Below are 72,089 nucleotides of genomic sequence, written 5' to 3'. Positions count from 1 at the left end.
AAAGTTATTTTTTTAAGTTTTAGAAATTAATTTATAATCTTTGATTATACTTTTTTTTATAAAGAAATAATTTATTTTGGATAAGTAAAATTTTAGAATTTATGATTTAAATTCATTAGTTAATTTTTATTTTTTCATTTATTTTTAAAAAAATAAATGTATCCAATACAAACACAATAAAATATTTTTTTATCTAACATATCCAAACACAGAATTTATTTTATATGATCAGTTATCACAATAATCAAGTATACATATAATTAATTATAAAATCAATATACCTTTTTCGATTTATTCTGACACACACTAAAACAATTTTACAATGCATGAATAATTATCCAACTTAAATTTAATATAAACCAAAGTATCCTTATGCAACTTCTTTTAAATCTCCTAGTTTACCAAAAATACAAAATCAATCTTAGGATTTATTTGAGAACATATTATTAATATACAAAAAGAATCACTATTTTTCAAAAGTTAATAAAAACAAGTAATTGTTTTTTAAATACAAATTGATGGAAACACACATTAATCATGATGAATGAGCTAGCTTGGTACAGTGGATTATTGCTTATGGTCCTAGCTGGCTGTTGTTGAGGATCTTGGTAAGGGGTCCACAAAAATTTGTACCATTGGAACCAATTGGACTCATTGTTTAGGCACATAAAGGGACAGAGACCCTTCTTATTTGGGTTTGACCAAGATGGAGCATAAAGTAGATGGTAGGTGCACATGCAGTAGCAGTAGAACCAGGCCAGCTACCCAATTGTGGAACTAGTGACTGTACTCCACAGGCACCAAGGGACCATCCAAGTTTCAACTTCAAACATGTCTATTTGACCTTATGCCATTTTATTTTATTTTATTTTTTCTTGGTTTATTTTATGTTATTTTTAGTGTCTAATGAACAATCAAAGAAGAGGCCAGAGACAGCTCAGATTGGGCATCCACGTGATCTAATCAGCGGTTTAGAACTTCTAGGTCATTCTAACAGCTACACCATCACCCACATCTCACCGAAAATTTTCTTGTTCTAGATCTACTTGAAGGCAAGAAAAGCAAAATATATACGAATGATAGATTTGTTTTGAAACCATTGGTTGGAGAATTCTCCATTAATATTGTTTAAGAAGATAACAATGGTAAATATGTAGAAATCGAGTTATTGTGTTATGAATGGATTTTAATAAAAAAAATTATTGTAAGATTTTATGTGATATCGTGTGTATTTATACATATATGTTTTTTCTTGTACATATAGCGGTTTTTATATACTATTACAAACATGCTATTTTAATGTCAGAAAAGATTGGTTATTCTAAAATTTTAAAAGTTTAAGACTAATTTCACTCACGACAAAATTTAAACATAAGATCTTCTATTAAATGGATTGATTCCGTAAATATGAATGTGTTAAGTCTTGCACTACTATGTTAGGCTTTTGAATTATCCTATTTATGAATGTTTGTTTTGTATTTAATTTTTTGAGTATAAAAAGTTTGAAAACCTATTATTTCATACCCTATTTAGGGATGAAAAATAGATTGAAAAACCACAGAGATAGTAAAAAAATATATAACATAACAGATAATATGAAAAAGAAAGAAAATATATAAAAATATAAGACTTGAAAACTTTCACTTTCACTTAAAATAAACAATGATTTATCCATTGAATTTCGTACAAGACAAAAAACTTTACAAATTCACATGAGAAACTGAAAAAGAAATGCAGAAAGAAGCCAAATTGAAAGGCAGGGAGGATATGATGCATGGTGGTTTTCATCTGATCACAATTCACTAAAACCAAAAGAAATGAGCCTGCACGATGCCACTGTTATAACTTTACACGCAAGATCGAAAGGGAGGGCTAAACAATATGAGAATCTCCCTTTTAGTTTTACATATTATAACTGATCCTTTTGCTTATTTAATTGTCATCACTATGATAAACAATTTAATTTTTTGCTATCAGATTTTGATGTGATTGTTAATTAAAACTTCAACATGTCTAATTTTAAATGAAATAATTTAAGACATCACTTCACTTTATTTATACTACAAAGAAACACTGCACTTTGAGTATTTAATGTCATAATGAAAGCCATAAAAAAAGGTTTTGACATTTGACTATATATCTTAATTCAAGTTGTTGTACGTAATTTCTTGTACGTTGATTGGCGAAAACGCAATGAAGTGCACAATTACATGAAAAGTGGCACATGAATCACTTATATAAGAAGACATAGTTGGGATCCCTTTGTTCAATCACCAATGAATAGCGATGGATTTGGAAGTTGGCTGTTCTGTTCATTCCCTAGTGGACATTCACACTCAGCCACGCCACTTTCTGAGGCTTTTACTGCTCATAGGGCCCATTTTTTGCGTCCTCTTAAAATCTCTTTTAGATACTCGACCCACCCCAAAACCTTTCTTTCAGACAAAAACACTATTTTATCTTTCAACTTTTTTCGGGGAGGCCAATGTTATAAATAAAACTGAGTAATCCAATTAAAGAAAACGCAACATCCCCCCTTGTTCGTACTTTCTCACTCTGTAAACACAGATTATCACCAAGATTCGTCATAATTAGTACATAGTTAGTTTGCTAAATATGTAATCAAGTTTTGATTTCTTAAAAGTGTTCAATTTATTTTAACAATAGAAAATGTTAACTTAATCTAAAAGTAATAAACGTATATTAAAAAAATCATTTAGTATTATCAGAATATAAAAAATAATAAATGTTTTTAAAAACAAAAAGTTACTATTTGTAAGTGTTTAAACTCAGATTTAAAATTTGAAGTTAACAAAATTAATTAATTATTTGAATTACATTGAAGTTGAATTTAATACAAAAATCTCGAATGAATGGAAAACTTAGATGGCTTTTATTTTGAGTGGAACATGCTTTTACTTGGATGTAATGAAATTGGAAAAAGCACATTTATGAGGTTCAAAAGGAAGTTTGGAGAGGCTGGGAAGCATGTGAGAGGAAGTTAATATTTGACATTGTTAGATATTTAAATAAAAAAGAAAAGGGATATGACAAAAATAGTAAAAAGAAAGATAAAAGTAACGAAACTAGTTCGGTACATTGAGGTTGTAACGGTCGGGATGTGAACTGTAAAAATGGCGACACCCACGTTGTATCATCGTCACTTCACTCACTCACTCACACGCTTCTTACTTCCAAACACCATCATCGTCGTCATCATCACAAGCTGAGTCCATGACACCACACGCACCCTTCTCTCCCAAATCCAAATCCCAACGCCACCATGCAAACTCTCCGTAACCTCTCTCACTATTCTTCTCTCTTTCTTCTTCTTCTTCTTCTATCTCTATTCCTCTTCCTTCCCAACACCGCACACTCCTTCGGTGCAATGGGACCCATCTCCGCTTCCTTCGGGAAAGACGAGGTTTTTTGCGCCATCGATGCCAGTGGCAAGCAAGACGTTATTTGCTGGGGGGACAACGCCACGTCATCGCCTCTTCCCTCGTTCACCAACGTTCTCCCTGCCATGTCAGCGCTTTCCGGCGGAGAAGGTTTTCTCTGTGGCATTTTAGCGAACACTTCTCAAGCTTATTGCTGGGACGCAACCACCAGGCCAAGCTCAGATCTTGTTCTCGTGCCTCCAGCGTACCGGAACACCGCTTATTCCCATATCGCCGCTGGCAAGAGCCACGTCTGCGCCGTCAGAGGATCCTACTACGCCGATCGCGATTCCGGCAACGTGGATTGCTGGGAAATCTCGACCACCGCGAATAGGACCTTAGTGGCGAAACTCAGTGATTCGTTCTACGATCAATCCACGGCGAATCTGGAGGTGAAGACGGTTGTTTCCGGCGAGGGGTTCACCTGCGGCGAGGTGAGGAATGGTGGGCTCGTGTGTTGGGGACCCGATTCAGGGAGCTTGGGAATTTCCAACGTGAGGGAGAGTTTCACGGTGTTGGCGTCGGGTCGGAGCTCCGTTTGTGGGGTGTTTAACGTTTCGGGTGAATTGAAATGTTGGGGCGACCCGGGTTCGTTTTCGGATCCTCCAGTGGGTGAGATTCGGTTGGTGTCTTTATCTGCTGGGGCGAGGCATTTTTGTGGAGTGAGAATGGATAATCATGTTGTGGAGTGTTGGGGTGCTTTGAATTCCTCTGTGGTTCCTAAAGGTTATGGCTTTATGGCTATTGCTTCTTCGGATTACACTACTTGTGGCATAAGAGAAGATGATCTTCTTTTGGATTGTTGGTTGGTGAATGCTTCTAAGCCTGATTTTGATCCTCCTATGGAGCTTTCAAGTCCTGGGTTATGCATGGCTGGTTCTTGTGGGATTGGGGAATTTGCTTTCAATGTGAGTGTTCTCAATGAGCCTGATTTGACGAGTCTTTGTGTTAAGGAGGGTTTGAGGATTTGTTCACCTTGTGGGTTGAACTGTTCTCAAGGTTTCTTTTTGTCTAGTCCTTGTACTGTGAACATGGATAGAGTTTGCACTGCTTGTTCTCTTTGCCAGAACAGTTCTTGTTTTGGTGTTTGTGGGCTTCACTCTTCAACGGGATTGCATTGGCATCGATTGCGTAGATGGGTGGTGATAGTTGGGTTTTCAGTGTTGGGTTTTTTGATGATTTTGACTTGTGGGTGTGTTTTTATCCGTTTGGTTGCTGCTAGAAGAGCAAGGGGAAAGAAGCAGTCCAAGTCTTGCATAGGTAAAGCGGAGCAAGAGGATGATGTGAACGTTGCTCTTCACTCTTCTCCTTCCGTGGCTTCTTGTCCTGGTGTGCCTCAGGTTTTTAGGCTTTCAGAGTTGAAAGATGCTACTAATGGGTTTAAGGAGTTTAATGAGCTTGGAAGGGGGAGTTATGGGTTTGTTTACAAAGCTGCATTGGCTGATGGGAGAGTGGTTGCTATGAAGAGAGCAAATGCTGCAACCATAATTCACACAAATAACCGTGATTTTGAAATGGAGCTGGAAATTCTATGCAAAATTCGCCATTGTAATATTGTTAACTTGTTGGGTTATTGCGCGGAGATGGGAGAGAGGTTACTTGTTTATGAGTATATGCCTCATGGGACCCTTTATGATCACCTCCATGGTGGCCTTTCACCTCTTAATTGGAGCCTAAGGCTGAAGATAGCTATGCAGGCTGCAAAGGGGCTTGAGTATCTTCACAAGGAACTAGTGCCACATAAGGATCTTAAAAGCTCAAACATTCTTTTGGATTCGGATTGGGGGGCCAGAATTTCTGACTTTGGACTCCTTACTTCAAGTGACAAAGAGCTTAATGGGGACCTTGAAAATGATGTTTACAATTTTGGGATTGTGTTGTTGGAGATTCTAAGTGGAAGGAAGGCTTATGATAGAGATTTTACTCCACCAAACGTGGTTGAATGGGCAGTGCCTTTGATCAAACAAGGGAAAGGAGCTGCCATAATTGATAGGTATGTGGCTCTTCCAAGAAATGTTGAACCTTTGCTTAAGCTTGCTGATATAGCAGAGCTTGCTGTGAGAGAGAATCCAACTCAACGTCCACCAATGTCAGATATAGCATCTTGGTTGGAGCAAATTGTGAAGGATGGATTGATCTTAAATGCTCATTGATTCTCCTTTGATAAACTTGTTTTGATCCTTCAATAGTATCCTTTGGCATGAAATTCTGAGTAAACACTCTTTTGAGATTGTATATTGTTGAGTTTGTTGTAGATTGCTTATCCTTTGTAGTTCTTTGGGCTTTACTTTTTCCTAATCTTCACGAAGTGAAGGACATGGCATAATTGCAACAATATACACAATTGTTTTTATCTGTACATGCTCATGCGAACTTTGTTTTTTCCTTCTCTCATATAATAAGCCTAAAGACTTTCTCCAAGACACACAAATACGGTCAATTTACTGTATAAAAAGTGTCAAAATACTGGTCACAACATGAATTCTTTTGTCGGGCATTAGTGATTCATTCAATAAATATGCAATCTTTTCTTGTGTTACACTTCCAGCAGTACCAAGTTTATTGATTATTACCTTGTTATATTTTGTTGGTGAATTAAAAAACTAAATCAAGCTAACCAAGCTCTAATCGACTGAAGAATGCTTATTTTGTAAGAAAATTTTCTATTGGACCGTTTGGAATGTTGCTTGGCAAAACTATCGCAATAAATAAATTTTATTATATTCTTTCTTATAAGAATAAAACTTAGGTGTAATATTGTGAGTATTTTTAATATTATTTACTGATTAAAATTGAAAATTTACTTTATCTGTATGTTGACCTTTCTTAAAATAAAATTTCAATTTTAATTAAATAACAACAATAAAAATACTTATAGTATTATAATCCGTGTTACAAGATCACGTTGCATCCAGCTGATTATCCCAGCTGTAATTTGATCATAGCTACAATTATTGACAGCACCCGAGAATTAAAATTGGTTAGCTTCACCATTTTCTTTTGTTATTAAGTGTGCTTACTTATTAGAGTTTAATATTTTATTATCAACATTTGCCTATAAAAGGTTTATTATATATTCATTAACTAACAACAAAGTGACAAGTTGAATTGTTTTTTTTACCCTTATCTTTATTTAAAGTTTTATTTAGTTTTTATTTTTTTAATTTAAAATTTATCTTATTCGTTAATTTTAATTTTGACCCTTTTTGTGAGTTTTTTTTATTTTTTATTGATAGTAAAATTAATAATTTGATTAAAAAATGAAAAAAAGGAAATAAAGGATTATCTTAAGCAAAATTTAAAAATAATTAAATTGAAAATTTATATAAATATGAAGGAAAAGTTGAGTCTAGCTTGTAGATGATCTAGCTTGTTTGATTCCACGTTACTAAGGAGGTTAGCTAAATTTGATTTTTTTTTTAAACAAAAAACTCCATTACTAAAGTTGTCTTTAAAATCATTATTAACTTTTGTATCGTAGTTCTATAGATTACCCAAATAAGGTAGATATTTCTCTCAAACAGTTTTAGAGATTATGCTAAATTTAATCTTAAATTTTGATTTGAATTGCCTTTTTTTTTTTAATTTTTATATATTATCATTATTGTATGTTATGGATTTGAGGTGTATTTGGAAGAGCTTATAGATTGCTTATAAAATTAGCTTATGACTTTCATAAATATTTTTTAATTTACTTAAAATAAGTTTTTAGCATAATTTATTAAATTTATTTTTTCATCTTAATCCAATTATTTTCAAGACTAAATTAATGACATAAGTTTTCACGTGAAAAGAGTTTATTGTAAGTGTTTAATTAAGTACAGCCTCAATGACAAAACATCAAATTATTTCTTTTTACTTCAATGTCTATCAAAATGGAAAATTATAAATTTGATGTGAAAATTTACAGGACATATTATATTTAAATTTCATGCAATTTCCTTAAAAAATATTTTATCCCTTCATATAATAAAATTGACATTTTACCTCTGTGCTTTACTCTCTTAACGCGTATTTACCTTGATATGTTATTGTATATTTTTAATAATTAATATGTAGACGAGTTATAATTAATGTAAACGTACCATTTACTTTCTAGATAAGTAAAAATGCATTACAATTTGTTTCATTGTTATATGTTTATTTTCTCCTAAAGTTTCATTAACCTCCGATGTAGTCATGATAATTATCTTCATGAAAAAAATTAACATCAAAGTTCCCTTTGTCTTTGTTACATGATGCTCCTTCACGTGGTCACCGAAATGCATCGTCTCTGGGTATTGACTTGGTTTGTCACCTGTACATTAAAAACACTTGTTTAATAACTACGTAATTTATGTTTATTTGTACTCCCATGTAATAAAGAAAATATAATATAAAAGTGTATTGTATAAATTAAAGCACAACTCTCTTATATTATTTTCTTATGACAAAGGTTGAGAACATTGTTTAAAAAAATACAAACTTTTTTTATATGATGTTTTAAATAATTTTTTTTAACCATTATCGAATACTTAGTGAATAGACCTTTTCTTATAAAATATTGTCAAGAATCTTGGTTAATAAATTAAAAGTAATTTTTTCTTGAAAAATATGTTAGACCGCATTTAACTTATAAAGAGAGGTTTATAGATTATATACTTTTTGACAAAAAATAAAATAAATTTTTTTAATCAATTTCCTTAAAATATTAGTTTGGATTTGCCTTTCTTGTATATCAACTCGTTACTTGTTGATTGCTTTGATTAAATGATGAAACTGAGGAGGTGAACAAAGCGGTGGAGGTGAGGTGGAAGGGTAGCACCGTCATGGAGAATAAAAACTAGAAAAAAAATTAGGGCATCGAAAAGAAATCAATTTTTAAGTGCCGTAAAATTTAATGAATTTTAAAAATATAATATGTATTCAAATTTGTAAACTATAATATTTTTTTTCAAAAAAATCTTAATAGGGCTATGTTAAATAGACAATTTTGTTTTTTTAAAAATAGACAAAAGTATCTACTTAAAAATACTATGAAAAAAATATTTAGTATTCGCATCTTTGAAAGCAAAGAGAATACTTTATTTTTATATTAGAATTTAGTTATTATTTTATTACCTGCCAAATTTTTCTTTATTGGATACTTTAAATATAGAATGGAATAAATTACTCAAATCAAACGTTACCAAACACTTAAAAACGAGTTACTTTATAGATATTTAATCGACTATTACTTGTTATGTTACTTGATCTTTTTAAATAACTTATGGGAAAGTTTTGTATATTTAAGTAAAATTAGCTTAAAGTTAGTGACTTGTTACTAAATGTTTATAAATTATAATTTATATTTAGTTGGTTGAATTAGAGTTATTCAATAAAATTATTTTATAATTCATTAAATATTTTAAATGATTAAAAAATATATAATATTATATTAATATAATTTTAAAGTTAAGTATCCCTTATATTATTTATTTATTATCAACTATTCAATTAAATAATTAATAATTTATTATTATTTATTTAATATCAGCAATCATTTAGATAAAACAATTTGGGAGAGAATGATCTTATGTGAGGGATAGAATGATTTAAGGTATTTTGTATCAGTCTAGATTATTTAAAAGGCCAGGCATAAAAATAAAAATAAAAAATGAAAAGTAAACTAAGTTATAGTAAATTAAATGTTATTTGAAATAATGTTTATATAAACTAATTTTAAAGTTATAATTTTTTTAATTTATTGAAAAAAATTACAAACTCCTAAATACATAATAAATTTACATTAGCTAACACACTCTAAATGTAATACGACAATTTGGACCTAAATTAGGGTTTTAAATTTTGGTCATAATGATTGTTGCGTTGTAACTTAATATAGGTCATTTGTGACCTTCACAAATAAGACATGATATGGTATTAATAAAGTCCAACACAATTGATTCTCTTATAATTAAGTATACTAACTAAGGTTTGAATTCAAAGTATATTTATGAAAAAAGAAAATGGTTCAAAGAAGCAAAATCAAGTATCCCTACATCTAGAAATAGAATGCGATACCGTATTAATACTCTCAAATCTAATTGACTCTCTTAAGTATTTTGTATAAAGTTTGATTTCAAAGCATGTTTATGAAAAAAAAAATTGTTTAGAGTAGTATAGTAAAAGGATTCTCACGTCTAGAAATTAAGATGTTAATTCATAAGCAGGGTTTTATTGAGGCCAAAAAATGGCCACTTAACATGGCTTACTTTATAGATTATTAATGGAGAATTGAGAATTGAGAATTGAGATTAATGGTTTTATTACTTAAATTTTTTTGTTTTCTATCTTAAATGTTAGATTTAGTTTGTATTAGATTATTGAATACATATGCCAAACATTTTAAGACAACATTGATTTAAATTAGGGTTTTTGAATTGTGGTAACAGTTGTAGTTTTATTGAAACGTATAATATATATATGAGTCGATTGTGGTTGATATAACTCAGAAGTAAGACGTAGGATTAGAAAACTGCTTCGTGGACCTCGTGGTACAAAAATATAAACACAAAATCATATACGAATTGTGGTAACGTGATTTTTGTCTCATTTCATATATTTTTTAAATTTATCATTTTCATCCCATAATAGAATATGAACATGCATGTCTCTTCCTACTCCTTTGCTGTGAAAATTTGTGTACTAACCATCAATGTTGATATGAATTATGACAGCCACCACAACTAAGATATTGTGATTTAGATAGTCGACTTAAAATATGTTGAGGGAGGGATGTAGCTGCTTGATTGAGCACAATTAATCAATTTAGGAAGCTCTACACTTTCTGGCCCCTTTGATCAATAAGCAAATTCCTGTGTTACATTAGGTGTATTTAATAATTTCTCTTCTAACTATATTCCTTTACAAAGAAATATGGTAAGACAAAATAAGTTAGAGTAACTTTGACAAGTATACTAAGTTCTGTAAATAATAAAGTGATAAATAAAGTATTGTTTCACGAGAAATGAATTACCACGTATTATTTTATTGAAATTGAACTAATTAGATGATATTAGAATTAAATGATATCTTAAAACTTTTAAAATTTGCAATTGATTTAAAACAGAAAATTGAATGAAAAGATATTTTAAGTAAGAGGCACACAAGATTTAAATTAAAATTTAGCAATGGTCAAGAGAGTTAGGGCATAGATTTTGTTTAATCAATAAATTAACTCCTATCTTGTTTAAGCAATTTTCTTTCAAGTTTAAGATGATGACTCCTTGCTCTATTTCTTAAGGCCCTAGCTGTATCATTCCATCTTCGTTTTAATTTTTTTTATGCAACGTTTTTTTTTTTCAGCAACACGTACTGTGCCTAGGCATAGAAGTTCAAAACAGCCTCTACTTAGGCACTAAATACCTTGTAGTCAAAAATTAAAACTTCAACCAAAATTCATCAGAAAGAACAATAATAAATAAAATATAATGAAAATTAAAATCCTAAGCTTAAATAAAAAATTAAAAACTTACTTATTACTTGACACTTAAAACATAATTATTGCCTATTTACTGTTTTCTGTCCAGACAATTGGTACAACATATAGTCTCAACATTTTATCATAGTTAACCAATATACAATCCGTGTTCTTCCACGGGTAAATCGACCTATTGAGGTGGGAAAGTTTTATTGATAAATTCTTGACATGTGATAAATATGGCTATTCCCTTTTTATTAGTAATATATATTTAGGTTTTTTGTTTACTACAAAAATGAGCCTACTTAACTAAAATGACGGATCTAAAAATTTAACCTATAAGAGCAAACACTACAATTTTATTCAGATAACACACGTATACATGCACATTCATATACACAAATACACGTGGGGCAGTTGCCCTTTCAAATCAATAGATTGGTCAATCTCTACTTGTTTGTTCATTTATTTATTTTATCAATTTTTAGACTCTCAATCACCATTTTGCTCACTTGTGTCTTCATTAAAATGAAAGAGAATCATTATATTATATAATATAAAAAAGTAAAATATTTTTTTAAAATAATTAATTTTTTACTATGTCACTTAATCATGAATTATTATATTAGCAAGAATTATTGATTTTTATTATATATATGATGTATTCTCATTGGTTGAAGTGTAAAAATTTTGAAATTGACAATGCATCAAAATTAAAATCTTTAAAAAATAGCTAAAAAATTTAATTTATTTCATAGAAGATTGTTTTATTTAAATATAAAATATATGCATTTAATTTTTAGATTTGGAAAATCTCAAAAATTAATTTAATTAATATAAGATTTTTGTAATGATGATTTGAGATATCTAGCTCATTATATTTAATGTTAATTGAAAATTTTAAACATTAATTAAATGAATTTAAAAGGTAAAAATTTTCTTAGACTGAACAGCTAATTACAAAGAAAAAAAATGGACGTGTATCACAGAATAAGAAATATATGTGACTGTATGAGAAGGAGAATATGTACAAATATTATCTTAATTTTAAGAATTGAGACTTAAATTTATAAAATAAAATTGAATTAATAATTAATTTTGTCATTAAATTAAAAAGTTTATTTATTTTTAAATCTTACTGTATAATAATATAGGATAGTGCAGATTCTCTTAAAGCTTTACAAAGAAAGTATTAAATATATATATATATATATATATATATATATATATAATATTTAATTCTGTATTTAATTAGTAATATTCAAGTAATAATTACAGAAACAATGTATAAAGATTTGGAATTATTATATTAGTCGTACTATATGTACTGAACCTTTGGATATGTATATGACAGTATATAAGGAATTCACATATAAAAGTAAAAAATGTTGAAGTATTTGCCAAATTTATTTTACAGTGTTATATATCTGTGTATTATGTTCCGGGCAAACAAGTCATTCTATGGTAAACAATAATTTCTCCATCCAAGGAGAGAATCTGGGCAATTGAATGTGCATATAAAAGAGCTTTTGACTACCTACCATTTCAGCTGATTTCAACATTCTGCACTTGGGAAAATTTGGGCGTAATCATTGTTGGGTCAATGTTATAAAGGTGCTGTAAATAAATTATGAGAACGATTGAAAATTATATATTTTCTTTTAGAGGTTTGAGAGACATGACTGCTCATCCTTTGAATCCTTGACCTTTTTCTTTTGGTATATGGCGAGAGCACATTGGCCTTTCAATCACCACAGTAGAATGCATGTGCACCACACCAAAAAAACATTGCAATAGTAAGAGAAGCATAGAATCTTCCACGGATTGGGTAACAAAGTTAGTCTAAGAACAATTACTATCACGCAAAGTGATTAAGGTTAGTATATATTTATATATATGTTGTTGACTGTTCTTCAAAGAATATGGTTGTGGCCTTGTTTGTTTCAGGGTTTCTGGTCCTACACTCGGGCTTTCTGTCTTAATTACTTGAAGGGAAACCCTATATTCAGTCAATATGCTTGTGCATGTGGCTTTGCCTGTGACTTTTTGTTTTTGTAAGCCAATGGTCACCCCTTCCCCAAGGGTTTTTATTAATTAATTTTGCCATGTATGGCTTTAATTTTGTCATTGCGTTATTATTATTTTTTGATTGAATAAAGTTATTTTGCCTTCATTTTAATATTCAATGACATTTTAAAGTCCATTTATTCTTTCAGGCGTGGATTGCTAGTTGCAAAATTTGAAAGCACAGGCAGATCCTATGTATACATCAGTGATTGCACGGCTGTTTGGCATGAAGAATTCTACTTCAAATATTTTGGGAGGCAAATTTCATACAAATGGACAGATCAGTATAAAATTATATAAACTTTATTCACAACTTTGGCTCTAGATTTTTATTTTTAAAAAAATCTAGTGTCCCCCTTATTACAAGAAGGTTGTGACATTGCTGTTCTTTGAGGTGTTCAATTAAAAGGACATTCGGTTACTAAATAAAACAATAATATTATTTGAAACGAATGATATCTCAGAGAAAAAAGATGTAACGAATGTCCTTTTAATCAATCACGACTGGCGTGAATACTTGAGAAAATATTCATTTTGATGTGTTTTAAGAAAACGGTTTTCGGATCATTCATTTCATTATTTTCCTTATAAAAGTGAAGTCTTGATCTAAAGTATCTTTAGAAGTTGGAATATCTAGCCTTTTTTTGTTTTCTCAACGGTAAAATAACCCCCTACAATGTATGAAATGTTACTGCATATATATAATGATTAATATTTAGACGAATGATAATCAGAATTCTCTAATACTTCTTTTAATATATTTTTCTTTGTTGATAAAAAATTCAATATTTTTTAATTAAATTAATTATTATTGCTGTAACAGATGATTTGAAATGTCTGCAGATAAACGTTGAAATTAGAGGAATAATAAAGTGGAACAAGTACCCAAGTTCTCCCTGATGGACCTTGGTCTCTTGTTGATACATCACGTGTACCAAACGAGAAAAAGAAAAACAGAAAGTATAAATAATGGAAAAGGACAAGGGTAGGGAAAGATCTCGTTCTTTGAAGATGTTCCATTGTGGGGAGATAGGAATCTAAGGTGATCCAAGCACTTGCAGACAAATTTGTTTCAGAAGATCAAAAAGAATTGCCTTTTATGTGGGATGGAAAAAGAAATTGAAGTCTGAAGCATCCAATAGAGTCATCATAGCGTCCAGCAAACAGGAAAAGACCCTCCTTGTTATTCACCTTCATCTCCCTCTTTACCTTCTTTATTATGTGACCCCTAATCTCTTCATAGTCATGATCCCAAGTTTAAAAAGCTAGGAAAAAGACATGTTCATCCAGGTAGAGTATTTTCAAAGCTAGCTTTACTTGATGCCAAATTGCCAACTTTAAAGCTGCTTGGTTGGTTCCCAAGTAGAAAACAGTAACCTATGCAACTAAGAGGGGCCCTTTTGTCTTTTCAGTACTCAAGAATTGGAGATGGTGAAGACACTTTCTTTTCTTCCCTCCTATTGTATATATGCTGCTCAATTGCTTCAAGCTACTACTTTCAGATCACTTCCTCCGCAAACATCATCAATGATGAACGGTTCAGATTTTGTTAAATCTTAGTATCTTACCATCTTCCATGTGGTTGTTTATGTTGGTCAAGGAAGTAGTACTAATTTCATTTGGTGTTTGTTGTGTATTAGCATACTTTGTGTGCCTGGCTCCCTGTATGCCATTTGTAGAGCCCATCAAAATGGTGATGGCCTTAACGAATGGCGTGCGAGGAGCCATGCATGCTGTGTATTGCTCTCCAAGGGAATTATAGCTAAAGGGGTTGAATTTTTGTCTTGAACAAAATCAAGTTCAGCATGTTTTCTTGATTCAGTTTCAATCCTCTTTGGTCTTTTTTTTTGTTTATTTCTCACCTGTGCGGGATGGGGAGCTAGCAGGGTTGTCATAGGTCTCAGGATCATCTTTTGTTTGGCGTTTAATTAATCATTAATCCGTTAATTATGCTCAAGCGAATCAGTTTGTGTGATTGGGTTTCCTGGTCCAAAATGGGATTGACTTGGTTTGATAGTAGGTTTTATTAGGTATAGCAAAGAAATTTATGACAAGTTGGTAAGAAAATATTTTTAATTTATTATAAAAATTATTTACTTTTCTCAAGTATTTTTTTATTTAAAAAATTTATACAGGAAATTATGAAAATATTGCTTTTATCATTTTCTAAAAATGAATCTTTAAAAGTAAGAACTAATAAGTAAAGTTTTATAATTATTAATCAATACTATCAACTGAAAATAAAATAAAAATACAGATATTACTAAGTGAAAGCATTGTAAATTTTTTTATATTTGATTATTTTTCACGCTTTCTTATCTGTTTAGAGGTTAATTGACTTGTGCAGTCCTCCATGGAGTAAGGGGGGGGATCATTATTAACCTTCAAGTGGGCGTAGTCACCAATCGTTTTCGCTGTGTGTTGTCATTTTTGTTGTAATTGAGTGGTTAACGTCTTGCCGTCACTCACATTTATTTATATTCAACACAAATCAATTCAAAAAAGCCGCCAGGCTTTTAATCATACACTGTTTGGATTCATTGAAAATAGTAGCATCATCCATAGGCCCTAAGTATGATAAGTGATAGTAGTTAATAATGAACAAAAGTTGACTGTTACTTGAATATTTAGACAGTTCCTAGCTTTAGCCAACAGCTAACAATGATCTCTATATTCTTTCTTTATTGGTTTTGCATTTTATGATGAGTAAAAGGGTCAAAAAGTTACTACTATTTTTTAATCCTTTGTGATATTTGTTTAACATCGTTAGTACTCTGAACGGCTTCTGTTATTCCCTCCTTCCTCTTTAAGATAATGATTTACGTCTTCAATATCGGATTGATGTCATTTCTGCTCAGTGCATTAGCTTTTCGTAGTCAAATCTAAACTTGTTTAACTTTGTTAACATCTGCATTATTTCTCTCTTTAACTAGATGTTTGGACTCCTGTGACAAACAAAAACAAATTTAACCTTTTTTCTCTAATCAGCTGCATTCTATTTATTTTCTTTCCCCCTATTTTGAGTGTAAACGAGTGTGTTAGAAAGCAAGTTACCATCCACTTAAACTAGCACTTTACATTCCTGCAAATTTGTCTAAAAACATTTCATATTAATTATCATTTTTATTTGAATGAGTTTTTAGTCCTTACATTTTATTAGATTTTAATTTTAATCCCACCAAATATATTTCTTTTAGATTTAGTACTTGACTTTTTAAGATTCAAAATTTTAGTCTCTGCTGATTAATAATGTGATTAACTAAGATGTTAACGTACGTTGATGTTTTGTGTCAATAACGATTTTTTGTTAAGCTATGCCTGCAAAAAGAATTAAAATTGCTTACTTTAAAAAAAAAAGTAGGAAGTAAAAAAAATTAAACAACTAAAATTAAATTCTTAAAAATATATGGGCCGAAAACAACATTAATTTAAATACCAAACAAACTTCTCTAATTAAACAAAATAAATTTAGATGGGCTCACTGCACGAAGTAAGCTAGTTGAAGTCGTGTGTATTTGCAGCATTGTTTAAATAGCATTTTAATTTTTCACTAAATGGACGTGCCCTTGTTTTTAAAAATAATGCAGAAAACTTTATATCCACCAAAACTCATTTGTCTTCCCAAAAGATCTCCATGATATATAGTCAATTTTGTAGCTTTTGGGACGTCTTATTTGTGGTTGCATTTCATTAATTTGCAATGGGATGAACACAACAATTGTTGATTATGAAACTTAAAGGGGTTGATTGTTATTAACTCGGCCATATAAGATTGATTTGGGGTACCCTCGCCCACAAGGACAGACCCAATATAAGGCTTTTATATGGTTATCTCAGATATTAGAGAAATTATTCTGTGGTTCTAGCTACTCATAATTGGACATGTATCAATTTATTTTAATACTATATCCATGTCACATTTTTATTGTTCGGCATCAATCCAAATTTTTTTACAGAAAATGATGCAATACCTTGCCATCCCGAGTCATTAGTCACTATATCCCAAGTCGAACACTCTTGACATCGGCCAAAATCGAGGACACATTTTTGTACCTACTCTTGATCAACACCCATACCACGTTTTGGGATTTCTACCTAAACCTTGTATCAAATATGGTCATTACCAACCTTGCATGGGTGCAATAGACACCTCTTTACCTCCCTTACGCCATTAGAGATGGGGGAAAAAAAAAACTCACCTAATTGACACACACACTTATAAAGAACAAAAGAGAGAGATCAAATCTTCATTCTACCTATATGGTTACTATTAAAAAAACAAAACTTTCCTAACTTGTGTTGAAGTGTTTCTCACGAGAACCCTCATTTGTTACTATTTAATCCCCGTTGAAATCGTTGATGGAACTAAGTTATAAGCTTTTAGATGCATTAAAAGATTTTATTATATCATTATTACATTGATTATTTGTGTCTCTTTTGTTCCTCTATCTTTTTAGACTTTGAAGTAGAACATTTTTTACTTTTATAAAAATTGTCATTTAATATTTAAATATATTTACTTACATATAATTATAAAAATAGAAGTAAAAGTAACTAAATACAAATCATTTGTAATCACAAATAATAGAAAAAGAAAAATATTTGTGATTAATCTACTTTGACAAAAGCAAAACTCAATGTTAGAGAACAAAATATCTTAAAAATTTTAAAAAGGTAATACTCATAATGGAGAAAAGAAAGGAATTTAAAATGAAAGATTTAAGATTTTTGAATGTCAAAATAATGTGTAGAGAAGAATAATAAAATGCTGTAAATCAAAGAAAATAAAACTCTTTATTAAAGTATAAAATCTAAAAGATATGACCTATTTTAAAAAAATCTTAAATTTTGTTATTTAATGTCACAATATTCAAGCACATAAACCTACACAAAAAGTTCATAATTTAGTATGGCGCCACACCCTCTCCGAAGAATTCATTGTAATAGAAGTGTACTGATGTCAATAAAAGTACGATTTATTCAATATTTTACCGATCTTTCTATTTTATTTTATTTATATTATTTTTAGTCACTCTTTTTAATAATTTGCTATGTTTTATTCAAATTATATTGACAATAAAAAAACTTAACAAATTCAAACTATAATATAGCAATTTAAATAGTAAAATAAACTAAACTTTTATAAATAAAATAAATTTACAGAATGACAGATTATCAAATCTTAATGTTTGCAAGGCTTATCGAATATACTTTTTGTATAGCATTTATGGTCTGGCTTATTGCCCAGTCAATCAAAACTTAAGAACAACTGTGGTCTGACCAAAACTTTATGCGAATTGCTAGACATTCTTATGATTCTTCCAATGCACATATACATACATTGAAAAAAATTTAATATTAAGATAAAGATATTTTGGGTCACTAAATATTTATATTTGGTCCCGTGCCAATTTGTTTACGTGACAAAAATTATTTTATTATAGTAACTCTAAAAAATAGTCTATGTAGGAAAATTAACCTTCTTGAAGTTCTAAATTTGTTATTATCAAACAAATTAAAAATAAGAACAAAAAATGGCTGAAATTAAACTAAGTAGACTAAAATGAATTCATTAAGTGGTACACATTAAAACATAAAGAAAGACATACACTTTCAAGTTAAAATTAAAGAGATAATATTTTAATAGTTTTTTAAAATGTTATCTCTTTAATTAATTATTATTATTTAATACAATAAAAAAATCATTATTTAATGGAAGTTAATTTCTAATAATATCTCAGGATATTTTCTTGTAATGTATTTTCATATTATTTAATAATGAGAGCTCGCTTGACTTAAATCATTCCCGTGGGTCAAATTTGGCAGTTTTGACGGCTCCTCAATGCAACCGAAATTGAATTGAACCAAACAGTCGACCTCTTTACTGTCAAAACCGCTGTTCTCTCCCAAGACACCGATTCGATTAACAAAACGCACGTTCGCTCTTCTGCGCCCTTGTAAACGACATTTTAGATTAAAACGTGTTTCCATGGCTCAATTGTAAAATAAGCTTTGTTTAAATGTAAGTTTTCTTATAAATGAAAAATGAATTGAAATTTTTGTTTCGAATGAAAATTTTATATTATTTTTTTATAAATTTTCTTTTGAGATAAACATTTTAAATATAATTTGAGCTTCATCTATACGTAACGTACTTTGTCAAATCAGAATTAAATTGAGTTTGAACATAATGTTAAATTTCAAACCACGATTTCTAGGTGAAAATTTTTAGTTGAGTCAAATTATAATTTAAAAAATATAAATTCTCACATGTTTTAAAATGACTGTAGTTCAGCTAACATTTTGCAAGTGTTTAGCTTTTTTTATTATTATTAAAATAAAGCCCAACGAACATTTGAGTCAATGTAAGAAAAAATTCCTTTCATTTTTCTGCATATACTCGATGATAAGGTGTGTATGTCTGAATATTTTAAACTATGTTATTTTGTCATCCAAATGTATTACCAATGTTTATATTTTATATTCCTACGTTAAAAGAAAAACAAATTTTCTGACACGTAATGTATTTGTTTTTTCCTTTCAAAATGGGGTATTCTACTATTTAATTTATAATAATTAATTTATGTGTATATCATCAACACAATAATCTCTCAATACAATAATATGCACAACCAACCCTCAGTCTTGCCATTTTAAATTTCAAAAGTAATAATGATAAACTGTTTAATTTTTTTTTTCAATCACTATTTAAATTTTTACTTAAATAATTTTTTTGCTTAAAATATATTTTTTAATTTTATATTAACATAAAAAAATAGACCTTTGTCAAAGAGTAAAAATTTGTAATTTTAATAATAATTTACTGTTGGAGAGTAAAAGCATATTTAAGTTCTTTGTTTTCTATTCGAAAACATTCCAAAAATTATGTAGTTTCACTTCTGCTGAGAGACTAAAAATACACTAAAATTTTATTAAATAGAGAGATTAGAAAAATAAATAAATAGGGTGAAAAAAGGTCAGTATACCTAAAATTGAATGATCAAATTACATTAGAAAAAATAAATAAATACCAAATCTAGCTCTGTTTTGAAAAATATATTCATATTCATAATAAGTAATATTTAAACAAAATATGAGATAGAAATAAAATAGTCTAAAAAATATTATATAATATTTTAGACATACTAAATATATTTTTAATATTATCAAAAAAATAAAATTTTTAAAAGAATATAATTTCTAAAAGAAAAACAAATTATATATCAAACATCTCAACCATTGACAGTGTGTTTTGAAGAATTGCTCAACAAAATACAAGGGTTTTATATGAACCAGAATAAAAAATTATTAAATAAATTTTTTTAAGTAAAAATCAGGTGAGATTAAAATAAAAGTTTTAATGTGTGTCAATAATATTTTTAATTTTTAGTTGATGTTTTAAAGCTACGTATTAACATTTTTCTAAAAGATATTAAAGCCCCGTTAAAAAAATCATCCAAAAAGAAAAGATACCACACAAAAAAAAATTCCACAAATTACAAATAAAAGCATTGAAACCAAAAATTCAAAAATTTAAAAACAGTGATTTATTTTTATTACAGTTCGTTTCAAATTTTAATTTTTCTTAATAAAATCGAATGATATTGAATATTAACCTATTAATATTTTTATATTGCTTTTGCCTGTTGTTTCTTTACATATAATTTTTTTTTTTTTTATCTTTAGTCTTACCATAATTTTATTTAAATAAATTGTGCTCTTATCTACATTAAAATTTTACTCTTTTTTCTCAATTAAGTATACTTTTTTCTCCTTTTTATCAAAAAATTATTATTCTTTCACAATTTTATGATTTTAACTAACAACTTTCCTCTTTATTTGTTTTCAAATAATAAAATAAAATAAAACATTAAATTAAAAATCCAGATAAAAATAAATAAAGCCATTTAAACCAAATTTTTAAAAATTAATTTGATTTAATTCAATTTAAACATTACATTTATATCAAAGTAGTATGTACTTTACTAAAACAACTTAACATAGGATCTCAATTTTGAATACAGTGAATACAATGTGTTAAAAAATAAATATAAATCAATTTGCATGCTAACGTCAAACTAAACATACTGTTATTAGTACGGTATATACATGCTCATTTTTTCATCGTTACGTTATATTGCAATGAAATGACCTAGGTTTAAGATTAAAATAAAAAAAGCTTAGAACTATATAGAATTTTGCATCGGTTAATTATGTGGATTTCATATCCAAAAATCTCAAATCATAAGGTTTTGTTAGAGGGGTTGGTCTGGTTTCCTTTCCTTCTCAATCATTGGGTCTTCCATGATTATTTACATATTTGTTTGTAGCTTTTTTTACTTTTTTAAGATTATACTTGATATTTACTATTTTACGTTACTGTAATTTTCTTCCATCTAATATAATTATATGCAAATTTTGAAAAAAGTTTATGCTAACTGAAAGAAAAGAATACACATTATTATACTATTATATGAATTAAAATGTTTTTATGTAAGTTAAAACAAGAACAAATATTAAATAAATTTTCAAAAGGACATCAATTTAATTTACCCTGAATTATTTAACCTGTTTAGAGGAAAAGTCTCTTTCTGGATTTGTCTCTGACTCTAGATATATTCATGGGGATATGGTTGACCTCGAGTTTCTTTTGTTAATGTATACATGTAATTAATTGCCTTATGAAAGGGATTTTATTTAGACTACTTTAAAGTCGGTTTAAATTTAATGTAATTATCTTAAGGAAGTCATAGTGACCTCATTTTTTTTCAATCCAAATGAATAATTTGTTAATCCTACAATGGCAGTCATTTTATCAAATCTTACAAGGAAATGTGGAATTTAGTATATATGAATATTTTATAGGGCCTTCAACCCGCTGACAATATAAGGATATATAATATCAGCTCAAAGAATGCAAATTTGTGTTTTTCTCATAATCAATAAAATATTACTAATCAAATTGAAAAGTTAATTTTGGCTTGATTTAACTCTCGGAAAATAGAAAGAAAAAAAAAGCCTCATTGACCTGGATAAATTACGAGCTTATTTAGTTAATTAGTGTTTCAATTTATAATTTATTTAATTGACTTATAAGCTTATTTGATGAAAATATAAATGCCCAATAAAAAATATATAACTTATTATTATTCTTTTTTACTTTTTGGATATTTTAATAAAAATTTCATTCCTTCTAGTCTTTAATATTAAAATATTATTGATATATTTTGATAAAATATTTTATCTTTAAAAAGATGATAAGGTTCCAAAATTAACTAACACTATAATAATATAAAAGAGAAAGTAATATTAGATATATATACAGACATATAATCATATAAATATTTCCATTTTTATATCGATTTATATTTACTAAATATAGTTACAAAATTAGTTTTATTAAAAAAATTTAATTTAAATTATTTTTTCAATTTTAACCAATCTATCAGTTATATTATTTAAACATAGCTTAAGCTTAATTTATTTATAGAAAAACATCTAGTTGTGTTGTCAAACGTATATAAATAAACTAGATAATGGCTGCCAGTGAGCTTTTAGGTGATTGCCAACGACTTAAAATCTTAAATATTTTATTAGTGTCTAATATTGACATTGATGATCTTCCATTAAGCCACAATGACCAATATCGTAAAATTGAATATGTGAATGCTATTCTTTATTTTTGAGGAATCGACGCTGAAGTATAAGAAAGAAGAAGATTTTTTAAAGGAGTAAATTATTGTTTTAATTTCTAATTTTGTATCCTTCGCTTATTTTAATTCTTAATTTATATAAAACTCTACTTTAGAAATATATTTTATATTAATATGTATAATCAGCTAATATCTGTAATAATTAACGAAAGTTTTTATTCAGAATGTTAAATTTTAATTTGACATCTAGTGACACATTTATCTTCAAAGAATATGTAATACTTAAAATAGTAATTATTGAAATTTATGTTTAAATTCACATTCTCTTATAGATTTAAAAAATTATCAATTTTTTTTTTTTACTTTATGTGACCTTAATCTTATATATATTGACATTCTTTAACAATTTAAAAAAGTAAAATAAATTTTAATTAAATTAAAAAATAAAAAAGGCTTATAAAATTAAATACTAAAGTATTGAAATATATTTGTTAAACCAAATTTATAGTTAGTTTACAGCTTTTTTTCAGTCAATAAACTAGTAATGCTATTTAGTAAATAAGAAATAAAATAACTTATAAAATTTATAACTTTTGAAAGCTAAGTTATGAAAATTTATTTCAAGTAACATTTAATTTATCAAAATAAGTTTTTAATAGTTTTTTAAATGTTTTATCCTTAATACAATTTACATTCACACAAAATAATCTTAACACTTTTCTTAGTCATTTAACATATTTTAGTTAATTACACAACTAATTTTTTAAAATAACTAATATAAATTGCTAGTTATAAATTATAAGTTTTTAACTGTAAATTATAAATTTTCAATTAATTTTATCCAAGAAAATCTCATATTCTTTGAGAGGGAGTTGAATGTCATTTGTTGGCATTTTCTTTTATCATTTTTTCCCCTCTTTCTTCATAATAAATGATGAGAAAATTTTTGAGTTGAGGACAGGATCTGCAATCCGCAGTGTCATTTAGAGCTTGAAGATTACAGGTGCCTTACACTACTTGTTCTTCCCCCCCCACCCCATGAGATCTCTCTGGACCTAAAAAAATGTGACTCTCCCTATAAAATATTAAAAAGAAACAAAAAAAATGAAGAAAACGCTACAAAGAACAAAAAATTGGCTATAAACACTTGATCAACCCTTACAGTGCTATACAAGGTGCACAATCCAATTAACGGGCAAGATTGACCGTACTCCAAATTGAGCTTGCAAAGGTTGCTCCAGCAGAACTTGATACCTGGGACGAGTTTTGTTGTTTGATTCTGATGTTCCTGAGGTCAGCAACAAAACCTGGTTTTGAAATGTGAACATCTTTCATATCAACATTGTTGTTGGTCAACTTGTCTACAACCTCTAACATTCGTGGCCTAAGCTTGGCGGTTTCTTGCACGCAAAGAAGCCCCACCTTTAGGAATTTTAAGGCTTCTTCCAATGGGAAGTTCATATTAAGCATGGGATCCACCAACTTTAATAAATTGTTAGCTTCATACGCAGCCCACGCCTGAAACCATGTTCAAACATGCACATTATTCACTTTGACCAAATCATAATAAGTCATAACATAACAGCTAACTAATTAAGAGCTTTATTACATCCTCCTAATAATTTTCGTATTACTTTGTAAAGTATAAATTATTAAATGTTCAATTTGGTTTAACATGAGTTTTTACTTCAGTTTCATACCTTCTCTACAATAAAACGTTCAATATCTTGATAGGCATCTACAACTGCTAGGCCACTGACAATTTGTAAAAGTAATACTCCAAAGCTATAAACATCTGATTTTCGCGAAACTTGACCGGAATTAGCATACTCTGGAGCCAAGTAACCCCTGTTGATTTTTTTTCAAAATGAAATAAACCCCTTTAATCACGGAACAAAAAGGAATATAATTTTTTAGTCGAAGTCAATTTTTTGCTATGTTCACACTCACAATGTCCCTGCAACTCGAGTGCTGATGTAAGATGCTTCATCTCTTAGCAATTTTGCCAAACCAAAGTCTGAAACTTTTGGTATGAAATTCCGATCAATAAGTATATTTTTGGCTTTGATGTCTCTGTGTACAATATGAGGCTTAAGCTCTTCATGGAGAAAGACAAGCCCCCGAGCCACACCTATGGATACTTCCTTCCTTGTTTCCCAGCTGAATCCCATCCTTCTCTCCTCCGAAGCTATTAATAAAAAAAACAACAATCATTAATTTCTCTCTTCAATTTGAAACGCTTGTGTGCAAACTCAGAAACACAGAGAACTTATCTTACCTAAGAAAGTATTGTGGAGGCTATTGTTCTCCATGTAATCATAGACTAAATATCTATGAACACCTTCCACACAACACCCTTTGAGACTTACTAGATTTTGGTGCTTTATATTAGCAAGTGTAGCCAATTCCGCCACAAATTCTCTCTCTCCTCGCATGGATTCAACCTCAACCGACAGCACCTTCACAGCTACAAAAGAACCATCCTTAAGCCTCCCCTTTAAAAGTAAAGTCAACGACCACAGTCAGTCTTCCACAACCATTAATTGCAATGCATCATTTCAATGACTAAAACTCAACAAATGGATGAGAATGTAGGATAACCTTATAGACAGAACCAAAGCCACCTTCTCCAACCTTGTATGAGGACTGAAAATTATTAGTGGCTAATTTCAATTGGTTATAAGTGAATACACGAAAGCTTCCATCATTATCTCCATCTGGGTAGTCTGCAGTGGAAGTGAAGAGATCAAACATGATGAATAAATAGTACTAATCAATGAAGGGGTAAAGGGTACATGACAAGGCAACAAGTGTGGTAATGTGTGTAGTGTATACCGTTGTTGTTTTGTCCATTGGTGGAAGCCGAAAAACAAGCAAGAAAAGAACAAGAGATCTTCATATCTCAAGCATAACAGTGCCTTGGATCTTCAGATTTGGGTCTATTATAAGAAGGTTTTGGAAAGGGTGAGCGTGTGAAGAAAATGAGAAAGACCATGTTTGAGGAAACAGAGAAGAACAAACGGTAAAGCTAGGTAAGCATTCATTATTATTATTATTATGCCTTTGACACTTTCTTCACTCATTTTCCGTTTTGAGAATATTTTATTTTATTTATTGGTCTCAAGTGACGACTCGTTCTCACGAAAGTTTCTGAGGTTAAAAAGTGTCAGCCAAATCATTCATTGTTATAATTATAACATGAAAAATGGAATGGAACGAGGAAATGTGTTTGCGCCTTTCCTTTTATTTTCATGCATAGTAACGGTATTATGTGACGCATTTAGTATCATGGATAATTTTTTTATATATATTTTTTTTATCATATTTTGTCAGAAAAATCAATTTTTAAAAGATATTCTAAATTTACCTAAAATTTAGAAAGAGTTCTTTACTGCGTGTTTACAGATAGACCATAAGAAATCAATTTTTTTTTATTGTTAAAAATATTTATTTTATTCAAAATATAACATTTATTTAATGTTTATTTTTTCAAGTAATTTGAAACATTAAATAATGTATATACAATACTTTGACATTACATATATATTGATACATAATAAAAGAAATCTCAATTTAAAAATATCTTGCTAAGGAGAATCCTAAAAGCATTGATTAGTGAGTATCTCTTTGGGTGTTTTGATTTGTTTTAAAATATTTGTTATTATGAAAAATAAGATAACATTAATTTTTCTTTCAGTTTCATTTATGGATATCTCGCCTAAATACATAAATGAATTTACAATTGCATTTGAAAAGGTCATATTCGTTAATCAAATCATAGTTACAAAAAAAAAAAACATTTTTTTTCTTGCCTGATACTTTAACTAGATTCATATTTGGAGTTCAAAGCCTTAAAGTGAGACTTTCCTGGGGGACTCATGCATCTATTTTTTATGAACTTTAAGCGACAGTGATTGGTAATTGGAACTTCATAATTGTATGATACTTCTTTTCTTAAGTTAGGGGCTTCTGGGCTTATGGATACTTGTATGAATTTTGTTTACTACATTATGTGTAATGTGATACAAAAATATTCGCTTGCTAATGACGATTGTTCATGGTAGATGTTTGAATGTTATGTTATACAACTGTTGTTGCTCTCGATAGTGTGTTTGGTTTGGAATCCTTAACCTTAGTTTGGTGGTTCGCAAGACTAAAAGGGTAGGGATGCTCAACTGCTTGGGATCACCTTACTTGTTTCAGGGATTACCTTTCGGGGGTACTGCATAGTTTTCTTAAAATGATTCTTATGATTGAGAATATATGTCTATGTTCTTTTTGTTTCCTTTCGGTGTGTGTGTTTTGTGTCATGAACATCTTGTTATAATAAAATTTGGTTAGAGATTTTTTTTTCTGTACAGCAAATCTACTAGTAATATTTTTGGAGATTGTTGTAATTCTTTGGCTTAATTATGTACCATTCTAATTTATATTATATGCGATTATAATTTCCTTGTTTTTTTAATTAATTAAGTTTTTATTTTTAAAACTGTACAAATTTAATTTCACGTCTACTCTCTTATATATAAATTTTATAAATTTTTATTTTTTAATCTAAATCTTTATAAATTGAATTGATTAAATTGTCTTCTATTCAAATTTAACCAACCTAGAGATCAAATTCTATCTAAAATAAAAAATCATTTTTTACTCTTTAAATTCTAATATCACTTATGATAAAATTCTTCAAATTTGATCAATTATTCACTACTTTTGAACTTTTAAATTCCTTTGATTTTCTAATTCTGCTATAAATTCTAAAAAAACTCAATATAAAATAAATAATTAAGGGTTTTAATAGAAAAAATATTTAAAAAATTAAATTTTTATAATATTAAAAATAGAAAAACTAACTTTTGAAAAAAAAAAAATAGGAGACCACAATTACATCTAGTTAGTAGTTTAAATTAAAAGAACAAAAAGTGCTATTTAACTTTTCCATTATCTTTTGATTGGTGGTCCTAACAAGTGGTTCTCACGTTGAAATTTTTATAATGCAAACTTACAATATATGAAAGAAAATAAGCGGAATTTTATGGCAAATGAACATGTATTAATAGGTTAAATAACTTAATTAAGTTGCTAGACAAAATTAAATTTTTCCAAAGTTTTCATGTTATCATGATGCTGGCAACATATATACGATGTATAATAAATTTTATCTGCAGAAGTTAAAATGGCATGTTGTTTATCCTTTCGAAGCTAAAAGATAGGACCTTAAGTAAAATTCTTAGACTTCTTAAACAATACTTTCTATTTGAATCTAAGGTAAAATTTTGTGGAGAACAAATTCCTAATTGCCATAACTTAGCAATAGTGACCTAAGTGAACTGAAAAAATACACTTTCTATTTCAAAGCTAAAGGATTAAGGTGAACATATTTATTGTCTCTAATCTTTTGTCAGACAGCTCTTTTAGTATATTTTTTATGGGAGTTGCTTAAAAATAAGCAATTTGTATAATGAGAGTTGCTCATACAAGCAACTGTTGCATGTAAAAAAATGGGACCTACACATACATACATGAAGTTGAAGTGAGAAAAGATTATGTAAGTCGTCTTTAATTGCATAGTTAAAAATGTTTTTCGTAAATGTTTGCTCTTCTTTCTTGTTTTGGTGAATAGGATGTTAATAATGATAATGAGTAATTGTTTTTTATGCTAGCTTTAATAAAAAAAAAAGTGACTAATTAATTGGGAATGATCGATTGATCACTGATTTCTTCTACTATTTTCCCTATAGCTTACAATGATATCATCATGAGCTCGTTAAATCCATTTTAACCTTCTTACTCTTGATCTAAAGCGCTGCTAAAACCGTGTTTTCTTCCTAAAGAATTCCAATTTTCAGTCATTTTATACAATCTCGATCCTCACAAGTTTGTGCTACAGCTCATTTGTAATTTCATTTTATTTCCAAGAGAATAGGAGTATAACTTTGTGACTAGTAAAGGGATTAAACGGCTTAGTTCTATTCTTTTATGCTCCTGTAGTTGTATTCATTGTTGAAGGCAAAAGGAAGTGTTGTTTTGGGTTCTTATTATTGTGGGTGTATTTTGAAATGTTTCCTCTGTTTAAGACAAGTGATGGTGATTATGGTGATTATTTTCTTTTTCATCTTTGAGATGTTTTTTTTAATCTGATTTCCTATATATGGGGGGGTAAGTTTTCGTTTTCCTTTAGCTTGGTGGTTTCTTTTGTGGAATTTCTTATCCTTTCTAGTATTTTACCCTACTTATTTATTAATATTTGTTTAACACAAACTTAAATATTTTTTTAGTTTATATTTTTGTAAAACTATTTTAATTTTAATATTTAATTTTGTTTAAATTTAACACTTTTAATTTTTAATAATGATATGTAAAGGAATTTATATTGGAATAATTTTATGTTTACAGGGAGAGAACTTTATATAGGAAACCTCTAATAAACTATTAGTAACAGTAATAGAAAGAAAGCTAACAATACAACTAATTAGTAATAACAGAAAGATAACAAGCTAACATATTAAATTAGCCATTTTCTATTTTATTCCTATTATCTAATACTCCCCCGCAAGCTGAGGAGTAAATATTAATGACTCTCAGCTTGGAAACCAAATAAGAGAAGGAGGAAGGCTCAAGAGCTTTAGTCATGATGTCAGCTGTTTGTTCAGAACTAGTGATAGGCAAAAGATGAAATAATTTGGCTTGAAGCTTCTCCCTAACAACATGACAATCAATGTCAATGTGTTTCGTGCGTTCATGAAAAACAACATTGGATGCAATATGTCGAGCAGGTTGACTATCACAATACAATAATGCTGGACTAAGGAAGGGAATTTTCATATCCTGCAGAATATATGTCAGTCATTGCAGTTTACACATAGTGGAAGCAAGAGCCCTGTACTCAGCTTCAGACGATGATCTGGATGTAGTGGATTGCTTCTTGGATTTCCAGGAAATTAGAGAGTCTCCTAAGAAGATGCAGTAGCCGATGATGGATCTTCGAGTCTCTGAACAAGTTCCCCAATCTGAATCACTAAATGCTTTAAGCTGTAATGTAGAAGAAGTGGGATAGAATAGGCCTTGTCCTGGTGCTCCTTTGAGATATCTTAGAACTCTTACTGCTGACTTATGATAAAAGTTTGTAGGGGAAGACATGAACTGACTAAGCTGCTAGACAGCAAAAGAAATGTCAGGTCTGGTTGTAGTTAAGTAGAGAAGCTTTCCAATGAGTCTCCTATACCCTGCAGCATCTTGATAAGGTTCTTCATCAGCTGTTTTGACCTTATGTGGCTTGACCATAGGAGTAGGAGCAGGCTTGGCTGCAAGATAACCAGTGTCAGCAAGGAGATCTAAAACATATTTCCTCTGAGACAGAGTGATGCCAAGATGAGATCTTGCAACCTCTAACCCAAGGAAATATTTTAGAGAACCTAAGTCTTTAATTTTGAATTGAGTGTCTAATTTGTGTTTAACCAATTGAATTTCAGAAGTGTCATTTCCAGCTAAAATTAAGTCATCAACATATACTAAAATAGCAGTAAAATGATCATTGGTGGATTTAGTAAAAGAGAGTGATCATGAAAAGATTGATGATAACCAAGGTTGTGTAAGTAAGAAGACAGCTTGGCAAACCATTGCCTACTGGCTTGTTTCAAGCCATAGAGAGATTTGTGAAGTTTGCAAACAGAATTAGGAGTAGAAGAAGTGAGACCTTGTGGTATTTCCATGTATATATCTTCATCTAAATCACCATGTAAGAAGGCATTATTTATGTCTAATTGGTGTAAATGCCAGTTTTGGGAAGACGCTATAGCCAAAAGAAGTCTAACTGTTCCTAAGTTAGCCACAGGTGCAAAAGTATCAAAGTAGTCTAAGCCTTCTATTTGCGTGTAGCCTTTTGCCACTAATCTGGCCTTATGCCTCTCAATGGAACCATCAGACCTATACTTTACTTTATATACCCATTTTGAACCAATAGGAGATTTGCCAGGAGGAAGGGAAACAATGGACCAAGTCTTATTCTCAGCCAAAGCTTGGAGCTCATTTTGCATAGCCTCGATCCACTTTTCATCCTTGACAGCTTGTTGATATGAAGTTGGTTCAGAATAAGTGGAAATAGAGAGAATATAATTGAGATGTTTCTGATTGAGGGAACCATAAGAAAGGACAGATTGCAGGGGATATTTGACTGAATTGTTGTTAGCAAAACTAGTAGTGTGAAGACTGCAATGATAATCCGATAGGTAAGCAGGTGGATTCCAAACTCTAGTGGATCTCCTGACTTGTTGTTCATCAGCATTGACCGGTAGCAGATTCTGAGCAGTAATAGAATCAGAAAAAGAAACATGTGTGGAAGGAATATTAGGATCATCTATTTGGAAATTAAAGGAGGAAGACTCGGTGAATTTAACAGTAGTGTCAGAAGTGTGTGGTTTAAAAGGAAAAATGTTCTCATAAAAAATCACATTTCTACTAACAAAAATTTGCCTAGTATTGATATCCATGACAATGTAACCCTTGGTCCCATTTTTAAATCCAAGAAAAATACACTTTTTGGCCCTAGGATCAAGCTTATTCCTATTTTGAGTTAAGGTGGAAACATAACATAAACTGCCAAAAACCTTTAAATTTAATAAAGTGGGCAATTCATTGTGTAAGATTTGGAAAGGGCATTTACCATGTAGAACAGGAGAAGGAAGTCTGTGGATCAAGTGGACAGCATGCATAACAGCAAAACTCCAGAAAATTTTAGGCATATGAGAATGAAATAACAAAGCTCTTGTAATGTTAAGTATATGTCTATGTTTCCTCTCCACAACAGAATTCTGTTGTGGAGTTTCAACGCAAGATGTTTGATGAATTATTCCATATTTAGAAAAGGCAGGGTGCATGACAAATTCAGCCCCATTATCACTCCTTATACATTTAATTTTCTTACCAAATTGAGTGTAAACAAAATTAATGAATTCATCAATTAAATTTATAGTTTCAAGTTTGGATTTCATGAGGAAAATCCAGACATGTCTAGAGTAGTCATCAATGACAGTGAGGAAGTATCTATGACTATGCATTGATGTAACAGATATGGGACCCCAAATGTCCATGTGTATGAGATCAAAGCAAGCAACAGTTTTAGTGTTACTAACAGGAAAAGGCAATTTAGATTGTTTTGCTAAATGGCAATAGTCACATATCATGGTAGAGTTAGAATGTACATAAGGAAATTGTTGACATACATGATGTAAAACCTTAGTAGAAGGATGGCCTAACCTAAAGTGCCACAAATCAAAACTAGTATGTTTATTGAGTACATTATTATCAAAAGAATTAACAGCAGAAATAGTAGGTACAACAGGCTTATTTGGTTCTTGCAGTATGTATAAATTCTTGTTTACTTTAGCTAGACTAATCATCCTCGAAGAAGTCATATCCTGTATGACACAAGAGAATTTGGCAAAAATTAAAACGCAATTTAATGTATCAGTGATTTTCTTAACAGAGATGAGGTTGAATTGAAATTCTGGAATGCAAAGAACATTGTTCAGATAAAAATCATTAGTGAAAGAAACAGTTTCAGAGAAATAAGCATGTGTAACAACACCATTAGGAAGACTGACTTGAATAGGTTCTATGGAATGATAGGTAACATAATTATTCAAAGAATTTGACACATGATCGGTGGCCCCAGTGTCTAAGATCCAAACACTGGGGTCAAGAAGATTACCTAGCTTTTGTTGATGGGTGTGATCCCTATTTTGAGTATTATGAGAAACCTGGTTAATGGTGTGCGTTTGGCCTTGAATGTCAGTCTTCTTGACCATTTCAATGATCTGTGCATAGTGTTCTGGTGTGAGATTTTTGAGAATATCATATTGCTCATTGCTTTGGCCAATAGATTCTTGACTATTGTTGTTTTGCTCAGAGGTTAAGGAATTAACAGAAGGGTTGGTAGATCTGTTTTTGAACTTGAAGTTTGGTGGAAAACCATGCTTGAAGTAACACGTTTCCATTGTGTGCCTTTCCTTCCCACAAAAACTGCACACCTTGATATTTCCTCCATTCACTGATCTACCTCTCCCTTGACTACCTTGGTTTCCTCCTCTGCCTGTTGAAGAACCTCTCCAGCCAAAATTCTGATCTATGGGAGTGGCAAGAACTCTTGACTCCATTGCTCCTACGTGTTGTCTTTCTTGCTGTATCAGTAATGGAAAAGCTTTCTTTATTGATGGAAGCTCTTCCATCATGAGGATTTGGCTTCTTACATGACTGTATTGATCGTTTAGTCCCTTCAAGAAACATATCACATATTCATAATCCCTATACTTCTTCATTGTCTTCATGAGATTACATGAACATTTTATAAAACAGGTGCAAGATGGAAGATGTCTCAAAACCTCCAATTCCTCCCATAAAGTTTTCAGATCAGTGTAGTATGTAGAAATTCCTCGATCCCCTTGTTTGATAGAATGAAGATCCTGCAGAAGATCAGAAACTCTGAAATGGTCTCCCTTCGAAAAGCGATCTTTGAGGTCCTCCCACAGTTCTTGGGCATTATCTATGTATATAACGCTTTGTGCAATTTTTGGTGGGAGAGTCTTGATAATCCAAGATACGGCAGTATTGTTGCATCTTTCCCAAGCGTCTCAAAGTGGATCTTTCTTGTCGGGTTCCTTGATAGATCTATCGACAAATTTGTATTTATTCTTCGATAATAACACTCTCTTGAAGTTCTTGCTCCACGAATGATAATTGACTCCATTGAGCTGAGGGTCAGAGATAATGGAGGCTGGGTTTTCTCCTGGATGGAGATAATACAGACTCGTAGGGTTTTGTGATTGATCTTCATCTTTGGATGAAACATTTTCTTTGATTGATTTTTCAGGTGTAGCATGATAAGAAACAGAGATGAATGCTAGCGGAAGAAGGTTATCGTGACAGAGCCCTCCCAAGGAGTGCTCTGATACCATAAAGGAATTTATATTGGAATAATTTTATGTTTACAGGGAGAGAACTTTATATAGGAAGCCTCTAATAAACTATTAGTAATATGACCAACTAAAATCTTATCACATATTAATTTTGTAAGTTATATGTCAAATTTTTTATTATGCTAAAAAAATTGAGATATTAAAAAGAGTGTGAGTTGATATAATCTATAATATTTAATAAAATTCACATAACTTTTGTTTATAATAGTAATTTTATATTCTTTAAACAATTTAAAGAATAGTTAAGTTTTTGAACAGAAATAAAACGTAATCAAAACTAAACAAAATAAAATTTAAAAATAAAATAATAAAATTATATTAACATATTTTTTATACTCTTAATTTTATTATTATTATTAATTTAATTATTATATTAATATATTATGTTATAATTCTTTTTATTTATAAAAAATAGAAATTACTTAAATCTGAATTATATTTTATTTGAAAGTAAAAATTTATTAAAAAAATGATAAAAAAGAAAATAAAAAATTTATTATAATATATATATATATATATATATATATATATATATAATCAGACCATGTAGCAAATAATATAAATAATATAATTATAAATAAATTATATAATAATATATACTTTTGTAACTTGCACGTATTTTAATTAAATTATTAGTTAATTTATCAATTTATATGTAATATATAAGTATGTGTTTTAATTTATTGTATCAGTAATATTTTTTATATTACATTAATATTATAGTGTAGCTAATTTTATGTTTATTTGTTAATGTAAAATAAAAAATTAATGAAACAAATAAAATTAAATATTTTGTAATTATTTTTTTAATTTAATAGTTATTATTGTTGTCATTTTATATATATATATATATATATATATATATAGTACATTAAGTTTAAATTTTTATATTAAGTTTTATCACATATTTTTAATTAAGATAAAAATTTAGAAATATAAGTTATTTTAATTTAAATATAAATTTTAATAATTCTTCCTATACTCATATATTATTTTTCTGCATCTATGAATTTTATAATATAAATATTTTTTATCTACAATTTTTATAATGACGATATTTATTTATTTTTTAAAATATAATAATTTTTTTAGCTGATTTAATAAATTTTGTAAGTGTTATTTTTTGTTATCAATTTTATGTGTTTACTGTGATTTTATTTATTGAATATAAGATATCTTTATACAAACAAAATATAATTATCATAAAAAATAATTAAAATAATTAATAATTTTATAAAATTAAATTGAGAAAAATAAAAATATAAAAATTTTATAATATGAAAATATTTATAATTAATGCTTAAATAATAATTTAAATATTATTTATAAAATTGTATAAAATTTATTACAATTATTTAATAATTATCAATAACACAAATAAAAATTTGAATATATGTAAAATAATTATATTTTTATTAATATTATCCAATAACAACAATCACTATAAATTTTTAATATTATACAAATTTTATTTTTTTTTATATTTTCTTAAGCAATTTTATTGGTATAAAATTTATTATTCACTACATCACAACAAATCACAAACCTAGCACAACTACATACCTCTGAGTCAAAGTTGTTATCACACTTATTTTTTATTCTTATTTTATTATTATCTATAGTTATTTTGAATATAAATATAAGATAAATTATTATATTTGTTTGAACAAGCTAAAGAGCAGCAAAGTCTCAATAAGATTAGAATGCAATCAAAATTAAAGAAACTAATATTTAAAAAAATTATAATATTATATTAATTTATTTTTTATCTTCTTAATTTTAGTATTATTAATATTTAATTATTATATTAATATACTATGTTATAATTTTTTATTTATAATAAATAAAAATTATATTATATTTGAAACTAAAAATATTTATACACGATTACACGTGTTTAAAAAATAAATTTATTTAATCATAAATTATTATAATTGTTATATTTAAACAAGCTGAAGAAGAATAAGACACGATTAAAACTAAACGAATTAAAATTTAAAAATAAAATATTGATATTCTTTTAATAAATTTTTCATATTTTTAATTTTATTATTATTAATATTTAATTATTATATTAATATATTATAGTATAATTTTTTATATTTATAATAAATAGAAATTACTTAAATTTAAATTATATTTTATTTGAAAGAAAAAATTTATAAAAAATGATAAGAAAGTAAAATAAAAAATTTATTATAATATATATATATATAATCAGACTATGTAGCAAATAATATAAATTATGTGAATGTTATTTATTTTATTAATTTTATGTATTTACTATAACTTTATTTGTTGAATATAAGATGTCTTTAAACAAATAAAATATATTTCTAAAATAAAACTAAAATATTTACTATTTATATAATTTTTAAAAATAAATCAATAAAAATAAAAATAAAAATTTTATTAATATAAAATATTTGTAATTAATACTTAAATAATATTTTAAATTTTATTTATAAAATTATATAAATATTATTATAATTATTTAATAATTATTAATAACATAGATAGAAATTAGAAAAATATATAAACTAATTTGATAATAAAATATTTATATTTTTATTAATATTAATTTTTTTTGTAACAGACTTTGTTAATAAACTTCAAGCAAGGTTAGGCCAAATAAACAGGCATGCCAGACCTAAAATAAAGCAAACCTTTAACAGATAATAGGTCAGACTCAGACTTAATAATTATGTTACAAGTCAGGCTTCTCAAGAAAAAAGTCTGGTCTGCATATCCTGTTTCCATCCCTAATTGTGAGTAAATAGCATTACTGTTCATCGACCAAGAGAGAGAATGAGTTCATATATCTTATAAATTGTTTTTATAAGATTTAAATTTTTAACCTTTTGAATTTTATTTCTACATTTACATTTCACATTTGTAAATATTTATACTAATTAAAAGAACATTAATTTATAATAAATAAAAATTTATTAATTTTAATTATTGTAAATAATATAAATTTAAGAGTAATTATCACGTATTTTTTTGTAAATAGTGATAACTTTTTCCAATTTGTTCATTACATTTATTTATATAATTATTTTTATATTTATAACCATTTTACTTTAGTTTTTTCTACATTTTTTTTGTTTTAAATAAAAATAACAATTAAAATTCATTAGTTATTAATGAATTTAAAAATTATTTTACTATATATTGATCTTAAATAAAATAATAATAATATATATGAATGTAATGAAAATTAATTATTTTTAATATTATACTTATAATTTTTAATAAAATTATTTATATAATATTTATTTATTTTAAATTTTGTACGTCCAATCAATAACACATTTCAATTTTGTTTATAACAATAATATTAATAGAAGATGCTCAAACTCTTTATATATATATATATATATATATATATATATATATATATATATATATTGACGTAGAAGATAATAAATTTAATAGAAAAAAGTCAAATAGTAAAACATGAGATAAATTTGTATTTAATTAATAGTTCTTTTATACAGGTTGAATTACTTTATTGATTGCAATAATATTTTTGATGAAATAAATAAACATAAGAAAATTCAAGTGTTAAAAATTATATTGAACTAATAAATAGATGTTTTGGTATATCCAGTTATCAAAGCCTAAAAAATATTGTTCACAATATATTATTAAAAAATATAAACAAGGTAAATGAACTATACAGTAAAATAATAATAATTTTATTCAATGAAAAGAAAAACATGTGTGCTTGGGTAATTGTGTATAAAGGAATAACCGAATAAGGGGCTATATACAGTTAATTTAATTTAAATTACATAATATTAAAAATTTATAAAAATTAAAAAGTAAATAAGTATTTCCTTTCTTGTTTTATAAGTAAGACCACTTTAAAAGATTTTTTATCTATTTGCAAAATTGTGATATTTTATGAAGGAGGAAAGGTAAGAAGAGTGTGTATACTAAGCAACCACGAGGAATCTCTTTTAGATACAAGAAACGATGGTTATGGAATATAAGGCAATGTTTGGGAGAAAATTATATGATTAAAATGATAATTCACTCGCAATGATTTGGTGCTTAATTTTGGTATTATTTATAAATAATGTATTTATGTTTGTAGTGGAATACACGTGTTAGGCACTTCCCACTTTCTTTTTCCTCCCCACAATATCATAATAATCAAACCAAAAGTAAAGAGAATAAAATAATAAAAACATCCCAATTTGGTATGCACAAGCTTTACCATTAAGTGCGCAAAAGCACTTTCTTGAATATAATTCAAATGTAAAATAAATGATTTTCAACTCAAATTAATATATTTTTAAAAGATCAATAGTTATTAGTTAAAATGTTCGATTTATATAACTTCAAAGAATAATTAAATAATTCTTTTGTTGGTGTAGAAAAATTTAATAGCTAGTTTACTCATTTAAAATTATACTAAATTTTAATGAATAGTTATAATCTCATTATATCTTATAAATAAATTTTATTTAAAATGAGGAAAATTCAAATTTAAATATATTAATTTTGTTTGATTTTCCACATCATTATTTTTTTTTTTAAGTTTGTTTTATCTTTCTTGTGATTTTAACATATGGGTTAAGTAAAATAAATTTTGTCATTTAAAAATTGATTCTTCAAATATTCTCAACCGTTTATTTGTCTGGCATCCAACAGTATCAAACATTTAGGTGCTTTGTCACTTTTTTCTCATAAGAAAATGGGTATAAGAAACACCTAAAACATGCATTAACTTGTGTTATTATTTCTTCATTACACAAAGTATCAACACAGCATTAGGTTTGTTGATTGTAGCCGGTAAAATAGGAAACGATTCTCCACCGTTCAAACTTGTTTTCTTGCCATTGTTGAAGTCTTCAAAATGTTACATAAAAAAGAGTAACAAAATCTCATAGGCTAAGACAAGATGCCAAAGCTGATATAACTAGCAGCATATCTGATAAATGTATATCAACCAATGTATAATTATTCCCTCTTTGAGTATTCATAGTAAAATATTTAGGGTTGTTTAGTTTCTGAAAATATTTTTCCTTTTTATTTTAAATTACAAATTTCTATCAACAATGTAGAAGGGAAACCACTGACAAGAAGTTGGAATACCAACTAAATTTTAGTTTTGGATTAGTTTAGCAAGACAACACAACTTAAGCATTCATTTTGAATAAGTGATGTATAAATATAAGAAGAGTTTTATTATTTAAATATCTAAAAATTAATATTACATATAATTATTTTCTATTTACATGTATTTAATAGAGAAAATATTTTTTATGACTTGAATGCTTTGAAAGTTGGTGAAAAAATATCCGCAAATTTCTCAAAAATATATTTATTTCTTTCATGGAGAATGACTACTGGCACATTCGATTTTTATTTAACTATTGGCACATTCATGTCTATGCACACCAAATTATAACTTGGATAGTAAAGAGTTACTAGGTTTTTTCTTATATTTTTATTTTAAATAACATAAAAATATTTTAAAAAATAAAAAATAAATTTTCAATTAAAAATTGTTGCAAATTTTAAATTTTTGATTAAATGAAAATTTTAACAGTTATTATAATTAAAATTATAGTACGTTTATTTGTTTTACTCATTTAGATAAATGAAATTTTGTTTACTTCTATTTCTATGAATTCAAATTATATATTTTTTACCATAACTTTTTCTCTTTATTTCTTTCTTTCTTTTCTTTCTATCTGATCTCATTTTCAGAACAAAGCTTAAGCCTTCCCAAGAACCCAAATGACGAGAAAGAGAGAACAAGTCGAAAGTTGAGAGAGCCCTCGTCTCATGTAATGATGGGGTTAGGCCCTAAAACGACAAACTAAAAGTTGAGTAGCGTGTCGAAAATGGCAGTGTGGATTCAGGAATCTAGAACATGATTTCTGTTTAAGGTAAAATAGTCCATTCCTATATCTTAAAAATAAAATTCTCAAAACTCATACACCATACTATAACATTATATTATATTAGAAAAATCACAAACCAAACAAAAGAGGGAAAAAAGTGGGTCACTTTAGCCAAAACCTTCACTTCCCATCCCTCATCAATGGTGTTCCTCTCACTGGGTGGAGCTTTACGCAATCCCATTATACCCTCCATCTTCCATCCAACAACTATCTAAAGAAACTGTGTCTCCATTTCTCTCTATTCACCATTATTTTTATTCTATTTTTGTTCTTATTTCTAATGCATTTTTCTCTGTCACTGTCTCATAACACTCTTTGAACCACCGCAAATAAAACAACCACACTCCTTTTACTCAACCCCACTTTTCTTCTTCCTTAAGCTTCCAAGTTTTGATTTTTCTCTAAATTATATTTAGAAAAAAAAAAATAACAGCTTTTCTGGGGTATTTTCGTAATTTTCTTCATTTTCATGGGTAACATAGGAAGCAGTGGTTCTAACAGCCGCCGGAGACACGGTGGCAGCGGCAGCGGGAGACGGATTCACCCGCCGCCGGTGCCTCCGCAGCCGGAAATCACGGCGAACCGGTTCGCGTACCCTCCCGCCGCCACGCCTTATCACAACTACCCCGGTTACTATCCGCCGCCGACAACCATACCGGCTCCGTTGCCGGCGCCGTACGACCACCATCACCGTCCGGCGGTAGACCCGATGTGGGGGCGTTACGCTCCGCCGCAACCGCTGCTGCCACCTACGCCGTATGTGGAGCATCAGAAGGCGGTTACTATAAAGAACGATGTCAACATCAAGAAGGAGAGTCTTAGGATTGAACCTGATGACGAAAATCCTGGGCGTTTTCTTGTGTCATTTACTTTCGATGCCACCGTTTCTGGGAGGTAACGCTGTTTTTCCTTATAATAATGATGATGATGTATGGCGTGTTTGCATCAGCTTATTTTTTAAGAAATGTTTATTTTTGTTAATTTCTCGAAATAGCTTTTATTATTATATTTCTAAATTTAAGGGTGATCAAACATGCACGTAATCAGATAATTTATGTTTTGTGGTTATTAGTGCATCGTGTGAATGGTAATTATGTGGCAGATGCAAGGTTTTGGAGTTGATAAGCTTGTTGAGTGTTTGCAGGGTTTAATTGCTCCATTTGCTTATTTGGATGGGGCAAATCTACTTACAGCTCTATCCATGCTTGTTATTCATGTTATTTTGTATTGATGATGGTAACTTACCATTTTGGACTGTGATGAGAACTTTTTATTGCAGTCTGTGTAGAATGGCGTGGTTAGTTTTTATTTATTGGCTCATGTTATTTCTAGCTAGCTTAGGAGAGTGTAAAAGGGGTGCATGACATAATGGTTATATTGGTATGAACTGGTGTCTATGAATTAAGTTGATACCTTAGAATTGAGATAGCTTAATGGCTTTTTCTGTGGAAGAGTTAATATACTTTTTGTATTGTGTGTATTTTGTGACGTACTAAATAAGCATATCTATGTGTTGCTAGGGTTCAATTTCCTTTGACAATCTGGGGAGCCCGATTGAAAGCAAAGTCAATTGCTGCTAAAGATTGCTAGCATGACAGATTATCTTCATTTGATAATCAGCATTGCTTATAAATTATTTAATTTTTCTCCCTGATCAATATATTCTGGATTTCAATCTGATCATGTGCTAGACAATATTTCACCGAGTTTTCATCTATTTGGGAATGTTTATTGAGGTTTTCTACAGTACCTTTTTTATCATGTTCCTTTTTTAGGGTGGTGAGGAAATCACTTGTTCTATTTTGCATGGGGTGTTGACTTTTAGCAATTGAAAGAGAAGTAGGTTAGTACACATTAATAGCGAGCAAGGTAGTCAAAATCGAGATCCTACCTAAGATCGGAAAGGTTAAGGAAACACATAAATTGTGTAATCATAACATGGATCGTAAGAACCTAAAAATACAAAATGATTTTGAATTCATATATATGCATAAAAAATAATAAAAATAAGACAAAATAACCTTAAATTACTAACAGCCACAAGCTTATAAGTCACAAAAATTCCAAATTCAGAACCCCCACCTGTAGCATCATCCTAGCTGCTTTCAATGTTAGCAGCACCTGAACTCCCAGTACCTCCCTAGCAGTTCCTTTCCCACTTAAAAGACTTTTGTAAATAACTAAACAGATTAAAAGAGTGTAACCTATCAGAGATCAGAAACTTGAATCCAGGATCCCAAATAGTGTAGCAAATGAACCAAAGCAGAGAGTAGTTGAACCCGCAAGAAAATGAACCAAGAGTTCAACCCAAAAGCAAAAGAACTGAAGTGTATAGGTTCCAAACCCAGAAGTAGAAAAACCAAGAATGGGTGTAGAACTTTTGTATGCATAAGAGCAAAAACAAAAGGTGAAGAAAAGTGCCAAAATGAATGAGTTAAAAGTCTTAAATCTAATGGACCAATTAAAAATGGGTCATAATTGTTGTTTATTTTCAAAAAAAATGAGTTCAAGTAGGATCAAAAAAATTGTTTGATCCTACGATCTAAGGAGTAAGATCTTATGATCCTAGCAAAACAAGTCAGTGAGTGTGATCGGGATCGCTGAGGCATAAGAAAATTATACGATCATACGTGTAAAATTGCAATTTTAACTACCATGATAGGGAGTGGGACAATTAACCGAGTTGAGAAAATAGTTGCCAATAATGCTTTAGTCAGTTTGTAAGCCGTGGTTTTCTGTGCCTGCACAACTGCTTAATGATCATCTAGTTTCCTGATATACATGTGCTAATATTTGTTATTACTGTCAAATCACCATTCTGGGAATCACTTTTATTTGTGACTGTTGAACTGTAGGTTTGTTTCCAGTAACATTAGCTGGTTAAGAGAGGAACTGTTCATTAGAGGAGAAAGTGGTCACACTATAATAGTTTGACTGTTTGATGTTTTGTGTTGACTGTTTATGGTTCAATTGCTAGCAAAATGACATTTTATTTTGAATAACTTTCCATGTTCAAGGATTGCTAACATATATCATCTAAAGTAATTTTCTGCATAATCACTAGTTATCCCTCTTTCGTGGTTAACCCACTCGTGTAGGAAAGTCCATGTCTTTTAAGTAGAATTAATTTATATTATCTACTGTAACTAAAAGATAACCAACCTTATATGCTCTTCATATCATATTTAGATGCAAATGGATTCTTATCTGGCATATTTGGAAATAGAATAGTTGAAATTGGTAAATAAAAAATATATGTAGGCAAATGCAATACTGACTTTTTCACTACCAAGTATCTGAATGGTTGGTTAAATGCATGCTTCTTGAGGGATTTTAATTTTCCAAAGTTGTATAAGAAAAAAAAATTTTAGCACATTTGAAGGCAATAAATTACTCAGTATTTTAAGTATTTATTACTTTCCTAGATCAAGGAGCATTTTGTAATCAGTACCAATATATGAGATGTGATTGACTCCGTGTAGTCAAAGCCCAAAAATGCACCTAAGCACTGTGGCGAGGCATTAGAAGTGATCAGTGCCTCTGCACTTTAGGAGCACCTTTCTGACTGACGTCAAAATAAATGTTAAAGTCAACATGATAAATGAATAACTAATTATCAGACTTTTTGACATTTTGGCAAACAGCTTAATGCTTTGTAAGTTGAACATCATTATCTTTTATTTTTACTATAAATGTTATGGTTGAGTAGTTTATTCTAATGGAAAACCAAAGCATAATAGTAATCAATTTTGTTATTTTAATTTTCTAACAGTAATGCCTTTCTTTAGTAAGGTGTACACTTTATGATGTGTCTTGCCTCAAGGCATTAAAACACCTTAGCACCATAAGCATGCCTTTCACCTTCAACTACCTTGTGTTGACTTAATACATGTCCTGTTTAGATTATGCATTAAACACTTAGTGGTGCTAAAGGTTTAATTGTCGTGTGTGTGTGACTATGAATATGGATATTTTGTTGAATAGTTCTTTTATTTGTTTGATCTAAGGGTTTTGTTTCCTTTTATCTCTATGACAGCATCACCATACTTTTCTTTGCAAAAGAAGGTGAAGGTTGCACCCTAACCCCAATGAAGGAAGATGTTCTTGCACCCGTGACTGTAAATTTCCAGCAAGGTCTTGGCCAGAAGTTTAAACAGCCAGCCGGAACTGGGATTGATTTTTCAATATTTGAGGAGTCTGAGTTATTGAATGTGGGGGACATGGATGTCTATCCAGTTGCTATCAAAGCAGATGCATCGTCTGGTGACCATGATGATGGATCAAATGAAACTCCAACACCCGGTAATACAAACTCTCAGATAACTCAAGCAGTGTTTGAGAAGGAGAAAGGAGAATTCCAGGTGAAGGTTATGAAGCAGATCTTATGGGTAAATGGAATGAGGTATGAACTGCAGGAGATATATGGTATTGGAAATTCAGTGGAGAGTGACTTGGATGGGAATGACCCTGGAAAAGAGTGCGTTATATGCTTGTCAGAGCCTAGGGACACAACTGTCCTTCCTTGTCGCCACATGGTATTTACAATTTTCCTTTTCTTTAAATTAATTTCTCTTGGTTTGGTTGACAGAATGATGCTCTGATGATAGTTATCAATACCGTGAGTATTAATTTACCAGAAACTGTTAAATGATATCCATGTATGCTGCTGCCAAATTTCATCAACAATCAGAACCTTTTGTGTTTACTTTTTTTATTTTGTGTGTTTTATTCAACTTATTTTAGAGCAATAATCATTTATTTTTGTCAGACTCGTGAGAGAGCATCTAAAAAATAAGCAATTGTTTTTCTAAAAAATAATATATACCAAATATGCACTTTTACCCCATAAATTATTGTGCTACTATTCAGTAATCAGTCTTAACAAACTGATTATTATCTTTGCTCAACTTTAACCATTGATATATACTTTGGATGGATTTGTTTCCTTGTTGTAGTGCATGTGTAGTGGATGTGCAAAGGTTTTGAGATTTCAGACAAATAGATGTCCAATTTGCAGACAACCAGTTGAGAGGCTTTTGGAGATCAAAGTTGGACCTGAACTTGAACCTCAAACTCAACCTCAACCTCAAGAGTGAAGATACAATTTTAGTAGTAACACAAGCTTCCTGTACAGTCCAACTGTTATACTTAATACTCTTAACTTACTTTCTCATGGCCTTTCCAATAATCCAAAAAAAAAAAAAATGGAAATTGGAATATATGTATGACATTCTGTTTGACATGGACAACGGGCTGGCATTGCACCTTATTTGTATTATTGTTGTATAAGCTAATGCCTACGCCATGCTTGTTTGGCTTTATTTCGGATTTCTAAATGGCTTTCCCTTCATATAATGTGTCTTACCCTCTTCGTATGACATTTTTTAATTTTGGTGCGTGTTTTAAAAACCCGCTCTAACTTAACGTGCAAGTTTGGATTCATGTTTATATGGTCATATATTTATGTTTACTAACACTAGTGGTTGCAATATTTGCATTAGATCCATGTTAACAAGACTATAATGTTGTTCCAAATATATACCAAGGCATGTGTATGGCATGGAATTGAGACGCATGTTTAGAGCATATACATCGTTTATTCAGAGAGTATCTTGGTTAGGAAATTGATTTATTGAATAGCTTTTATGTTCACAAACACGTCACTCAGCATACATTTTTACGAAAGGTATTGCAAAGTACGTCTGGGCTCATTTTTTAAGGTCCCAAAAGGCCCTGTGAGGATAAGTCCTCACATGTTTTACTAACAATTGGTTAAGCACCTTTAAATTACTTCCCATGCGCTGCTCTTTGTACTTGCCCCCAATAATTTATCTTCAAAGTACGCAGAGGATCCACTGTTCTCAAATGAATAATGTACGACCCGACAACAAGCATATGCACACCACATTTGCTACGTACTAATCAGCTAGACGCCACTAACCTCTCTCTCTCTCTCTCTCTCTCTCTATATATATATATATATATATAATTTGTATTGAAAAGATAAAATTTTGTGTATTGATAACTTTAAATGTTATTATTTTTAATTGAAAATTTATTCTTAAGTTTTAAAAATTGTATTTATCTCACTTATGATTTAATAATTTTTTTATTATTCTATATTTTTAATAAATTTTAATAATAACAAATGAATATGTTAAAAAGTGCATTCGTAATGCTCACGACAAAGTTTACAACGTTTGGTGGATAAGTATGGCAACGATTCATGTTCCATTATTGAAATTGGTTCCTTCATTTTAAAATTTGTAGCTATAGTTATGATCCAGGATTCCAGGCAACTTTTACTTGTCATTAAACCCCAAAACATTTTAAAAGATAAAGAAAAAGAAAAGAAAAACCAAGCTGCACACAGTGATTATATTTTGTAGATGAGAATGAGTATGGTTGCTTATTTATAAATTATGGGGATGTTCATGGCATTTGCATTAGTACACTACTTCCTTGATAGACAATAAACACCACACACTACATAGTTCTGTTATCCAATACATCAAACACACAAGCAGAGACAATTTCTCTCACGCGCAATCACTGTACATATGAAACTTGAGGCTCTTGATGCAACCTAGTATCCCACAATTGATGAACATAGACACCATTGTTTCTGAGACCCATGTAAATATCCATGCAATGTTTTCTCCTGTTCATACTTTCACTTATACCATCCCCACTATCTGAGCAACTAAGAAACATCTCATCCACGTAGCATACAGCTCCACTCTCAAATATATCCCTTAAGAACTTCATTTCAACTTGCCCTGCATTCATCTTTAGAACCACAAAATCAGCATATTGCACAGTTTCTTTGAACCACACGAGGAAATCAAACTCATTCTCCCCCAAAAACGGATCAATGTCCCTATCCACACCCTTATTGGCTTCAGCCTTTTGGGCCAACCCCGGATGATAAACAAAGGTGACACGAGGTCCTTTTACATAGGACAACAACACTGAAGCGTTGTAATGAACAAAATACACACTAAAAGCTTTCTGATCTATGGGATAATATGGTGGGAACCAATCAGTGACATTTGCATCCATCAACTCCCCTACCCCAATATCAATATACACCAACCTCTTCCTACTAGAAACATCCACAAATTTGGGCAAATAGGAGATCCTTTTCTCAAACTCAAGAAGTGGCCTTTCCTCCACAAGAGGCTCCATCAACTCCACCAGAGGCTTGGTGAATGTAACACTTGCACAATCAGCCGGAAGACCATGATGATAAAAAAGGGAACTTGTGTTTTCATTTTCAAATCGTTTCTTGAAAACCACAAGACTAAGCTCGTTGACATAACCAACATGCACTACACTTGAAAATCTCAACAATGAAGACACAGGGGTAGCAGAAAAATCAGTGGAACTCACAAGCAAGGCACCGATTCCACCGGGCTTAAGAATGCGCTCAACCTCAAGCACCATCAATGCAGGGACAGAAACCTTGTCCACATCCTTGGAGAACACGAAATCAAACGAACCATCATTGTACTCAAGGTGGCAGACGATTTTCCTCTGGTTGAAGGAGACAAAGGGGTCCTTGTGAACACCACTGACACTGGAGAACCCCAACCGTTGCATTGTGGAGACAGCCATTGGTGACCCTTCTCCAAGGCATAGACTTTTTGCGCCACGATTCAAAAGGCGTTGACCCATTAACTCGGTGACAACAATGGAAGTCAAATTAATGTGCTTTTTGCAGGTGATGTTGTCAAAGGAACCCCAGAAGGTGTTGAGGATTCGGCTCTGAAACAAGTATGAACCGGGCGTGACAGTGACGTTGTCAGAATCTGAATCTTCGACACAGTCAACGTAGGTGTTGGGAGTCAAAGATCCCAGATCAATGGTGGGTATAACGCGGATCAGAGAAACGATGGAAACAGCAGAGACAAGAAACAAGACGCGGAAGAACACGTGCTTCGCTATGGAGCCGCTAAGCGCGTGGAACTTGGAATGCTTGGAATCCATGGAAAATGCTCTTCAAAATTGGTAGCACCCAGAAGAGCAAAGTCTTCAAACTGAAGAAATGAAAGAGGATTGGAAGAGAAAAGAGGGAATGTAGAACCTGGACGAAGAGTGATTCTCATTCATTGACCAGACCCTCCTTGGAACCTTCTTCATGTTGGGTGGATAATGATAAAGAAGAATACGAAAGAAGCAGGGAAGGGTAAGTGTAGTGAAGAGGGGACCTAGGGCGGGGAACATATAGTGTAGAACAGAACATGAATCATGAATCGATTTTTTGTGATGTGTTTCCTAGGATTACGTGGCATCATATGGAACTTCCTTTTTGTGTTACGGAACATGATAGATAAAGTATGTAACTATTTAATTGTTTAAAAATTTTCATAATTTTAGAAGTGATTGAGATCATAATAAAACATGATAAACATTCTTTTTTATCCTTTAGCTTAGGCTTTAAGATGCATTAATACACTCGAAAAAGATTCTTAAAAGATGTAGCTTAAAGATTCTTTAAGGGGCTTAGTTTTAAAAAATATGGGATTATTCTCATTTTATGCAATTACCGATAACTTGTTGTAATGAAAGAATCAAGCTCGAACTCCATCGCAACGTGGATGCGGGTCTTATTATTATTATTATTAACGATGTTTCAAATCGAAAGTTGCATATAATGATAATAATAATAATAATTTTGTTATCTATCAATTGTATCGACATTTATTCGTATGGCTAAAGTCTATTTGAAGGGAATATTGTTGTGTTTTAGAACACAAACGATTCTGTTGTAGTGACAAGTTACATCGGTCCTATAAATAGATTATTTATATATAATAATGTAACTTTATCTTTAGCAAATAGTTGCATGAAGAAATTTTGATTTTGAACTTTGAAAATTATTAAACTGATTTTAACGACGTGCCTTTATCTAAGTTAAAATAACATGAGATTAGTCGTATTCATCTATGCAGCACCATAGTGGATGATTAACACCGTACGCAGTAAATGAAATAAGAAATTTGGCAAACTATATTATCGGGAAGAAATACAAGTACACCCTGTACACTGCAGAATCGGAAACTTTATTTAATTAAAGAAAGGAAAAAAGGACCATTATACACCTGATGCATGATGCTTTTGAAACACCTTTATTCCGAACTCGAACGGCTGATAATGAAAAATTGACTAGTGGACTAATTTAATAAATAAGGTGCTTAATTGCATGATTGAACTCATTAGCAAACCCATAATGTCCACAACTGCTTTGATTAAATGTATCATAAAGAATACTATTCCAATTTGAGTTATGCTCAACACTACCCATAGTTTCAGTGCTCATCCCTTCTAATTAACCAATACGTGTAGTTTTTCTTTTTTGGGTCATTTACATATTATTTTATTGTTTCAATTTTAGTTTTTGTTTATTCCCATATAAATTATTCAGTATCTTCACCTTAGAGCGTTTGATGGCAAATTTCTTAACTTTTCTTGATATGCCATTTTCATACAAATTAATAATAAAGGTTATTTAATTATTTTGAAGAAAAAAAAACTCTACGAGTTACTTAACTATGTATGGGTAGTGTTTCTTGTTACTAAATAGAAAAAGAGAGAAATGTGAACTTGCTACTTCTAAAGAATGCTACTTGTATAGAGTTTGCAAAAAGCGAAGAGGGTAATTTCTAAAGGAAAAAATATCAAGAGAACAAACTTATGTTGTCAAACCATGCCTTACTTAGCCAAGAGATCAACACAGAAATACCCTTCTCTCCAAATATGATATACACTAATTATTAAATTTCTACAAATCATATATATAGCCTCGAATTCATGAAATTGACTTATGTTACTTTTAATGAGATGAATCACTTCAACGCATTCGAAGTAGCAATGGAGTTGCTTGTAAAATACATTACACGCCGTTTGAAAGTCATAGACCGAACTGGCATGCTCAATATATGTATTATTTGTATAAATTGCCTCCAGTGTTTGGTAATACTACATTTAATGTCACTTAATTAGTTTAATATTTGCTCCCAGTGTTTGTTAAGTAAGATGATTGTAATTAATTATACAAACTACTTCGGTGTCTGACTTCAACTTTTGTTGCCTCAATAACTTAAACTTTTTATATTCATCATTGTTGCCAAGTAAATCACATAACTATCGTCCTGATACATTTTTAATGAGTCCACTCAATCCTGTTTGACTAGGGTTTGGTTCCCTTGAACATTTTAATTATTCATCCATTTTTGTTCTCTATGATGCCAAACTAAATGGGTATGAAGGAGATCAAAATTACGCTGCATTATTTGAGTTATATTATGAGCATTTATGTACAGGTTTTCCATTTCATTAGTCATTACATCTTTGTTTTTATCAAGCCAAATGAGGTAAAGAGTTGATAAAAAGACTTTTTCTTTTCATGCTTTACAGGTTGATGGAGAGTCCATTAACCCCACGTCTTAGAGAAATCCCGTCTCAAATTCTTTCATTTCTACAATCTCTCAAGTAATGGATTTACACTGGTTAGAAGTATCAAAACGAAACGATTTTAAGGGATTGATCCAAATAACTTGATAAATAGTGTGAGTTGAGTTATAAAAATTCAGACCTAATCATAATTTAGCTTAATTCAATTTAATCCGAAATTGGCTTACCCACAATCATTCGTCCATTTTTTTTTATTTTGTAATATTTGTACCTTATTTATTTGGATTTTCATTTTTTTAAAATATGAGTTAGAATTTCATATTTAAAATATATAAAGAAGTTTAAGGCTAGAACAGATTTGTAATCTCCTCCATCAAGTTAATTATAATACATTAATATCAAATATGATATACAAAGTGTTAATATAAGAGTACGATAGTTATAATTTTATATAAATATATTATACATGTTAATTATTGTATTAGTAATGTAATTGTAAAGTATTTTTTTTAAAAAAAAAAGGAAAACTAAACTGACGAACCAGGTTATTTGGGTTGTAAACAACAATAGACTGAGTTAGGATATTAAATTATTAACTAATAAGTTAATTAAACTGGCTTAACTGAACTTGAAAATATTTTATCCCCAGTGGGTAGCTTATAATGGCCGATCCAATTTGAAATTTAACCCTAGTATCAAAAGCGAAACCCAATTAATAGCTAATTTTAATTTAAAATTTACTCTAGTTTGATCTTCAAAATAACCATATGAGCAAACTGAAGCCAAATAAAGGTTTAGTTTCTGGTTTGGTTCTTCTAAAAAGGATAAGGCTGCATTTAGATAGCAAAATATAAGGTTATAATTATTGATTTAAAAATTATCAATATATATATATATATATATATATATATATATATATATATTATTGTTAAATTTTCTAATATACTTTGTCAAAGAATTTAAATCTGTCCAAAATGGTCTTATCTCATTTGAATAGGATTGTCTCCATATTTATTTGAATTTCTTTAATATTTTAAGAAAAATTAATTTTTTTAAAGGTTTTTCTGAATAAATTTTAATTAAAACAAGCGCAATTAATATGTTTTTTAATTCTTAAAATAAAAAAAAATGGTATGGAATCATTCTTTTAACTATGAAAAGTGATATCAATATTACTTTTAATTCAGACAGCAAAATTAAATGTTTAAATTAATATTATTTCTTATTGTTGAAAATTAAACTAATGAATAGGTAGATGTCATTTATTATTATTAAAAATTAATATAATATTGATATTTAAAAATTAAATTAATATTAGTTATTTTAAAACAATAAAATAAATATAAACCAAATTTTAATTTATACCTGGGCTAATTTTTTGGTTTTCCTCGTTGCCTTTGGCTTTGTAAATTTAGCGGAACAATATATGATTGTTAATCATTCATTGGTCAACGTTTAATCGATCAGCGAATATGCAATCTCCAGTATGTTTATTTTTTATTCCATTTTCTAAACAAGTTAATGTAAACTTTTATTAAAATAAAGAAAAAAACAAAATTATTTGTACTTATGCATAAAGCATGCCATCGATTTCACTTAAATATTACTGTAATGACCTGTGATTTGCGCAATTTATAATTATTAAATATATTTGAATAAATGATTATTTTGCTCTTTAAAAAATTTAGTTTGTATATTAAGCTTTAGAAGACTTAAATTTAATTTGATTTCTAAATTTAAAGTTTGAATTTAACATATTTAAAAGTTTCATCAAACAAAAATTAGTATAATCAGTAGTATAATAAGATATTAATTAAATTTAACAAAAAGTACATCTCTATTATTTTAATGTGGCCATTTTATTAATCAATAATTCAATTTTTTTATTTTATATAGGAAATTTTAAAAATATATATTAATCTCAATTGTTAAGAGTAAAATTAAGAAAATAAAAGTACTAAGTTTTATTAAAAGAAATTACATTACAAATATAATATGTTTTTTTAATACTACGTTTATGTAATTAAAATATTTATCCATAAAAATTTGAAATAAAATATTTTTTTTAGACTTGACATATGGCATAAAAACATATTCAAATTATACATTACAATAAGATTTTTTCAACAAATAAAAAAGCGCATATATAATTTTAATGGCCTATAACTTATATATAAGTCAATAATCTGAAGTATTTAAATAAAATAAATATATAATTTTAAAATATTATGTTACAAATATGTAGTAATAGAAATGCTTTGGAATGTATTCGATTCTGTGAAACTATTTTATGTTTGCAGAAAAACGAATTCTTATGTTGATTCTCTGGTTAAACTAAGTTTAGAGATTTTTTTTTTATTATCAGTTTTATGTTCTCTTCTTATTTCTACTTTTTTTTTTTATTATTGAATTTGGATTCTTGTGAGATTAATTTTTTTAGACTTATAGTGTAATTTGGTGTGTGTTGGCGTGTTACCACTTCTTTAGGGAAAAAAATTATACTACAAAATTATTATTATTTGTTTAAAAATGTAGATTTATTTGTTTTTAATCTGATATACACTAAATGATAAACTTCTATCGAGGAATTTCACCTGTTTTTATACCTAAATAAAAGGAAAATATACAAGACACCGAAGATTTAAAAAATTAAAAAAAGTAGGGGGAAAATATATTAATATGGAGTCAAATTAATTAGTGTCAATTAACAATTTAGGAAAAGATTATTCTTCAGTTCTTTAAACATAAAACACCTCGTAAAATATAATCTTGAAAAAAAAAACTCATGGTTTCTAAAAAAATAATTATTTGTATTTGATCTTTTATTTTTTAAAATTTTAAAATAGGACCTTCATAATATATTTTCCTTTATCTAATAAATTTCTTGTAATTTTTTTCTTATTTGATTTAATTAAATATCACCAAATATCTTTAATTTACTATTTAGTTTATTTAAATATCACAAATGTTTCATTCAGTCCTCACAAACACAATAAGTTTTCTATTTAATTCTCTGAGAGGCTAAATAAATAAAGCTCATCATTAGAGATACTAAATCGAAAAAATAAACAAAATGGACTATCGTAGAATAGAAAAAATTATGAATTTTTTAAAATTTTAAAAAAGTACATAATAAAAAATTTGTGAATTTTTGAGAGATTAAAATATATTTAAATAAAAAATGTTAAACCTCATTTTGATATAAAATATACATTTTTATTCATCAATTTATCGGTTTCCAGCAATTTAAAAAAAAATATCATAAATATATGTTCAGAAATTCTTTTGAAGTAAATTAAAAAAGTGTAATTAGTGAGGAATCAAGAAAAAAAATTGTAAATAAAAAAAAGATGTATTAAAAATGTTTTCATTGACTATAAATTTGTAATGACAGAAAATCATTCATATGCATAAAAAAATCAGCAGCAATGTAGTACAACTCCAAATAGTTTAATCTTGGAAAACATTTTCTGTTATATTCGACAATGAATATCGATGTCAATTGTTGTCAAACAATAGATTTATTTTTAAAACATAAAATTCTAAATGATAGAATCAAATTAAGTATTTTATATCTATTTTTCCAAATTGTATTCAGAAAATTTAATAAATAACATTTTTATTAAAAATTGAGCATTAAATTATATTAAATTTTATATTTTTTTAACAAAAATTTACTGTATATAAATTTTCATTAAATTCAATATTGTACAAATTTTGCTAAATAGTATCATCAAGACACCTTTAAAAAACTAATAAATAGAAAATTTTTCTTAAAAATTATGTTGAAATGTAACAAAAATCATGAGATTAAGTATACTTTTACGAGTTTTAATTTATAAATTTATTTTTAATTCTTTAACCACTGCTTAAGGGTATAAATTAATATTTTTCTTTAAATATTAATTTATCATAATTTTTATTGATTATTAGTTATAACTCTAATATATAAAGTATCAATTTGACCTTTTACTATTATTGATATTTTCAGAGTATAATATAAATTTATGATATATAATTATATTTTATTACTTTTAATAAAATAAGTATTTTTTAAATAAATAAAATGAAAGAATTAGAAAGATAAAGCTCGAACCATTGATATTTATATGATAAAAGTCAATTTAAAATCACTATCCAGCATCACGTTGTTATTGGGGTAAGTCTACTTGCACTTGAGTGCATATCTGCCAAATGCCTGTCTTCGACCACAGATAATAAAAGAACACAATCAACACTTTGACTTTGGATTTCAGCTTTCCACTTGAAACACATTTATTATAAACCAGAATGTCGTCCATCAAATTTAAAAGCTGTCAAGGATATTACTTATTGCTGTTTATTTGGCTTCTTGTGCCTGTTAAAATGTAGACCACACTTTTTAACTCTAAATTAGCTTTTTAAATTAACAATTTTAATTTTTGGTAAAAAATATTGCTCACAAATTTTTTATCAGCATCACTAAATTCAAAACATGGATGATATTAAAAACACTATTGAATAAAATATAGAATGTATTTCCTGTAATTCACTTAATAGTTAGAAAAGAAAATTTTAAAAGTGTTATAGTAATATACAAAACAAAAACATCATGCTGTCGTCATTCGTCCCCCTTTTAAAAACAAGGTTTGGATGTTAGTGCGTCATTGGAGGGTAGTTGAATAAAATATAAACAAAAAAAAAAAAAGAGAGAAATTCATCAATAGATAAAAGTTTTTGGTAAACTAACATTGATTGCTAACTTAATGAATATTTAAAGCTGAGATCAGATATAGCAAGTGAGTATTCTCTATTTCCTATTTGACTTCGAATGACAAATAAAGAAAATAATAATTATAATGATGAGAAATGTTATAGCCGTCCAACCATATATCATAATAATGTGAATGACATGTATTATGTATTTAATTAAGAAAATATGCAACATGTCTGCTTCAAGCTTACACCACAACCTGTCTCCATGGTGCCTCTCCTCTCCACTCCTTACTATATTCTCTCTGCACTTCTTTTCAGGCAATTTCTATCTCCCATGATCAGGGTAAGGTTTCATCTTTCTTTCCTCCAAAATAAACACTTATTTCAATTTCCATTGTTCAGCTCAAAATTGTCTTTGGTTTGGTGGGTCCACTGATCATGGCAACTCAAACCACAGGCTTTTCCAAGGAGGATGACCAAGATCATGACACTACTGAAAATAGTGCTCATATCCCAATTCAAAAGGTCCCCTAGTTGTCTCTATTCTTTTCTTACTTTGGATTAACACTATTGTATATTTGTTTTCTTGACTAGTTGAAGCTTGTGGGTGTATTTTTTTTTCTGGCCTTACTTTATTGCCTTTTGTTTATCTATCTTTGATCATAACCTTTCTTGTTTCAGGTGTTCATGCATGACTAATTGATTTTGCATTTTTCCATCTATAGTTTTTAACAATATGCCAGCATACTTATGTGTGGCCCTTGAATTTATAGAAGGGACAGGAATTTGTTCCTAAGTAGAAATTGAATCGATTTAAGAGGCTTAAATGTCCCTCAGGTTTGAATTTGAACACAGTAGACCAGATACTTAGAGCAATGTTTCCCTGGTCTATAATTTTTTATCTTGCTCTGATGTTTCAGGCTCTCAATTGTGTAATTTGTATTTTCCAGTTCAAAATTAGTTTTTTCTTGCAATTTTGGGGAATATAATTGACATTAAAATTTGTATGATCCTCAAATTATCTTTCGAAGAGGGGTTTCTCTTCAAATTTATATATTCTTATTGACTCTCATTTGTTCTAAAAGAATTCGATGGTGATTCTATTCAAAGTAAGCTACTTCTCGAGAAACAAAGCTTCAATTGCTCATCATCAGCAAAACCGTGCGCACCCAAATATCTTCCAATGATTTTCAGTAGTATGGTGCTTGTGTCACAATGATTTGTATCCAAATTTAGATTTGTGAAAGCTTCTGAAATTTTAACGAATACCAATTGATTGGAAACTTTTATGGTTCTGCCTTACATAGCCCTCTTGTGAAGCTACACAACTATTGAGATCATCAGAATTCACATTAACTTTATGCCAATCTACTTTGCATATCACCCCTATGCCAGCACAAACATCATTTGTATCATCAAACCCTGCAAAGAACGAAATTTGTCAACAATGTATCCTTCAATTAAACTACATGTTTCTGATATTGTTGTGTATTAACTATAAGATGAATTACTTTGAAGTTTGATGAGTATACATTTTTCCTTGTCTACTTTGAAGTAAGTATTTCTTGTTCTTCTTTGTTTATTAGGGTCTAGCATCATCGGAAATAACAGAGGAACTGCCAAGTGGACAACATGGAACAAGGAAAAATCTTACCTTGGAAATACTTGGAATAACACAGGAGGAAACAAGAGAAGATTTTGTGAGAATAAACATGCCTCTAACTCCACCTCCAAGAAGAGTGATTTTTTCCCCCTGTCCGAGTCCTAGTTTCCCAAGAAGCAAGGAATCCCCTGGCCCCTCCACATCCAAAAATAGACCAACTATTAAAACCTTTCTTCCCAAACTCAGTTTTAAGTTTCGCAACACAAATTCTGAGATTGAAAAGGCTGCATTCCTAGCACTTGAAGGATCAGTAACAGTGGCACCAAAAAAGCCTCTTCTTTCAAGGACATTATCTCTTATCACACCTAGAGGGAAGAAAACATCATCCTTACCTGTCACCCCAATTGCTCATTCGAATCCAGAATCTGTACATGGAGGGAACATTGCTTATACAGCAACAGCTGTTGTGAGTATCCTGGCAACTATTGCTGTATAAACCTTATAATTATTATGTTTAACTATTTACATACATTGACAATGGAGATTGTTTGCATGTGCTGTTCTCCAACAATGTCAGTTTTTTTCTTGGTTGTTGAATATATCTTACTTCCTTTCCGAAATATCTGTCTGTGTAAAAGTCAATAAACTACCTGAACTTAAATTTGTCAATCAGATGTAAGTGTGACATCATTGTGGAGATGAATCTTTCAGCAATGGTTCTGCTTCACATTATCAGTTAAAAAATTTTCCTATCATATTTCAATTTATTGCAACAGGCCCTTATGTGTGAATCTGTCAAGTATGTCTTGGCACCATCGTAAAATGATGCTTTAATATCCATTAATACCTATATGTACACTTCACAGATTTCATGCACAGAACAATGAGCATTAACACCTGCTTCCCTTTTAATCAACATTTTGAATGATAGTTTCAATTTGCTTTTGGTGGAGTTGACTCAGCCAATTTGTTTGTTTCCACTAGGCATCTAGTGATGAAATCATGATTGTGTAGTATGGCATCAATATTTCCAATATTGGTATGGGTTTCACTTATATCAATCTGATACATGCGTTAAATCGTACAGTCATATGCATCTTTTTAATTGCTGGTCTGTCAATGCTCTATCCCTTTCTTTAAGTTACTCTGAAGTCTGCAATACTTTAATTTGATATGTTAATGCTATAATATAAAAATTCCACTATTATATATTTTTATGCTCTTTTTTACCTTTCCAAATCATCATTAGACATTTTGGTAGCTCTTGTATAATTTGTTACTCACTTATATGATTATAGCTGATTTACACTTCCTTCGTATTACAGGAGAAAGGAGTGCAATTACCAATTCATCGTTCCCGTTCAGTCCCTGTGCTTAACAAAGAAGGTAGCTCACCTGTGACGGGTAGCATGTTTCGTGTAGTTCCAACCACACCACGATTGGATGAGAAAATTGCCACAAGAACATGTATGACATCTCCAACTCATGATACTGGTAAGATTTCTTTTTCACGTTTGTTTTATAAATGATCTGCTAACCTTAGAATCTTCAATAACCTCTTGCTTGCTTATCTTGACCAAACAGTATACTACTTGGAGATGGAATGAATTTTGATGGTTATAATCATTACGACTATCAACTGAACTGAAAATGGCTGCTAATGCTCAGTTCCAAGTAATTTCAAAATGACAAATGCTGACAAACAACTCATTTTTTAACAAACTCTTTCCGATATACTCTATTATTGGGTGAATTTCATGTGGCTCCCAGTGAAAAGAGAATAATGGGTCCATGTTTTCAGCGAGACCCTCATGAAAATTCATCTAATAACTAAGTGTATTAAAAAGCGTATATTGTTTATTACCAGCATTGCTCTTTAAAGATTGTAGTAAGCTTGTGTCACTGACTAAAATACAATAAACAATTTGCTTTCTATATGTGTAATACTAGTGATCGTTTTTTATTACTGACACAACTATTTTGGAACTGTTACATGTTTCCTTGCCTAAAATTTAAGTTAATCCACCAAAGCCTAATTCATCTCTACTAAGCTCATAACTCTCCTGCTCACTTGTCATCATCCTTTTCTTATTTATTAATTTCTATTTATTATCCGTTTCCTTTTTCAGCTTAATGCATGTTTGGAAAGCCCATAAAATCACATTAAATCATATTTTAACGTGAAAGATAACTTATTGCATTGAAATGGATCAACATTAGAATGGATTTGACGTCAATCCAAACACACTATTAATCTCCTGCTTTAACTATCTTAACTGTTTCAGCTATTATGTTTCATCTGTGTACAGGATTGAAGGTCGAATATATTGAATCCTGTCTCATATTTAAGTTGCATTATCTTCTCTTTGGTTCAATCTACACAAACTTATTTTTCAGGGTTAACTAGTGGCTTTGGTAGTACTGCTAATTTCCATTTCTGAAGACATCAATTATTGGCTCCTCTAGATTAAGTTCTTTCAAGTTTCAATAACCGACTTGTGCATCTGAATATTCTGGTACAGTTGAAAATGAGGATGGTGGTGAAGATATTCCCGAAGAAGAAGCTGTGTGTAGAATTTGTATGGTTGAATTGGGAGAAGGTGCTGAGACTCTTAAATTGGAGTGCAGCTGCAAAGGTGAGCTTTCATTGGCACACAAAGAATGTGCAGTCAAATGGTTTAGAATTAAAGGTAATAGAACATGTGATGTGTGCAAGCAAGAAGTTCAAAACCTACCTGTCACCCTTTTAAGAGTTCAAACTGGTCAGGGAGGTCAGGAAGCTGAGACTTCTCAATACAGGTAAGGGCAAATTATATTTCTGTGCTTGAATTTTTTTTCTTGGAAAATTTATAGACTACTTAGTAATTTTTTACGGCTTAGCACAGCAGGCCTTGTTTCATGGACAAGCTTCAATGATAGACTATAATAATAATAATAATAGGAGATTGTTAGTTACACTGATAGAGGACTAAACAATTCGATTTGACATAAGGCATCTAGTTTGCCATAACTTGCAAGAGACACCTATAAATAACTTCATGTCAATTTTAGTGGTCTCATAGTTCTTTGGGATTTATAGCAAGTCAAACTATTTTTACCCCTTTCCCTGACTTTATTATGTTTTATTTTTTGTTTTCAAACATGGCGCAACAGAACTTAAGCAAATTTTTTTATAGAGTTTGGCAGGATGCTCCCATTCTTGTTGTTATCAACATGCTGGCTTACTTTTGTTTTCTTGAGCAGCTTCTTGTAAGTATAGCTACTCTTAGAAAATAATATCCCCTTTAGTCCATGTGAATTCCTGATGTTATCGATGGTCAATGGACAGGTTTCTGGTATGGGATCTGGTGCTATTGCCATGTCTCTCCCATTTTCTTGTATATTGGGTCTCCTTGCAAGCATGACAGCTACAACAATGGGTAAGGCTTTTTCTACTTTTAGACAACTCTGTATACTAGAATTCTTCCTTTAGTATGATTCAATTTACCTTAATTTCTCCAAATTTTTCTTAGTGAGGAGAAATCATGTTTGGGTTTATGCAACTGTTCAGTTTGGTCTGGTGGTTCTGGCTGGACATCTTTTCTACTCATTGGTAAGAAAATCTTTTTGTAATCATAGTTATAAAACATTTTTGTGCTTATTTTTGGTAAATATGACTGACCAATGACCATGCTCCGAGGCCCAAGTAAGTAGATGATTCTCTTACCCCTTTCACTCCTTTCTCTGTCAACTTTTCTTGCCTCTGGAAATTCTCAAGGCCTATTTGCATTCTAAGAAAGATCAAGTTATAAAAATGAAATAATGTTAGCAAAATTTTGTTAAAAGGCATATAGCCATGATCAGTGAGCTAAAAGCTGATAGTGACTAGTCAAATGTACTTAATAATAGCATTGTTGTGGGCTTCATTGTGTTTTTTCAATTGTGGTGATAGAGCATTGGTCAGAATTTCATAATCAAAATATTTCTAATATCATGTATTTTCATATATTTATTTGGCATGGCAGGTTCATATGCAAGCTGTTCTAGCTATCTTACTTGCTACATTTACTGGATTTGGAAGTGTAATGTGTGGAGCTTCTATTCTTATGGAGATTTTGAAGTGGAGGAGAAGATCAGCATCAGCTTCTCAATCAAATCAACAGCATAGTTCCCAGGAGGCAGTACCACCTGTTCAATCATCTGCAGCTCCTCATCAAGGTCAGATTGATTCTCAACAAACTGAAAGTAATTTGGAAGACACTCCTGTGCAAAGTTGATAGAATATTGGCTTAAATACATTTTTGGTCCCTGAAAATATGACTTTTTTTTCTGTTTTATCTGTATTTTAGTTTTAATAATTTTTAGTTTCTATATTTAATAAAAAAGAATATTTTGTTAGTCATCACATCAAGTACTAAAAGTATATGATTTTTATAATTTAAAAATTAAAAACAAAAAAGTAAATAGAGATTTTATTTTATTTTTCAAAAAAGTTGTTTTTTTGGGGACCAAAATGATATATAAGCTTATTCCTTAAATGCTGGCATCACAAAAGCGTCTGGCTGTACATAAAGTACATATTGTACAGACAAGTTTGAGCAGATTACACTCTCTCATGCCATGATACATACAGCAATGGACATGTATCATGTATGGCATCCCCTGTTCCTCGTTAGAAACAAAGAAACCTATGCTTGTACGAGAATTGTTGGGCCACTGTCGCATGAAACAGTGAAATTTGAAGAATTTTTTTAAAATGGTAGTATTTAAATAATGATTGAGGCGATGAATAAAATTTCAATTTAAGGCCGTTCATGTGATTCATAATCTTTTGTTGGTAGGGGAATTATTTAAGCTGTCCTTTGATGTGTCATTCCGTGTATGTAGTAAATGTTAGTCTTTTTATAGAATGTGGCAAAGACACTCTACTCTCTTCTTTTTCTGCGTTCAATTTTTTCTTTTTGGTTACAACGTGGTTTGTGAATTTGATGCACTGTCCGTTTAGTTTAAAATTGAGTAAAATTAAATTTGGTAAAATTGATTTTAAATAGTTAAATGTAATTGAGATATGTGTATAAATTAATCTAAAAAATATTTTAAACTATGCTTGTACGAGAATTGTTGGTAGGGGAATTTTATAAGCTATCCTTTGAAGTGTCACACCTTGTATCGTGCAAGTTTGTTTTCAATGAAGCCATCATTGCTAAATTGACATTTTGGCTTGTCTCACCACCCATTAAATACATACACTTAGATAATCAAATTCAAATCAAGTAATGATAAGAACAATGTAAAGAGCCATTAGTAGCAGAGAAGTAACTCTGGACTTGAAGCCTCGGTTGCTTTCTTGCCTGTGTTTCCGTTAATTGGAATGATACCATCAGTTAGAGTTTGAATTCACATTTAAATATTTCTGGATTTATGTTTACTTTAACGCTATTAGCTGTACGTTTATACATTACTTTTATTTACATGAATTCAAACACCCTAGATGAAGAAAAAGAATTGCTTTGATCAATTTCAAAGATGTCACTACATATATGTTTTTTAACACATTCTTTGTGATGGGTCAGTTTTTTTAAAACATCAAAATACTTATATCGTAAATTGATTTTTTTTTTAAATTACTTTAATTTAAAAGTATGATTAATAATAAAAAAAAAGTCAAACGATGGTATAAAGACTAAAGCTTAAATCATAGTTTCTTTAAAAGCTTAAGGTTAGTTTGATTGAAAAGGACGCGATAAAGTATAATGGAATGATTATATTTTATTTTTTACTAATTTAAAATAAAATATGATGGAATGTATTTTATTTCAATTTATTTAAAAAATCTATATTTTGTTTTGACCAAAAACATATCAATACTTTGTGAATTGTCTTCGGACTAAATATTAAATTCCTAACCAGACATGCCAATTCTAAGAGGATAAACTCTATATACTAAAAGTTGTTGTCTAATGTCAACCTTAGAATGGGTGCAACATGCACCCAACTAAAAATGTGGTATATGAGGAATATTATCAACTTATCATGAATATCTTTATTCAACTATATTTATCATGAATATTTTATTTGCACATTTCATCTATTGTATATTCGTCGGCATGTCGATATATTCCAATTACATCCAAATTAGAAGGGAAATCATACAATAAAAAAATCCTCAAATATACTTGAATTTCATGATGTGTGGTAAATGTTTGTAATTTAAACAATCGTATGGAAACTTCATGTCATGTCATCCTATTATATTGTAATATAATATTCTGTTTCATATTATATCATTTCATTCCACTTAATATAAAGTATCCAAAAAAATGATTAAGAATTAACTTTTAGGTTTAAGATTAATGAATAGTTAAGATATAGAATTAAAGTTCAAAATTAAATTGAATTTTCTATTGGAGGATAATGATACTGATTAGATGACTAGCAGCTGTGGCAACGGTTAGTAGGCGTCTGAAGTAGTCGTGATGAAAGCATGACGTTAAGAAAGAAGTGGCGCTGATATTGCAAGGTCATGACATGGTAGAAAAAATGGTTATTCACTTTGGACAACGGGTAAAAAAATACTTCATGAACAACAATGATGATGAGCTAAAAAAATTAAAATATTTATTTAACTTATGCGTGTAGTATTTACAATTGTATTTCTTACGTCTAACATAATAATTGAAGATATTATGTAGCACTTAAATTTTAATTTATTTATGTTGAATATTCCAAAAATAGAATTTCAATTATAATAAATACAATAAATAAGATAATTAAAACTGGAAGGTCCAATTCTAGTTCAATCCACCAAGCACGAAGCACTACCTTAGAATTTGGGTGCTAATTTTACATATATCTTTTAGCAGGTAGTATCCAATGACTAAAAATTCCCCTAGACTTTCTTCCTTCAAGAGCTTATACGAATTTTCCCACTACCCAAATCGCTCTTTCCCCAACTATGTAATATGTACATGCAACCATGTGATAGGAAAAAACCCGCACATCCATCCACACATACAAAATTAAAGCCAACAGAATAAATAATGGATTTTATGCACACCAAAGTACGGATCACCAAGAACCAATTTCACATTATTCCTGTAATCAGATATCCTAATGACAGCCGTTTTTTACTTACAGTAGGAGGAGGAAAGGATTCACCCTCTCAACCCCACGGTGCCATCAATGGCATGCTCATTCCAGAATATACAATAGAACCGGTTGGTTTAAATTTACTAGAATGACATGTTAAAACTAGGAGACCAACCGAAGGAAAAGATAAACCATGTTAAAAAAATTGCTTAAAATTTCCTTTAGATTTTTGGCAAGATTTATGATTTTAGTCATTGTTTGTAGCTAGAATTGCCAATCTTACTTGAAATTGAAGGCTTCTCCTTGAGGCTGGTAGCTAACAAGGTTTCAGAGTTGCTTGATTGGCTCTCAGCAGCTGCAGGTCTCATCCAGATTTTTATGTGCCCCTCCCGACATGCAGTAAGTACAGATTCCTGAGTAAATATCAAGCCTGAGAGTGGTTCTGTGTGAACACGGTGGGTAACCAGCGGAGAGATTTTTGGAACATCCTGCATACTAGGAGCAGGTTGCAAGGTGCCCAATGGGACAACACTGTCCCAGTGGGACGACTGGCTTCCAGCACTGTAAGTTGGGGATCCACCAGAAGGACGTCGCAAGGGTACTACAATCTCATCCATTTCCAGGTCCCAGAGAAGCAATTGTGTGTCCTAACCGCCAAAATATATTTGGTGCATACGCACTAACATAAGAAATTCGCAAATGCAATACACATAACAAAAAAATTTGGCAGCTTCAAGAAAGAATATTCATGACCCATTATGATCACAAGGATCAAAGGCCATTTTCAAAAGTCTAACCTCACACATAATACTAAACATGGCATACCATACACATACATAATGTATCCTCTAGTGAAGTTTTGAAATGACAATCTTGTCTTGTAAAGAGAGGCGCAGAGACTTTAAATAGGGTCTCACAAATTTCAATGGGACCCCACATATATAATATTTTTATTATATTTATCTCTCTCTTCACATTGTCAAGTGAAACCTGGTATGGGAGGACCCATTCCCGTATATATAAGGGTTGGGCAGAGATGATCTTCTGGACAAGCATTTTGGAACATGTTTCACATTAACTAATTTTCTTTCACAGACATACTCTGGGGAATTAGTAGTGCAAAGCATCATTGTATGAAACTTGAAATCTGCTAAACCATAGTATTCAATCCCTAGATTAGAGAAGTTATCTCTACATACATATGAGGCCTTCCTTATTAATTTTTTTGCCTTTTCAGATTAGCTTAAATAAGGCCTAAAGTTGATATTCCAGTAGCTACTTAATTCTTGGAAGCCATCACAGGACTCATATTAGGATCCGCTGTCTGGAGCTGAATTTTCCCACAAAGTCACTACATAGCTCCAACTAGCAACCAGCCAACTTCTTCAAAAAGATACAGCAATATATTTTCAAAACTGCCCCCCCCCCCCCCCCCACCAAAAAAAATGTCATCATGAGATAAAAAGAGAACAAATTCAGGTGAAAAGCACAATTTTCAAGCAATAGAGCCAAAGCTACACTAGGAGACAGGAAAATGTATAATAATATCTTTCTGAGTACCTGACCAACAGAACCAAACCGATATCTAATGGTCTCTCCATTGTCATTTGAATTAGGGGATGACCAATATGAATCAAAAGCCACCCCACTGACCTGATAAAGCATCAGACAACAGCAAAATTAAGTATTAGCAACAGTCTAGTGCAGGGTTAGGGGAAGGTTGGTTGCACACAACCTTTATGAATGCAAGATCAGAAGATATTTACCAACAGATCACAAGGCAGGAACCTTACTGTTGTGCCAAAGCTCAACTTCTCAAAAACTTAGTACTATTGAACAAAAAATTTTGTCTAGTCAAAATTACCACACAACTTACCCATGAGTTGTGTCCCTCACCCCATGCCACAACCTTGCGATCCTCCACACTCCAAACTTGAACTAAATCATCCTCTCCTCCAGTCAAAACGTATTTTCGATCCATGCTGTTAAAGAAGACTTTTCATTATGCAATTACATTTTTGAAGTGTGAGTTAGAAGACAGAGAACCATAATTACAATCTATAGTAAGTTAAGCAATACTATAATTTTAGAAGCTCTAGAGAAAGAAATGAACTAAGGAAACAAGAGATCCACAAAGACGGCAATCCACTAATTGATTGACTAAACCAAATATGCCTCACCTCCAAGCACAACATAACAAAGCACCATAATAACTTTTCCCACCACATATAAGTTGTTCTTTTAAGTAATCAAACACTCGTAAATAACCTGAATGAAGTAAAATAAATCCATGAAGACATTTTTGTAAAGAAAATTAGGTAAAAACAGAACTATAACCACACAGTGTGATGGTGTTGGATAAAAAAATATACCATCTCTTCCAACAGTTGCTATGTAAGCGCCATCAGTTGAGAAAGAAATACCGTTGATTGAACCCTGGCATATATGCCATCTCGCTATTGGATTACTCTGCATAAGTCAATGTTAAAAGTAAAAAATAAAGATAAAAAATGATAGAGATAGCACACAAAGGTCTCCATGACAGAAAAATCTAGAATCCATCCTACACAAATTAAGCCATAAATGTATTAAATGCACGGCTAATCAAATTCAAGTGTTAAGCAATCTAAATGCAATTTGCAACATTCTGTAAGAACTAAGAATTAACAATTTCATAAGGTAAAAAGAATAATACTAATAAATGTAAATAGTAGCATTGCCAACCCCTTACATAGTTTGAGCCACAACACTACAGATATTAAAGGACACCGCCAATGGTAAAGTACATGGTATTTTATACAGATGTCTACATACAAACCAAAAACTACCATATGACTAAACTTGGCAAATTGTCATTAATTTTTAAAAAATATTCAAATGTGGAGTTTTTAAAATGCAATTATACATATTCATAAATGTGTGTCAAACTTGATACCTTATTGTAACGTGCATGGGCAACAGAAAATTGTGTTTGATCTTTAACAACAGGAAATGAAGAATCGCCAGCAGCATCTTTGTTCTGGAAGTGGAAGGGAAAGTCAATACATGCTCAAATCACCATAGTTTTAATTGAATCAAAGTTGGCATATCTCTTGATTATTGAGTCTTGCCTTTTCATATACATACAAATTCCCATCAGCATGAGCTACAACAAACGCACCATCACCTCCAGGAACCCAAGCAATACAAGTACAACGGCTGCTCAAGGCAAAATGCATCATTCAAAGCTAGTTTTTATACAGTTTCTTTCACATGATAATCCAATACATAAAGATCTTTGATATAGTTTGGACTTTTTTTAACAATTAATAATTTCAAGAAATGACCTCTAGTTTCTCTACATATTACTCAATGCAAAGAGTTTAAGACCATTGAATTTCATAACAAACCAACATTCACAAACTCTACCAAGTATGAACAATATACACTTTAAATAATGAGCCTATTGAAATTCAATCAATGGCATTGCGTCCGATTCGATCACTCTATCGAGTAGAAGTACAGGGATGATTCAATCGATTCCTAAGACCTCAGCTGTATACAACTAAACTACTTTTCCATTAATCAAAAATTGTCTTCAGACAGAGAATAGTTCAGACCAAGATAAATATGATTAGCACGTAGACAAATCACTATAAAAGTGCAGCATACATGTATGGAGGCTGAAACGGAAGGTAAACAGAAAATATGGAAAGAATAACTCAACCATGTGAACAGGAAGAGAAAACATGCTTAAACTTAGCAGATAACTACCATAGTTTAAAAAATAAATAAAAAGTTTATCCAAATAAACTCATAAAAGACACAGCCTAAACACATGACAGTCAGAGCGCCCCTTTACATCTAATGTTCCCTGAACAACTTCATATGATGGCTTACTACTCTTATCTGTCACAGAGAACCCATATTTATATCTCTCAGTAATACAAATGCACAATAGCTAGCAAAATAGTTATGTCATGCAGCCATTTCAGAAAGGCTAACATTAGAAGTAAAAAACATCACAAAGGATCAAACGTTGCCTGTTATTGACAGAACCATCTTTGTTGTAATGCTGGGCCCCAACAAGCTTTTTACCAACATCCTGTAATTGTTGTCTCAGTGACACTGAGTAAACTACAATAATACACATAGGAATAAATTGATAGATTTTAAATATTCCTTCCAAAATACAAATTTAAATTCCAATGAAAGCTTTTCTGTTTACCGTCACCAGTACTCAAGCCAATAAGCAAATCATGCCCATCCTTAGAATCCTGATCAAATGCGTGGCATGTAGGATTTGAATTACTGAAATGGATAGATTTTATGGGATCCTACATCGAACAAGAAATCTCTTGTGAAGAAAATAAAATATGCACACAATCCACCCTTACCCAACCAGCATACCTTGTCTTGAGAATTCAAATCACTTATGAAAATTGCATCTCCAACATTGAAGATCAAGTAAGTTCCTTTCCCATCAAAATTTGAATTAGCCATTGAATTACTTGAACTAGAGGCACCAATAGAACCAATCCTAGCATTTCCCCCAAGGTTCTTGCTGCTACCATTGCCTCCAAAACTAAGAGCCCGGCTTCCGTTGCTTCCTCCCCACAATCTTGCCGCCGCTGACCGTACCCCACTGCTGGCATTGAAACTCGAAGACTGCCCCGTCGGGGTTGAAGGCACCGGCTTGTCCTTGAGATGTGCCAGAGTTACCTGATGATCATTCAACCCAACCAACAAGGTGCAAAAGATTAAAACACATCATATTCTAATTCCACAAACAGTGTCCACAGATACAAAAGTCACGAAGATACACTCATAAAAATGTATGTGCCAGAAAATGATTCCACAAAACAGATAGCTTGTAAGACACACATATAAGGAACTGAATAAGACACACTTACAAAACGACCCTGTAAAAATAATTGAAGCATCAACACAAAAGCCAAAATTGAACTTACAAAAACAGAAAACCTAAATATCTGAAATAAACATTCAACTAAGCATGAATCATAAGGTAAACGCTATAAAGGACTACAAAATTAACGAAGCACGATGTAAAGACACATAACACATAAAAATTAAGAAATAAAAGGACGAAGAAGAAGAAGAAGAAGAAGAGAGAGAGAGAGAGAGAGAGAGGTTACCTGAGAAACGGTTTTGCCATGTGCGTAGTGAATAAGAGCAGAAGGGTAAGACTTGTCATAGTGAAGCTTGTATCGACCTTCAGGAGTCTTGAAATATGTCTTCAGGCCAGTGGTTTGTGTCGCATTCGACGAAGACGACGTTGAAATCATGCCGTTGGCGTTGTTGATCATCGTTACGATTACGATTGGAATCAAAACTGTTGACACGATCACCACATCACACTAACTTCACTCTACTGTTTATAAGTAACTATAGCTATGCTAATGCTAGGGTTTTAATTCAGTTCAATGCTTCACAGCTTCGTCCTTCAAAGCTTCGTTCTCTTCTCTTTGTGCTTTTCGTTTTTTTGTTCAACAATGGCTTTGTTTGATATTTGTGCTTGTTACTGTTGAAGCTGCAGATCACAGAAGAAGAAGAAATGGGGTGGATTGTTTTGCACCGTGATCAGATTTGACGTTGATGCCCGTCGGTCAACGAAATCGACGGCCCTGATTTTAAGTAAACAATTTTTCATTTGTCATTTAAATATTTTATTTCCGTTTAAAATATACCAAACAATACTTTCCGGTTAAGGTTGAAATTTGCACATCACAACCCTCGCTGCTTGTTTGCTTCTTTGGAAAGAAGACGAGAGAAAGAAAAACATTTCAAATTTTATTTTCAAAAATTAAGCATAAACAAATATTTTTTTCTCATTTAAATAAAATTTTACCTTATTTTAGTTTTATAAAAGCAAAATAAAGGGAGTGAAAAAATTAAAATTAAAAAATATTTTTTTATTTTTCTTATATTCATCCAAATAAATCGAAAGTATATACCAAAATAAATCCTATTAATCACTGTAAACAAATTGAGAAACAAATAAATATGTAATTTTTAATAAAAAAATATTGTATGTGCATTAAAAGTTTAATAACTTTTCTATTTAAAATTTTTTAACTACCATTCATAGAGGACTCAATCGTATTTTATTAATTATTAAAAAAAACAGTTATCTACGAAGCTGGCTTCTAGAAACTGATGAATATGCTCATAGTTGTGTTTACTTTTTCTTGTTTTTTGTGAAAGAGTATATGCTGTGTACTCTTTTTCTTATTTTTTTGGTCAGAATATGTGCTGTGTACTGAATACTCGTCATCCACAGTGGGCTTTGTGGTATTGGATGAGAGCTTGGGTATTAAATCCATTAAAGACTATACCCAAAGCCCAAAGGACCAAATCAACTTTTGACCCATGACCAAACAAAGCATAAAAAGCTTTTGACCCAAATAAGATGGACCAAATCAACGCAAATAACTCCAATGCACCATCTTTAAATATAATTGACATTTAATCAAAATGCGAACCATAAGAAAAAAAAAATTGCTGTGCAGAAATGAGTGTATGTATAGTTGTAAAATTTGATGGAAATTGAATTTGAAAAAATATTAAAAGTTAATTTGTGGTTCACAATGAAACTTTAATAAACATTTGTTCTTATGATTATTATTGTTTTTTGTCAAACTTTGTGGTTAATATCTGGACTAGAATTTAATCAAGCCCCCTAAATACAGTAGCCCATAAAAGGAAAATGGGCCACTTCATTGACTAAGAAAGAGAACCCAAATATATTATTTTCACGAAAATTGTATACATTAAATAATTAAGTTTTTTTATGAGCATGTTTGCTTTGAATAAATGAAAAAAGAGATGTTTCATTAAATATATATATATATATAACTGTTAGGGGACAAGGTGTTCAAACTTCAAAGAGATTGCGAGGCCGTTTGAAAAAGCTGGTGATGACAAATACCAATAAAAAGTTGAAATCTGATTAGGCAATTTAAAAATGTTTTGCTTCTGTATTTTCAAAAGCATTTTCAAGAATCTTGTTTTTGCTCCCTAGCTACTAGACTGGGCCTACGCTCTGAGTATTAACACAACCAATTGGCCATTGGACAACCTTTCTTAAGGCCTATAGTTTTTTTTTTCCCCTACAGATAAAGAATTAAAATTAAAATATAACTAAATTTTATGTTATGATACTTTAATAATTATGAGGAGACATATATATATATATATATATATATATATATATAAAAGAGTATTTTAAGAGAGAAACTTGATATTACGAAGACGAGAAACATTAATAATAGTCATTAGATCAAAATAAATAGTTTAAATTTGATGTTGCTACCTTACTATCTATTTTGCTCTCTCTCTTACTAATAGTAATTATTAATTTTTCTCACCTCTTACTTATATATATATATATATATATATATATATATATATATATAATATAATCTTCTTAAAAATTGAATAAAAATTTTTAAATATTTTTTATAATTTTAAGATAATAAATGTGTGTATTTTTTATTACATACTTGTTTTAAAAAATAATATGAAAATTATTTTAAAATAGGTAAGATTTTTAAAAAATAATTTAAATTTTCTAACCAATATTTGTAATATTTGATTTAATTTATCTATATTTTTTATGTTTATAAATATTGTTATTTAAATTTTTTTTATAAAATACTATCAATATTTATTTTCTAACTTTTTTGAATAATTAAAAATTCATTTAATTCTAAAAAAATACTAATTTTTATCATTAAAAGTTCTTAGAAACTAAACACTAACAAAATTTTAATACAGTCATATTTATAGAGAACAAACCGTAAATACCAGTATGTTTTTTTTTATATTATGGTTTGAATATTATTTATTTATATGTTATTTTTTTTAAAGTAATAATTAATAAATTTCATTTTTCTTATTATATCTCTACGCTTGTTTTATTACTTTTTTAAATACTAACAAGAACTTTTAAAATATTAACCAAGAAAATTATAAAAAAATTAATTAATTAAAAATATAATAAAAATGCATAATTTTATTTTTAAAATTATTGAATAAAAGTGTAAAAGTATATATATATATATATATATATATATATATATATATTAGTTTGCTATTCTTAAAATATTCTTTAGTAAAGTTTGTGAAATAATAAAATATATTAATATATTTTTGACAACGGTGTTAAGCTCTTGTTAACATGAATGTTTTTTACTTTCTTTCTTTTACTTCAATAACATTTTGTTCTCTTTTCTTCAATAAAAAGTATTAAATAGGAGGTGAATAATATTATATCCTCTAATCTTTTTTACTATTTTATTTTATTGAGTGAGTATTAAATAAAAATATTTATTTATTATTATGCGAAAAACATAAAATATATTAAATAATTAAGAAGATACGCAACAAATATTGAGGATGGATACAGCTATATAAGAAGGGACAGGGTGAGGGGGTGCATATATAAAAGTAAACAAATATTGAGGATTGATATCCCCAAAGACATTGTCCCAAAAGAACAAAATGAAAGCATTGTTCTAGGGTTTCTTTCCTCGAGCATTGATTAAGGAAACATCTTGGGTTTTCTATGTTCCACGTTGCATCGCAAACATTTTCTAATCCTCTTTGGTTGTATTTTTTCAAAGATTAAGGAACAAAAGGAAAGAACAAATTAGTACAACTTTTGAATTATGACGGCCACATTACACAAGTCAAATCCCAGAAAAATAAATAGCTAGGGCCATCACTACGTACCCTACCTTTAAATGCCTTTAGAAAGTTTTTTAACCCTAGAGATTTTCAAGTTCATAATTGAGTGTAAATACCAAGAAAT

General features: G+C 29.9%; 6 protein-coding genes across 10 annotated transcripts; 3 read left to right on the top strand and 3 right to left on the bottom strand.

Moving 5' to 3' along the window:
• Positions 1-3,108: 3,108 nt before the first annotated feature.
• On the top strand, positions 3,109-5,708 carry LOC113873304 (serine/threonine-protein kinase-like protein CCR1). Its single transcript, XM_027511365.1, has one exon. The coding sequence runs from the start codon at positions 3,284-3,286 to the stop codon at positions 5,591-5,593; it is 2,310 nt and encodes a 769-aa protein (XP_027367166.1). The 5' UTR covers positions 3,109-3,283; the 3' UTR covers positions 5,594-5,708.
• Positions 5,709-23,550: 17,842 nt separating this feature from the next.
• LOC113870798 (cold-responsive protein kinase 1-like) lies at positions 23,551-29,741 on the bottom strand. The gene is made up of 6 exons (XM_027507263.1): positions 29,462-29,741; positions 25,203-25,327; positions 24,880-25,096; positions 24,552-24,789; positions 24,302-24,449; positions 23,551-24,119 (listed from the first exon to the last, which is right to left on the bottom strand). The coding sequence occupies exons 1-6, from the start codon at positions 29,739-29,741 to the stop codon at positions 23,790-23,792; spliced, it is 1,338 nt and encodes a 445-aa protein (XP_027363064.1). The 3' UTR covers positions 23,551-23,789.
• A 9,591-nt stretch (positions 29,742-39,332) lies between these two features.
• On the top strand, positions 39,333-44,843 carry LOC113872341 (probable E3 ubiquitin-protein ligase LOG2). Of its 2 annotated transcripts, XM_027509830.1 has the most exons (4): positions 39,333-39,480; positions 39,978-40,389; positions 43,532-44,030; positions 44,451-44,843. In XM_027509830.1, the coding sequence occupies exons 2-4, from the start codon at positions 40,205-40,207 to the stop codon at positions 44,589-44,591; spliced, it is 825 nt and encodes a 274-aa protein (XP_027365631.1). In that variant the 5' UTR covers positions 39,333-39,480; positions 39,978-40,204; the 3' UTR covers positions 44,592-44,843. The 2 variants fall into 2 exon arrangements, with proteins under 2 accessions (XP_027365631.1, XP_027365630.1); XM_027509829.1 differs by lacking the exon at positions 39,333-39,480 and having other exon boundaries at positions 39,539-40,389; positions 44,451-44,827.
• A 1,201-nt stretch (positions 44,844-46,044) lies between these two features.
• On the bottom strand, positions 46,045-47,484 carry LOC113870797. The gene has a single exon (XM_027507262.1). It carries the CDS (start codon positions 47,482-47,484, stop codon positions 46,045-46,047), a length of 1,440 nt encoding a protein of 479 aa, XP_027363063.1.
• Positions 47,485-54,809: 7,325 nt separating this feature from the next.
• Positions 54,810-61,155, top strand: LOC113872039. Of its 3 annotated transcripts, XM_027509223.1 has the most exons (9): positions 54,810-54,949; positions 55,064-55,131; positions 56,193-56,675; positions 57,535-57,703; positions 58,732-59,008; positions 59,386-59,458; positions 59,538-59,628; positions 59,722-59,801; positions 60,214-61,155. In XM_027509223.1, the coding sequence occupies exons 3-9, from the start codon at positions 56,319-56,321 to the stop codon at positions 60,463-60,465; spliced, it is 1,299 nt and encodes a 432-aa protein (XP_027365024.1). In that variant the 5' UTR covers positions 54,810-54,949; positions 55,064-55,131; positions 56,193-56,318; the 3' UTR covers positions 60,466-61,155. The 3 variants fall into 3 exon arrangements, with proteins under 3 accessions (XP_027365024.1, XP_027365023.1, XP_027365022.1); XM_027509222.1 differs by lacking the exon at positions 55,064-55,131 and having other exon boundaries at positions 54,854-54,949; positions 60,214-61,119; XM_027509221.1 differs by having other exon boundaries at positions 54,927-55,131; positions 60,214-61,107.
• Positions 61,156-63,259: 2,104 nt separating this feature from the next.
• On the bottom strand, positions 63,260-68,825 carry LOC113872068 (WD repeat-containing protein 20 homolog). Of its 2 annotated transcripts, XM_027509298.1 has the most exons (12): positions 68,382-68,825; positions 68,304-68,347; positions 67,667-67,978; positions 67,485-67,593; positions 67,300-67,393; positions 66,388-66,475; positions 66,213-66,296; positions 65,650-65,746; positions 65,458-65,545; positions 65,154-65,259; positions 64,838-64,930; positions 63,362-63,924 (listed from the first exon to the last, which is right to left on the bottom strand). In XM_027509298.1, exons 1-12 carry the CDS (start codon positions 68,581-68,583, stop codon positions 63,529-63,531), a joined length of 1,713 nt encoding a protein of 570 aa, XP_027365099.1. In that variant the 5' UTR covers positions 68,584-68,825; the 3' UTR covers positions 63,362-63,528. The 2 variants fall into 2 exon arrangements, with proteins under 2 accessions (XP_027365100.1, XP_027365099.1); XM_027509299.1 differs by lacking the exon at positions 68,304-68,347 and having other exon boundaries at positions 63,260-63,924; positions 68,413-68,825.
• Between the last annotated feature and the right edge of the window lie 3,264 nt (positions 68,826-72,089).

The sequence above is a fragment of the Abrus precatorius genome, unplaced genomic scaffold, assembly GCF_003935025.1.
Source record: "Abrus precatorius isolate BTA unplaced genomic scaffold, Abrus_2018 Scaffold7, whole genome shotgun sequence".
NCBI classification, from domain to species: domain Eukaryota; kingdom Viridiplantae; phylum Streptophyta; class Magnoliopsida; order Fabales; family Fabaceae; genus Abrus; species Abrus precatorius.
Note: the sequence above shows the minus strand (reverse complement) of the source record. Positions and strands in the feature narration are given on the sequence as shown.

Bases quoted from the DNA above. Each gene is read 5' to 3' on its own strand.
- LOC113872039 (XM_027509221.1), top strand. From the start codon at position 55,045: ATGGCAACTCAAACCACAGGCTTTTCCAAGGAGGATGACCAAGATCAT. The intron at 55,132-56,192 runs GTCCCCTAGTTG...TTTGTTTATTAG, and splicing joins CTCATATCCCAATTCAAAAG to GGTCTAGCATCATCGGAAAT. The intron at 59,459-59,537 runs GTAAGTATAGCT...GTCAATGGACAG, and splicing joins GTTTTCTTGAGCAGCTTCTT to GTTTCTGGTATGGGATCTGG.
- LOC113870797 (XM_027507262.1), bottom strand. From the start codon at position 47,484: ATGGATTCCAAGCATTCCAAGTTCCACGCGCTTAGCGGCTCCATAGCG.
- LOC113872341 (XM_027509829.1), top strand. From the start codon at position 39,965: ATGGGTAACATAGGAAGCAGTGGTTCTAACAGCCGCCGGAGACACGGT. The intron at 40,390-43,531 runs GTAACGCTGTTT...TCTCTATGACAG, and splicing joins GATGCCACCGTTTCTGGGAG to CATCACCATACTTTTCTTTG. The intron at 44,031-44,450 runs GTATTTACAATT...TCCTTGTTGTAG, and splicing joins TCCTTCCTTGTCGCCACATG to TGCATGTGTAGTGGATGTGC.
- LOC113870798 (XM_027507263.1), bottom strand. From the start codon at position 29,741: ATGTCTTCCCCTACAAACTTTTATCATAAGTCAGCAGTAAGAGTTCTA. The intron at 24,450-24,551 runs GTGAGTGTGAAC...AAAAATCAACAG, and splicing joins ACTCGAGTTGCAGGGACATT to GGGTTACTTGGCTCCAGAGT. The intron at 24,120-24,301 runs GTATGAAACTGA...ACATGGTTTCAG, and splicing joins AACGTTTTATTGTAGAGAAG to GCGTGGGCTGCGTATGAAGC.
- LOC113872068 (XM_027509298.1), bottom strand. From the start codon at position 68,583: ATGATCAACAACGCCAACGGCATGATTTCAACGTCGTCTTCGTCGAAT. The intron at 65,747-66,212 runs GTATCAAGTTTG...TGACTTATGCAG, and splicing joins CCCATGCACGTTACAATAAG to AGTAATCCAATAGCGAGATG. The intron at 64,931-65,153 runs GTAAGTTGTGTG...ATGCTTTATCAG, and splicing joins GTGAGGGACACAACTCATGG to GTCAGTGGGGTGGCTTTTGA.
- LOC113873304 (XM_027511365.1), top strand. From the start codon at position 3,284: ATGCAAACTCTCCGTAACCTCTCTCACTATTCTTCTCTCTTTCTTCTT.